General features: G+C 33.2%; 2 pseudogenes; both read right to left on the bottom strand.

Moving 5' to 3' along the window:
- Positions 1–28,901: 28,901 nt before the first annotated feature.
- LOC118609541 lies at positions 28,902–29,020 on the bottom strand (annotated as a pseudogene).
- A 4,847-nt stretch (positions 29,021–33,867) lies between these two features.
- Positions 33,868–34,572, bottom strand: LOC118609314 (annotated as a pseudogene).
- Between the last annotated feature and the right edge of the window lie 37,517 nt (positions 34,573–72,089).

The following is a 72,089-nucleotide window of genomic DNA, read 5'->3' as shown; positions in this document are numbered from 1 at the left end:
GAATGTACCTTCTTTCATATCTTTCTCCATGCTCCCTTCTAAATATTGCAAAATTCAGTGGTCTCTTTGCCAACTCTGCTTCACTCACATTTTCTTTTTATAGGTACCTACAGCATAGCTTTAAAACTAGAATATTATTTCAGGCAAAAGATATTGGTTAAAGAATTGTCATAAGCAATATATATTTGTTAATATAAATTTTTACCTGCGTGAATTTGTTATAAAGTCAGCAAGTAGGGATAACATTTCAGAATTTGAAATGAGTTAAGTGTGTTTGAAACTCTCATCGAGTGCATGTCCATCTGTCTGCGTTTGCATATGTTGCTGTATAAATAGGTAATAAGTTGATGTATCTTAATTTACTTTAAAAATATCCTTTAATGTAGATACATAAGCAATACAAACGAAAAATAATGATTTTGTTGTCCCTTCAAAATAATTTTATAGTTATTTACAAAATTATTTAGGTTTCCAGATTGAAACAACATCAAATATTATTTTAGGAGAAAGATATACTTATACATATACATACATACATTTTTTTGTTGTTGCTCTATTTAAAACTGGAAATAGTGAATAGAACATTAAATGCCTTCCTGCTACTCTGAGAGACAGGGCCATTGAAATGTTAAAAAGAATATTGGATTGAAATAAATGAATCGACCATTTGACTTAGAGTAAGGCTTCAGAATAAGAGGGCAGACTCTTTTAGGATATAAATGATAAAATTAAAGCCTTAATCTTGACCTCTGAGTATAAACACAAAGAAAAATCCCTTAATGGCAGGTTTGTAATATATACAATACCTCAAATTGAACACTAGGTGGCAATGTTTACCCACTTTTTATTTTGTATTTTTCAGTTATTCAAAAGCTATAATAGGACGAACTGAACTTTCTGGTCCTCAAGGTTATTTGTGAGTCCTAAGACACTGAGAAAAAGCCTATCTTTCAAAAGTGTTCTGGTTTCTTTGTTTTGCACACAGAAGAGAACTCTGCAGTCTATCCCTGAAGTATTGTTCTCAATCCATTAATTGATCCTAGCAAAGAGGAACATGCTATAGAGAATTAGCAGTGGATCCAGAAGAAAGAAATCAGAATTTCTAAAGATCTGGAAAAATATATGTAATATATAGCAACAAGAAAATACCTTAGAATTTGTATTCTTGTGATTTAAATATTGAGGGGTTACAACAAATTATTTCTGAGTCAGAGTCAGTATGGTGAGCTGCTCTGATTTTGATTGATGTTCAGAACTGTTTAATAGAGCAAGTTAGATTAAAAATTAAACACACATTGATCAAAAACAGTCAAAACCAAATAATTGCCTCAACTTTATGTCAACTAAATTTCCTCTACCAGTTCTTACATGCAGATCTAGAACTGACCCTGGGGAGTAAGTTTTGAGTAAAGTTAGACTTCAGTAACTTTCTACTTCCTTTTTAGGGCTCACTTCCAACATTAAACAAGACACAGAAAAGGCATCTGTTATTTTATTATCTTATTGCAGCTACCGTGTACCTGTTGAAGTGGGGAGGAAAGATGACATCAAGAAAAGAAAGGAGCTTCTAAACCTTTCAGATATATAGTAAAAATTTTAATGAGGAAAAAAGAGAGGAAAACATGTTCATCCTGGCTAGTTTAAGGGAATTGGTGGCTGTAAGGGAAGTATACACACTTTGGCTCGCTGGAAATAAGGTAGAAGGGAATCTCCTACGGCAATTGTTCTTCCATAAAATGAAGTGCATTATTTGGGGTGGGGGGGAGGTGGGAGCCTAAATTTCAGGCTCATCATTCATTTCTGTTATTAATTTTTTATCCCTTATGTGTATAACATGTGTGGACAGTGTCTTATTTAGTTCTCCCTTGTTTTAAACTACATAAAGTAACACGGAATCATGTATTCATTTGTAACTTACATACACGTTGTGTTTTTTGAGTTTTTGTTGATTTTGTATTAGTTTTAATATGTGTACTCCGCAACTTATTTAGCTATTCATCTCTTGATGAATAACAAAATCCATACACAACATGAAACTTGTTCTATGATTGACTTATTTCGGCTATATAGCATACTTAGTGTTTTGCAAGACGCTCTGTCATATTTTGTTTAGTGAAAATGCTGTTACATATCTCTTCAGTGCTTTTTTGAAGGCCATTTATGAATTTAAGGTATATTCCATTGCTATTGATATCTTAAACAAGGTCAAGTTGATATATACAGTTTCCTTTAACTTGCGGCTACTTAACTGTACCTACATGTGTGTATTCATCTGTGGAGGTACTGATTGGAAAAGCAATGGACATGGGCATGAGAAATTCATAAGCTCAACCATGAACATGTGCTCTCAGCTTTGAATCATAGCCCTTTGCCCCTTTCATTTTTTGTGGTAAAATACAGGGAAGGGAATATAATCATTGATAGGAGCTATGATAATGATACATGAACTCTTTATCCTCAAACTAATCCATAATATTCTTGGCCTTGTCCTGTAGCAACATCTTTCCCCTTTGATTGTAAAACACAGGAGAGAAATAGAATCCTTAACTTATATCTCTAAGGCTAACTTAGCCATTAGGGGAAAAAAATTATATATATAATCATATAATCATATATATATATGATTATATACATATAATCAGCCTAATTATTAGTTTAAAATTGGAGAATCTATTTAAAATTAATTATAATATTATCACTTAACCAGCATTTTACCATTCTTTAATAAATTTTGGGTATCCTTAAAGTCCGAAGTTCTCAAAGTCTCAGAGTATCCCATGTCCTTTAAACAATAAGGGTATTACATTTTTTTAAATTAGGTTTATTAAGGGCACATTTTGATGAGTATTGTTTTATCCTAAGTACTCTTCTTTTGACCCGTAGGTGGCTACCTTCTTGCCATATGCTTACCTGTCCTCTTCTTTGTGCATGCAGAGAGAAGGAGATCTCTCTTCCTTTTGTTATAAGACCACCAATTTATTGGATTAGGGCCCCATCCTTATAACTTCACTTAACCTTAATTACCTCTTCAAGGCCCTATACCCAAGTAGAGTCACATTGTGGGTTAGGGTTTCAACATTTGGGTTTCTGGGGGATACAATTCAGTGCTTGGCACCAGGTTATCATACAGCATTTATTTGTCATGTCTCCTCAGTGTCCTCTCATTTGCGATACTTTTTAAATTTAATTTTGATTATGGTATGAGTTAAGAGTTGATGTCCTTTTTCTTTTTTTCTTTTTTTGTAAATGATTGTGATTTCATTTGATTTGTTGAAAAGACTTTTTTCCTCATTGAATTGCTTCCATTGCATTCAAATGAGCATATACATGTGGATCTAGTCTGTATTTATATCCTATTTCATTTACTGAGCATCTACCCTCATGCCAAAACTACACTATCTTGATTCTAGTAGCTTTATAGAAAGAATTGATATCAAGAATTTTAGACATCCAACTTTGTTCTTCCTTTGAAATATTGTTTTCATTATTTTAGTTTTTGAAATTCTAGTACTGTTATCTTGTTAATATCTACAAAATAAGATTACATTGGATTTCAATGTAATTCCGTTGAATCTACATATCAAGTAGGGAAGAAATGACATCATAGCAATTTTTTTCAATCCCTAAACATGGTACCTCTCTCCAACAAGATGTCATCTTTACTATGTTTCTATAATGTTTTGTCACTTTTATTGTACTGTTTTGAACATACTTAAAATATAGATCCTAAGTATTGTTGATGCATCTATAAGTGATAGTTTTAATTCCAGTGTAATTGTTCATGACAGCATACAAAAGTTGTATATTAACTTTGTGTTTTGTAAACTTACTTACTAATTCTGGTAGCTATTTTACAAATTTCTTATAATTTTCTACGTAGAAAATCATGTCGTCGATGAATAAAGACAGTTTTATTTCCACTATTATTCTAACTATGCTTTTATTTCTTTTCTTGCCTTACTGCCCTGGCTACGATTTTCAATAAATTGTTGAATAGAATTGGTAGGAGTGGATATTCTGGCCTTCATAATCCTTGCCTTAATATTATGTGGAGATGTTTCAGAAATAACCTTTATCAGATTGACCAAGTATCTTTAAATCCTTAGTTTGCTGAGAGTACTTTTAACAAGTATACTTTTGTTTTGTTGTCTATTAGTATAGTGAGTTGCATCAATAGATTTTAAATGTGACATAAACTTTGTATTCCTGGGATAAACCTACTTAATCATAGCCCAAGGTCTTTTAAATACATATTTATTAATTTGATTGCTAAGATTTTTAAAGATATTTGCATTTATATTCACAGTTTCTTTGTAATGCCTTTATCTGGTTTTGGTTTCAGGGTATTCTTGGCCTATAAAATGAGATAAAAATGTTTCATCTTTAGTGTGAGATTTTATAGAATTTTTTTTATTTTTTTCCCCATAAATTTGGTAAAATTCACCACTGAAGCTGGCTTGTTCTTGAGTCTTTCTTTTGTTAATGGCAATGTTTTTAATGACAAATTCAATTTATTATCTATAGAGTGCTTTGGATGAACTATATTCTCTTGAGCGAGTTTTAGTAGTATTTATTTTTTATGAAATTTATTCCTTTGATATACGAAACTTATTGGAATAAAGTTATTTATAACCTTCCTTTTCATCCATTTAAAATTCGTAGGATTTGCCATTTGTCCCCTCTTATATTCCTGATGTCGCGTGTCTTCTCACCTATTTATTTTTTTTTCTAAATGATTGGTCTGGCTAGCATTTATTACTTTTTAAAAAATTCTCTCCAAATAACTAGTATTGAAAATTTGGAAATAGCATAGATGATTGATTTGAGACGTTTCTTCTTTTTCTTTCTGAGCTCTAGTTTAGCTGCATCTCATAAATTTTATGTTGTGATTAATTTTCTCATTGAGATTAAGTAGAAAAACAATATCCCTGAACCACCAATTATTTAATATGTGGTGTTTGATTCCCAGATACTTGGATATTTTCCATATATATTTTTGGTTTCGATTTGTAGCTGGATTTTTCTTTTTGGTCTTGGGACATAATTTATAAGATTCTAATAACCTTTATTGATGCGTGTTTTATCACCTAGAATATATCTACCTTAGTGAATATTCTATGTACATTTGAAAAGGATGTCTATTTCGCTCTTGTTAAGTGGAACATTTGGTAAGGATCTTCAAGGACTAGTTTTTTTTATTGATGTTGTTGCGAATTTTCAGAGGCTTACTTATTTTTTCCTCTACTTGTTCATTAATTATTAAGAGAGGACTGTTGAAATCTTCAAGAGTAATTGGAGGGATTGTATATTTCTTTTTTTATTTCTTTCAGTGTGTTTCAGTTATTCTAAAGCTCTGTTATTGGTGCAAATATACCTTTATGATTGTTATGTCCTCTGGCATATTCCTTTTGATTCCCTGGCATATTCTTTGTTCTGAAGTCGATTTTCTCTGATATTAGAATAGCTACTCAGGCTTTTCATGGATACGTTAATGGTATCTTTTAAATTCTTATACTATTATATGACCTTTGTCTTTATATTAAAATGATTTTCATGTAGCTACATAACTTTATCATTTTTAATTCAATTTGATGACTTATGTATTTATTGAAATCTTTAGATTATTTACATGTAGTTCTATTACCAACATTCCTAATGTTGTTTTAAATCCACCATCTTAGTTTTATTTTCTTTGGGTGTCCATTATTCCTCTCATATTTTTTACTATGTTCAATTATTATTATTATCATTATTATTATTAGAATATTTTTAGTATTTTATTTTACTTCCATTTTTGGTTTTTAGGTACACTGCTCAGTCTTATTTTTTAGTTGCTGCTTGAGGATTTCTCATCTATCCTTTTTCATGACACAATCAACCTTCAAATAATACTATACCACATTATATATATTTTTAGAATTTTATAACTGTAAACTTCCATTTCTCCTCCTATCTATTTTGTTATAGCTATCATATATGCTACTTTCATTTATATTAAAAATTTCATAATGTATTAGCATTACTGTTTTTCTTTAAATAATTATTTTTTAAAGAAATTAATGCGTGAGAAAATTACCTTGTCTAGTCTACCAGACCTCTATTCTTTTTATAGATCATATTTTCATCTTGTATCGTCTCTCTTCTTCCTAAAACATGTCTTTAACTTTTTGTTTTGTTTTGTTTTTCGGTAATGCAAGTGTCTGGCAATAAACTCTCAGTTTTTGTTTTTGAGTGATATTTTACTGACTACGAATATTTTAATGTGAATATTCTAAATTGACTTTCATTTTTCATGCTTTAAATACGTCATTCTAGTGTCTTTTTATTGCTACATTTTCTGGTGAGAAAGTTTTTCTTTATTTATAACTTTAGTCTTTGGAATATAATGTATTTATTCCGCCTATTCTCCACAAGATTATGGTTTTTCTTAAACTTAGATAATAGTTGGTGCCATCATTTAGTAAACTTGTTTCTTCTTTTCCCTATTCACATCTTTCCTTCTGAGACCTCAATGTTACAAATATTAGACAACTTGACTTTTTTTTTCCATGAGTCACTCCTACTTTGTTCATTTTTCAAGTTATTTTTTATATTTTTTTCTTTCTGTAAATCATTTTGGATGGTCTTTGTTTACTGTTTTCTTTATGTTTTTTGAACTTTTTTTAACCAATGTCTAATAATGCTGCTAACCTCATCTAAAGTATATTTCATATTCAATATTGTTTTTTTAAACTGTAAGTTTTACTTGTGTTTTTTCTTTTTTCTATATCTTCTATTTTTTCCACAAATTGTTTCTGTTTCCCTCTACTTTCATGGACATAGAGATCATTTTATAATTTACATTTTAATATATTCATGGTCAGAACTGTAACAGGAGTGAAATTTAGCCTGCTACCCTTTTATGGATGATCATAGAAAACATGATATTTATGGAGAATAAACAATGGACCCTTTAGTACTCACAAAACTATCCACAGCAGAGTATCAGCATTTTCACCCTGAATCTTCAAGCCTGAATGCCCACAGGGCAATGCAAAGAGGCTTGGATGACCCCTGCAACCCAGATGCTTTCTGTTATAGGAGAGGAGCCTTGAGATAAGGAATCTGAATCTTTTGTAATGTATATCATGCTTCCCTTTCTTTTGCTCCAGGAGCAAACATTGCCTATTATTCTGGGCATTGAGGATGCCTGTGCTTTGCTAGGGAGAGAGACACCATCTCTGTCTTTCAAAGCTTTATAGGAAAACCTACATTTTGCTCTGAAGGGAGAAAATGTCTCTTATCACCAAAGCTACTATCTTTAAAAATATTATTGCAAATATAGTTAAGAACAAAAACCATTTAGTGTACCTTACTCACAAGACATGTAGAAATACAAGGGGGCAATGAAAAAGATAATTATCTCACAATATTGTCTTTAATTCCATTTTCCTGTAGTTGCTAGAACTATGTATTGAATTTTCTCCTGTCTGTGGGTCATATTTTCCTGATTTCTTGAACGTCAGGCAATTTTTGATTGAATGTCAGATATTGTTAATTTAACTTACAGAATGCTTAATTTTGTTGCATTTTTTAAAAAATGTTGGACTTTGTTTAGGCACACAATTAAGTTTCTGGAATCGGTTTGTCCCATTGGAGGCTCACTTATAAACTTTATTAGGCCAGCTCCAGAACAGGCTTTACTCTAGATCTAGTTTAGCTAAACTACTGAGATAATACTTTTCTAAAGATTCTTCCCAATATCCTATGTATTAAGAGACCTTTCCATTCCAACTAATAGGAACTTGAGCTATTCTCTGCTTTGTTTGAACTCTGGGTATTGTTTCAACTACTGCTTTTTAATGGTTATTTTTCTGGCCTCACGTAAGTTTCCTCTCATGCATGCACTGATTAGAACACAGCCAAAGGCTCAAGGGGACTCTGATGATGTCTGGACCTTTTTTTTTTTTTTTCTTTTTGTGCAGCTGCCTTCTTTCCAGTACTCTTCCCCACAACTTCTTTCTTCCGCCTCCCTGAACTCTGATCTCTGTCTCCTTAATGCAGGCCCTGTTTGATCCTTTTTTTTCCTCTGTGCTGAGACCTGGAAATTTGCCCGCAGGCAGTAAGCTGATGCAATCTTAGAGCTCTCCTCATTTGTGTTCCTCTTCCCAGTGATCCCTGTCCTTTGCTGTCCATTTCCAATGTGTGAAAACTTTGTTTCCTATGTTTTGTTTGGCTTTCTAGTTGTTTGAGGGAGGAAGGTAGATCTGCTCCCTGTTTCTAGATCATGGCCTGAAGCAAAGTATTCAAAAAGCTTGTACTTGTCTTTTTGTTAACACCTAAATTTTGGAACACAGTGATTTACCTTCATTCCAGTATCTATTTGCAAGCCTTTGAATTCAAAAATTTTTAATGGCTTACCGACTTAAAAAAGAAAAATCTGTGAGTATAGTAATGTATAAAACATGGAATGAACTTATTTCTAGACAGAGGTGCTGTTTATATTTTTCTCAGCTTTATTAAGATAAATTGGTAAATAAAATTGTAAGATGTTTAAAGTGTACAACATGATGCTTTGATATACATATATACTGCGAAGGGGTTCCCCTTATCGAGTTAAATAATACATCCATCATCTCACATAGTTACCCCTTTTTTTCCTGTACTCTGGTGAAGAAAACATTTCATTTCTATTCTCTTAGCAAAATTTAATTACACAATGCAGTGTAATCAACTGTAGACACCATTTTATAGAGTAGATCCTCAGGCCTTATTTATCTTATAACTGAAGGTCCGCACCCTTTATCCAGCTCTCTCCATTTCCCCCAACCCCCAGCCCTGGTAAGCACTTTTCTACTCTCTATTTCTATGAGTTCAACTTTATTTTATTTTTTTTAGGTTCCACATGTCAGTTATACCATACAGTATTTGTCTTTCTCTGGCTTATTTCACTTAGCTTAAGGCAATATTTAAAATATACAACAATAAGCAGAACAATACGGACACTGAATAATCAGAATGACATCAGCCAAAAACAAGCAATAGGGTCATACTGGAGTGTACCTGGAAACAGTATTTTTAGTACACACACGCACACGGGTATGTATATATGTATACTCACATGCACACACATATTTTTCACGCTGAATTATTTTCTACATTAGAAATAAAACATTGAATATGCTAGTATATTTAATTGCATATTAATAGGCTACAATCTTACTCATTTTCCTTATATATCAAACACAATATTGGCTTTGCAAAAACAATTAACTGGCCTTCTCATTGCTTAAAAAGTCATTGTTTAATAAATAATGTAATATATTGGCAATATAAAACAAAATGACTTGTTCGTAAAATGATGCTTATTTTTCCATAGAGAAGCATACTATCTCCATTAGTCCACATTTTTATGTAAGTGGATGTTAGTTTTAGATAAACGGAAGTGAATGTCAACAGATTAAGGTCTGTTGGCTGGCTTCCAAAAGATCAACAGGATACTATTTCTTTGATGATTGTAGCACAGTCAAGGAAGTACTTCTAAGACTAGCAGGCTCAAAACATAATTGCATTAGGATAAGTGGAAGGCATCCATCTCGTCAGTTATCTTAATTAAACTGCACTCACAAAACTAATTTATAAAATCAGATTTGCTTTTTGGCAATATAGTCATTTCAGCTATAATCCAATATATGCATCCCCACCAAAAAAAAAAAAAAAAATCTGAAAGCATTAGCTAAAACAATAATTTTTGTACATTGTTTTTGTACCATTGGAGTTAGTTTGAGCCACTTGAGCAGGCAATTCAGCTTAGGTGGAGGACATCATAATGAATATTTAAAATGAACAACAACAAAAAAATAGAGTGGAAATGCTTACATCGCCATAGTTACTAGAGTGCTGGTAGATATTGAGACCATGAGAATGGAAGAAAAGCCATTTGCCTACGTAACTGTCATTAAGATGGGAAGAATTGTAGGCCTGAGTCTGAGAGGCTAAGGCTGAGGTGCTCCATTCCAGAGTTGATGCTTGGTTTTTATTTACTTAAAGCAGTTGGAAAAACTCCCCCTGCCAGTGCCAGCAGCCCGCATCAGTTTGTGTTTTCTTTTATTTTACATTCCCCCCACCCTGTCCCCACTCATTATTCTGGCTTCCCTTGCAAGGGGGGGGGGGGGAAAATCATGTGTTGTTACTTTTGGGGTGATCTGAAATCCCTTGTTGCCCCAGTGGCACTGAGGGGCCCTCAGTTCTTTCCACCGATGCAGGAAAGAATTGTCGAATAGCGAGATTTAGGAAAAGGAAGATTTATTGAAAGTACATTTCAAGACAGAAGCAGAATACGCGAAAGAAGTCTGTGGCCTCATGGAACTTGGGGTGTGAGTCTTATATTGACTTCCAGATGTGTGTTTACAGGGGCGGTGCTAGATGATTGACATGTGAGGTCATTTTGATTGACATTTGTTGTTATAAGCCTTTGCCTACTGCACATGAGGTTACCCAGAATTCAATCTGTTATAATTAGATTCATGAACTTCTGGGCTTATGCATGATATTATAATGATGTCATGATGAGGCTGAGGTTGTGAAAGGTTAAACTGCACAAGGGCTTATGGCTGGACCAAACCATTGACTGTTTTATGGCTTTTTACTTCTTTGTGCTTCAAGATGTAGGGATAATTTCTAACCATAAAATGGATGTTTCAAAGAGGTCCTATGGGAGGTCTTTGGAGCCTTCATCCCCCAGTCACTGATATCTACCGAACTACCTAACAATGTGAACTTACAAAATTACATATACTGATACCTTTCTCCATTTATGAATCATATATATTGTGTTACACGCACATGTTGTGAAAGAAAAGACCAAATAAAAATAAATATAACATCAGTCTGGTAGGAATTTTCTCATTGGCAGAGCCTGCTCTATTCTATATTATTTCGAAAATAAAAAACTAAATAAGTAAAATTACACTTGGCGAGTTATAGTAGGAATAAAGTGAGATACGTAAAATTTAGAGGTTTCACAGCATCAAGCTCAAATAATGCCTTATTCTCTACAGTAGACATTTCTTGCCAATGGGACGTTATACACAATTTCACCAGTTAAAACTTCATTGTGAAGTTTTATATGAGCACTTTTAAGCTTTCCCTTATGGTACCTCTTTCTATGATTCCAGGGCTCAAGATCACCTGATTATGTTAATGCATTATTTCTTATTATATTCTAATACCACCACCTTAGTTACTGCCAAGATCTGCTTGCCTTAGCATAATTATATTATTTAGTTGAATCTGAGTATTTCAGCTTTTATACTCTGTGTTGACTGTAATTTTAACGCTAAGGCAAGGTTCCTCACCATCGGAGTTTTGGGCTGGATACTTCCTTGTCATGAGGACCGCTCTGTACATTATAAGATGTTTGGCCGCATCCTTAGTCTTTACCCACTAGGTTTCATATGCATTTAAGTTTCTAATAGTACCTCCTCTCCAGTTCTGACAATGAAAAATGTCTCCAGACACTGCTAAATACCCTAGGGGTTAAAAATAAAACCACCATTTGAAACACTGCTCTAAATGGCACTATTAATAGTAAAATAGTGAATTAGGGAGTTGATTTCAAATCCTACTTTTCTCCCAAGACAATACCTCCTGCATCTACCTAATAGCCTCCAGGAATAGGAAAGATTAGAAAGCAGAGATTTTGGCCCTATTTAATGCCACATTTTATAAAAGAAGGGAGACATTTGAAACTAATTGAGATAAGTATGGATTGGCGACTTTTCTTTGAATTCCATGACTCGATCTATAGAATATCAGTTATCACTTTTGTATTCGAGGTTTAGTTAAAGTGACTTACATGTGTTTGTAGGTTTTCTGTTTCTCTTTTTAATTTATTTCACTAGTGCTTACCTACAATAACACTATCAAAGAGAATTTTTCTGCGAGATTAAAAAAATAGATGTTATCAGTAGAAATCAGACATTCAGAAAGATAAATTTTTACAAACTGTTGTTATCCAATATATTATTTTTCTGCTAGGTATAATATAACAACTCTCAGAAAAAGATAAAATTGTTCTGTTGAACATTATCTCATCTCGAAAAACCTAAATAAATATTGAAATAATAAATGTTATATACTTCCATAAAGAATACTATTCAACAGTGCTTAAATCTATATTTGTCAATGTCATTTGAATTATGAAATTTTCTGTAGATAATCTTTATTATTCAAAACTGATAAGAAGTGTTTTTTAAATGTTTCCTATTTTCTACTGAATATTTTGCTCTTTTTTTTTTTTTTTTGTAAGAGAAGACAGTGTTTATACTTAAAGCAAAGTAGACATGAAGATAGAACTTTGTAGACTGTGGTTCATTTTCAAGTTGAGTCTTTTTAGACTTTACAAGATTTCTTTGTTTCGCCATGTTCTACTCAAGGTATACAAACATATTGTACTCAACATATGGGCTCCAAATTATTAACTTGTTTTCTTTCACTGAATTTTTGTTTAACCTCTCTCTGCCTCAAATCCTCTATCTGTGAAGTGAGTATAAAAAGAAATTCTTTGCATGCATGTATGAATATCTCAGGCTTTACTTAATCTAAAGTGGGTATTTAGCATTCTCTATCATGGAGTAGAGAAAAATAAAAAAATTTATAATCAAATAGAAGAGTCAAATGCCATGTCTGCTGATTTCTCTATGTGTGTGTAAGGAAAAATTGCATCCATTTTAATGTCAGTCATTTCATCTTTTGAAACAAGCATGTAATGATCCTGCAGATGTGTTATAAGGAAATATTTCAGATAATATATTTGAGATTACTAATATACTTTCTCATTCTTTTCCCATTGTTTCTCCCATTTCATTCTACACACACACACACACACACACACACACACACAGCACCTAATATGTGCCAGGTATTTTTAGAACGCGGGTAAATCAGTGAACAAAGAATAAAAACTATTCCTGTGTAGCTCACATAATTCTCTGTGCAAGCAGCAGGCTCTGATAAAGTGACTAAAATAGGAGAGCACATATTTATGGGATAATTGAGCCTAGCAGCCAGGCTTTGGGAGAGTTAGACATACAGAGAAGAAACTATCATGACAGGCTCAGCATCCTTGGTGTTTGCTGTAGGAGTAAAAAATAAACAAAATACTTAACATCAGTGAATGTCGTTTCCTTTACTTCTAAAGTTGGAGTAACAATCTCTATTGGGAAAGCTGTACTGGTATTCAGGACAGAGCCGGGAAAATACTGGTGTCCCTGAAACACCTAGTCTCAAACTTTAGTGTGTAAATCACCTGAAGGCTTGTTACAGCTCAGATTTCTCGGCTCCACCCTTAGCATTTCGGATTCAGTAGGTCCTGCATGGGAACTGATAATTTGCATTTCTGTTAAGTTTTTAGGTGAGCTAGTAATGGCCTTGACACCACACTTCCAGAAATATTGTCCTGGACGAACACTTTTGCAAGACAACTTGTATCATCTATTCACACAGATCGAATTCAAATATATAACTGAAATTCTCATAGGTTAAAAGAACAAACAAATATAATACTTCTTATAGTATTTTCTACATAATTTTTATTTCAATGTATTAGTTGCATCATGTGTCCTGGGATCTGTATAGTGGTAAAATTAATACATCAGTCCATTTACATATTTTAGAAAGGTTTGCACCTTTCTAGTTCTAATGGTCTTTCTGTTAATTCAGGATAATATAAAATGTGAAACAAAAGCTAGTAAATAAAATGATATATATATATATTAGAAATATTACAGTTAAGCTTCACTTTTATACTTTATATTTACCATTTTTATTTCTTTTACTACTTATCTTTTAAAATCTCTGTTTCCTTTGTAGGCTTCACTGGTAAAAATGTGTTCGTAATTCAATTATAATTTTTTTATTTGAAGCCATAATGAAGTTAACCCACTTTAGATTAAAGACTAAGCTGTAGGAAAGCTAACTACCTATTTGCATATGAAGTACATTTCCCTTTTCTTTCCAGTTTTGCTGAATGATAAAAGAAGCAGCAATGTTATATCTTGGGACATCTTCCAGTGCATTATCATCCTAGGTTTTTAGTTAGGGCTAAGCCAGTTCCGCTTTGAATATTTTATATTGTTGACAATCTAAAGGAAAATGCCATTAATATGTGTTATCTGCAATTTTGTAAAATGATTAAACTCTGTAGGATACCAACTTTTTCCTTTATTAAATCTTTAATTCATTTAAATGTTTTTTTTTAAAAAATCAGAAAACATTTAAGTAGATACATACACACAATCATGTGAGAGTTCAGATTTAATTTTAGCCCCATGATTCTGAAAATGTATTTGATTCCACTTCAGAGGAGATAAATAATTTCTGTCTTTCATAGAGAATTAGTTTTCCATTGTTGCTCTGATATTGCTTTCATGGATATAAATTTGCAAGAAAAATAATTATAATCAAGTCTGATTCAGAACTCCATAACCAGTGATCACAAGCAAAAGGCACTTCTCGAGTAACAGGGGAAAATAAAATCAATACTACATTCTTTTATTTAGTTCTGCCTATATTCTGTGTGACTGAAGAGGGAAATAACATTAAAGATTTCTCCTACTTAAAAGAAAAAAAGTGCTGTAAACAAGTCAAAATAACTTCTAGTGAAGAAAAAAAAAAACATCAGATGAGTAAATCAGGCTTTTTTTTTTATCAATTCCTTATTTTTTAATTCTGGACAGAACCTCTTTTCTAGCTGTGAAATTCAAGTCTAATCTAAGAGTAGTGGTCAGCTCCCTGTTTTTACTCAGTAAGAAAGACTCATGTAATTAATATATGCCAACCATATCAAATATGTTTTCCCATAAGCACTCTCCATTCTCAGAAAAAAAAAAAAAAGGAACGTACCTGTGTAATATTTTATTTCATTAACAGACATTCAATCCATTTGCTCATTAAATAGAATAAAAGTAGCAAAATTTGCTCTTCTAAAGCAATGCAAAGCCCTAAATATAAATTTTTAAACATCAACTTTTAGCTTTCTGAGACATTTGATTTTGAAAAGTATAAACAAATGAATAAAATGACAAAAGCCACAAACATAAAAACATGCCACAGAATAAGACTAAGAGCTTCAAAGAGCACTCTTAACTTTAAGAGAGTCGTATTTCATGCGATTGGGGTAAGAATAATTACATTTGGCTAATACTCAGGGTCTCTAAAGGATGTTGGTACAGGGATGCCTTTGTGTCTTTGTGTCGCAGACCAAGAACATGCTTGGCTTCCAAAGTCCTCTCACTTTTCATTGGCATCTATCTCTCACTTCCTGAGTGGTCCCTGGAAGGTTTACTAGGATGGTCGCTTCTTGAATACTAACTCGACATTGACAACTCCTTTGAAGAAAACTTTTTACATTTTATTATCTATTTGTTGACTTTTCAGGGATCATAATTTTAAAGGAGACTGTGTGAATGCTAATGATTAAGTCTTTCTTGGCAATGCAAATTTGGGGTCGTAATATTTTTAAATATTCATGCCAATATGATGTGTAAAATAAGATGTAAACTTGGGGGAAATAGGAAGCCTTATAAACTCAAAGTTCCAGAGATTTAAGCAGTTAGAACTTTGAAAAACACTATATTGTATTTTTATTTGCCCCAAATTTTGTGAGTAAAAATCGGAGGGCACATAAAAATGATAGAGACTTCATGAAGAAAATTCTGGGGATTATATAAAGTTGGTGCAATCTAATTTAATTCCTGCACCTACATCTGGAGTTTCATATAGTCATTGATTTTTCTCCAAAACTTGTCCTGTAGTTTATTGCCTTCATTTATTCACACCACTTTTTCTCTAACAGCTAAACCCTGTCATGTCTACCTATTGAAATCCTATTTATCTGTCAAGCTTCAGCTAACATGTCACCTGCAAAGAAGCATTTTACAAACTCCATACCCCAGTCGTTAGCAGGGAGTGCTCCATTTTCTGAACTCACATAGTATTTTTATGCCATTCATACAACAAGTTCCCATGCATTATGGTCATTTGCAACCCATCAAGATTGTATGCTATTTGAGGATAGGTATTATTAATTTTTCAGTCCCCAGAGTACATTGAAGAGCTTTGGGTAACCTACAAACAGTTGGTAAATAAGTATAGGGAAGAATATGAGGCATTTGTTGTCTCCCACATAATTCAGGAAAGAATAAACTTCACTCATTAATTAAACATTTATGAAAAGAAAAAAATATTTTGTCATTTCTTTAGATGTATTGAACTACGTAATTCTCTTTGTGGTAGATTGATTGTTTTGATTGCTTTAATTCTTCACTCATTCCTGCATCCTGAACCTTATCACTTGCGCAACTTTGCCACGCCTACCATCCAGAGGATTATTGAGTAACCTGGCTCTGTTCCACATGTTTGTCATCTGTCATCGGGCACTCTGGCATGCCATCGCCTATGCAAGCCTAGGAAAGCTGATAGCCTACTGATCCACACCCCAACATATCAGGAGTCGACCAAGACCAATAAAGCCATCTGACAGCCATTCCAAATGTGTTAGCAGTAAATACTTCTTAAAGTTTGCCACCATTTAATGCTGCTGCTTCTCTGGTAGTTCTTGCGATCGACTAGAGGCTTGAGTGTTTGTTTTTTTTTTTCCTTGGAAAAAGTACTCTGCCAAGTACTTTTGGGTACAGGCTGCTATGCATCCTCTGTAAGTTAAGGACTCACTTAAACGACTTTAAGACCATGCTATTCGGCTGAGTTAGGTTTTCCACAGCACTTGTCTAGAAGTACATTGGTTTGTAGACTGCTAAGGCTTTGGAGTAGAACTAGAATTAGTCACATATGGCAGAATGAACGGATCTTGCGTTTTGTCTGAAATACTGTTATTCTTTTAATGTTATATTTTCTGAATATATAAGGAAGCCTTTTCTCCTAAGCTATCATAGTAGACTATATTATTGTAAATAGGGGTTAAACATTTGTAAATCATATATTTTTCTCCCTGCCTGACCACTCCAGAATTTGGGGCCTCTGATTAAGCTTTCTTATATAGGAATTTGCTTGTTTGCATAGGGTCAGTGTGAATCTGTCCTCCTTGTTACTAGGACTTATTAGAAACATAGGTTTGTAACCAAGGCCTTAGCTAGAATGTCGTATTTGAGAATGGTGCTCATTTAATATACATGACTGGACACTAAGGTACTAAACTCGACTCCATGGAGTCAATCCTTACAAGGTCCTTTCTGGAAAACTGGCCTGGTACCAGGTTCATGGACTTTTGTGTTCCTAGTCTTACAGGTGAGTAAGGAAGGTCACTTCCTGGTAGACTTGGGAATCTTAATATAGTTTGAGGATCTTGAAAAGAGAAGACTTCATCCAATTTATAGGTAACATAGGAGAAATGTTGTGAGTATTTGGCTTGAAAACTTCTAGCACAGAAAACCAAAGAAGGACTATATGATGTTATAATTCTTGCTATACCTGTCTAAATAATCAGAAAAATCAGATAAGACCAGCCACATTTTATGATGAAGAATACAATTTCTTTGAAATTTTTTTTTTTATAGAAATGTGGAGTGGTAACTATAGAGAGAAATTGCATGTTTCAGTAGAAAACCATGTGTAATCTAAAACACATCCTTTTTTGGAGGAGGAAGTTTTGATATCGTCCTGCAAATTAGACCAGATCCTGTTACTTTGTCCAAATTATCCGTCCCCTTTAAGTTTTCAGTTATTTCAGTTTCCACCAATGTGTAACTACATCCTTCCAAATTGATGTTTCCAATTTTCCTGTTGGATGCTACCAAGAACTACAATCCAACTGCCCAGATTGCTGTTAGGAGTGGGAGTTACCTAGACAGTGACTATTTCTTCCAGGTCATAAAGTCCTGAAATCTACAGCCCGACTACTTGATATGAGCCTCAAAGAACTCATCAACCAGCAAACCAGATTTCTTCCTGGATAAGCTGTTATCTCAGTGAGTCCTACAAAATGCTTGAATAATATTTGCCCTTATATAAGAGATAACTAATAAATTTCCGATATTAATGAAATATATAAAAAAGATATGCTTTTAATACATTTCCATAATAACAGTTTACCAGGACTAGAATTGTCCTTTTTAACATTGGCTGACTGTCAATCAACAATAGTTTCTCTGATTTTTTTTAAGATCTTTGAATATATATGCTCACTTTCCAATCACTATATTTCACATCAGCTCTGAGAAACTTATGGTTCAAATGAGTAAGACATGAGAATAATGAATGGTTTCAGGTCGTAAACCAAAGTCTTCATGGGCAGATTGACTCACAGGCTGAAGTAATTAATTCCTGATCTACCATGCTGGCTTGCAGATTGCAGGTTTCAAGATTTCAATTATTATGGTGATTTGTCAGTTTCTCTTAAATTGGACTTTGAGGTCCAGACTTAAATTGCAGAATTTGTTTATTGCCAGATTAACCTAATTAGAAATTTTTCTGTGTAAAACTTGGTAAATGGGCTCCTGTTTGGCCATTCATTCATTCAAGTCCATTCAATCGTGGACTTCCCAAAGGGAAGGGTAAATGATTATGTCAATATATCAGGAATAGGAAATATATACTTTAGATACCATATTTTTAAAAATAAAATTATCTGAATTTGGAATTTTGTGAAAATCTACAATATGTGATTCATAAAAGTATAATAACTTGTTAAATGTCAGGTAATTAAAAACCAAATATTAACTTTATTGATTCAGAATATTTGATTGGAAATTTATACCATCTTCTTATTGCTAGTAAAATAATTAATATATATTTAGTATTAATTCTGCCAACTTGGGAAACATGTTATCCAAAGGCTATGTAAATTATGGGCCATTAGTAAAGGCTTTTCCCAAGAGAACAACATTCTAGTTGATTATTTGAATAAAAGTGAAAATTTGTTAAAACCTTTTCAAAAAGGTATTTCCGAAAGAATTTGCATGTGTCCATCCATCAGTTATATGGCAAAAAGAAGTGACTATGTAATATTTTTTTACGTCTAGGTAGATTTGCATGATCATCCGATAGATACACTTTGCAGATCTGCATTCTTAGTACAGCTTAAGAACAATGAGGTTTCAGTGTTATCTGCATTACACGGAAACACCAGTTCTGGGAATAACTTGTCAATTTTTATCATAAAGTGATAGATGCGATTTCTTATTTCTTAAGAAGAAAAATAACTGTCCGGCAAAAACCTTGAAAGATAGAGTATCAGTTATCAGGTTAAGATCTAAAGAGAGGAAGAACTAAATTTGAATGTTATCCTTTTCACTTGGTCACTCTTTGATTTGAACCTGTTATTTATCCAGTAACTCCCATTTTCCTCATCAATAAAATTGAGACACTTATGTTTAATTTACAAAGTTCGTATAAATACAAAGCATACTAATGCAGTGTTTCCCAAACTGTTATTATGTGTGCGCCATTCTCGTAAACTGTGTCTTTTCTTCATACCGTCCTCTATTATTTAATATTTTTAAAAATTATATGTATGTAATCAGATATACATAATTACAAAATTTTTTATCAAATTAGGGAAAATACACTACTATTATAGATGCCAATGACTTTAAACAAAAATGATAACAATATAATGTTATTAATATTAACATGATGTTTGATGACAATGTAAGCATGTCTGTCATGTTGACTATAATTACCCTATTTCAAAGGTAATTAGACATCTGAAAGTATAGATTAAAGGTAACAATTAAATATAATTAAATATAAAATATATGATCAGAAAACAAAAAACAAACAAACAAAAGACCAGGTAGGGAATCATTAAAGCAAAATGTTGAATTTTTCTTAATTATATGGATTTGGTATAATATCACACTTCTTAGGAAATCTATGGTAAGTTAAAGATACAAACACTAAAGAATAAAATAACAAAGTTCTAGGTAATGATATTTCAAGAAGCTAAAGGTATTAATAAGCATTATTCAATCCAAAAAGGCAAAGAGAAAAAGGGAGAATACACAACAGAAAAGACAAATAGAAAATAACAGCCATTTGATAGATGTAAGTAATCATATCAATAATCATGTTAGAAATAGTCTGAGCATTGCTAAAAGAACATAAACACCTAAATAATTTGGGAAATATATGTTGTTCGCAGTTTAGAAAGTTTGATATTGTTAATTACTCTCAAATTTATCTTTATATTCAACACATCCCTATCAAAATCCCAGTAGCAGTTTTTGAAGAAACTGAAAAGCGTATTTAAAAATTCATATGTAAATGCAAAGGTCCTAGAATATTCAAGCCATATTTAAAATGAAGAACGAATTTGGAAGACTAACAACAATAACACATCTAAACAATAAGAATTTCAATTTTTATCACATGGACTTTTAGAATATGCTTTATATCAACTTTCTGAATACTTATGATGATCATTTGCAGTGATCGAGACCTGATTTGTTAACTGTCTACATTTTATTATCTTCTCTACAGTGAAAAACTGTATTTACATTCTTTTAATCTCAAAATGTTTTTTTTTCTTCTTGCCTTTTCCAACATTCAATCACACTCAAGCTGATGCATTACACCTTAATGTTTAAAACACACTAAAAATACAGGTAGCCAGATTCAGTACAGGATAGATATGCATTTGGTTGGATGCTCTATCTACCTGTAATGTCCCTTCCCTAAATGCACTGCTTCTTATTTTCCTGTGACCAATACAAATCTATGTAAAATATTAACTTTTATAGGTTAAATTTTAGGAAAATAGAACCATAAAACATATTACATTTTCAACATGTATTGATTGCTGTCAAACTGGGTGAAAGAAGAAAAAAAAAAGCGCGATGCAGAAACAGTGACAGAAAATAACAGTAAAGAATTTTGTCAACTTACTTTAATGTAGTAGCAAATGAAGCATTTATTTTTTATCACCTGTCAAATAAGAACTCATTTATTTTAGACAGAGAAATACCAGACATTGTAAAATGAGACACTACAGCAAAAAAGAAAGAGTCTGCATCACTGAGGATGTTTATATAGTCATAGAAATTTGGAACTCTGGTGCATGAAGACATTATTTACAGATATATGAGGTGCATAACAGTTTGGATTGAGGCTTAAACTAACCTATATGTCACAAAACTTTGTCTGTCTTATTGTGTTTATATGATGTGTGTTGTGTTAAAAGAAATATTGGAGAATATATAGTTTGCCAGCTATTCAGAATTTTTTAACACTACCTGTAATTTGCATATGACAGTAAAACTTTGTGAACTGCTTATCTTTCTATTACCTTATAAATCTACTATTCATCTCTCTTCGTCTTACTGGGAAGTCCTTGAGAATGGGTCCTGTGAGAGCTACATTGGGCTCCATTGCCATCTAGCTTCCTGTTATATTTAGATTATGAATATTACAGAAAATCAGAGAACAGGAGAGAGAGCCGTCAGCCATTTCTTCCCTATCATCTCTCTGTTTTTGCACAATATCTCAGACAGTAGTTATCTGTCCAGGAGTAGTGCTCTTCCAGTCCTGCTTATCACTACATTCTTGTAATGCTGTTTTCTCTCCTTAACACTACAGATTTGGGTGTTAGACTAACATCCCATGGATACTTTTCTCCAGATAATTCATCATCTCTCTTGTCTATCAATCTGTAAGTGGTCCCTTCATTGGGACCATCTGGAGACATTCTGTTTCCTACAGTAATACTAACTGATAAAGCATATACCGAATGCTTGTTTTGATGGCAGGATATGAATGTTTTCATAAATATCAGAGTTGTTTGGTATTAAGTAGCAAATATTTTACTATTTATATAAAATAATCATATCTGAAAGTTACTGAATGTTAATGAATAATAGGCAATATGATTTTTCAGTCCTCACAAGAGTCCAGTGAACTAAGGTTGAAAACTAACCAAAGTCAATCTAGGGGTAGTTCACGATTGTCCACTTCTTTTGGTAATTATTAGTTCCTTATGGTGGTAGGCTATACAGAGCTATTTTCCAACTTCACCAACATGTAGTATGTCATAATAAAAGCAAGTCTTAGATTCAATTTTTGCAATAATGCATTGGACCTGTTTTTAATAGGCTTAGTAAAAGGCCCACACTTTATCCAGAAGCAAAATCAGAAGCAAAATCAGGAGACATTGTCCTCTGTGAAGGAGGGGAAAAGCCAGTACTAACTAGATTTAGAGTGTGTGCCCTGTTGAGAAGGTATTAAAAGGCTCAGCTTTGCAGTTTCTTACAGCTCATTGATATAATAAGAATGATATCCATAAAACGGTGAGATCCATAAAACAAGAACAATGAATCTCAACCACTGTTTTTGAAAACCATTCATTTCATCAATGAAAAGTTATTTCTAATATCTCTCTGGTTAATTGACATACTCTGTTTCAGATTTCAATAATGATATTTGAGGTGCCTAGGAAAGCCAGTCTATTATGTTGATTCTGCTAATGTATTTCAAATGTTAATCACCCCAAGGTATAGATTAAAGGTAATATAATCACTTCCTATAATGCTCAGACAGACGTATTTTTGATTAGTTTTTTTTTTTTTCTATTAGGGAAAAAACAAAAAACAAAAACAGCTCCTAAATAAATACAAAGATTTTCTTGTGGTCGATAAGGGTCGATGAGGACCGTGCCCCAAGAATCACTATAGCAGATGTGCAGATGTGGTAATAGGTTGTATATACTGTCTCGTAATGCCCATGTCTTTTATCTTCTCATCATTAACTAGCGCCTCTTTTTTTCCCTCCTTCATTTTTGTTCTTTCCTCTTCCTCCACCCAACACACCCTCTTACCTCCCTCTCTATCTCTTGATCTCAGCCTCTTACACACACACACACACACACACACACACACACACACACACTCACAAACTGACATTTTGCTAAACCATTATATTAGTTGATGGTTTGCCCCTAAACACCTATGTATCTCTTAATAACAAAGACATTGTCCTGCAGAATTAAAATACAATTATTAAACTCAGTTTTAACATTAATTCTGCTGAAGCAAAAATTGCAGCAGTAAAAAGTAGGAAAAACTTTATTCAAAGCAGTTACAGTAGTGGAGAGAGATCAGAACACAGTCTGAATTTAAATCCACTAAAATCAAAAACTGGGGAATTTTAAAGATCTGGGTAGGCCTTCTCCATTTACTAATTGGCCTTACCAAAAGAAAGAATAAACTTTATCACCAAGTTAGGTTCCTACCCTTCCACAGAATAGGAGATAGGGCCTCTATCTTTCTTGATGATTTCATTTCCAAGGGAAGGCTCCCAGATCTTTGAGATAGGCAGTCCTTTCTCAAAGGACTAACAGGAGTTTATTAAACTAACTGGAGTCTTTAAAAAAGATTCACATCTGAAAGAAGCAGAGAAAGACTTTGCTAAAGTAAATCTTCTAAAGTAAAGGAGGGGAGAGACCACTTTGGTTAGGTCACCTGGATCCTTCAAGGGCCTAGAATAAAAGGGAGGTCAGGAGGCAGAAAGCAGCCTAACTTTAATCGAAATGAGGGAAATGTTTAGACCATCTTGGTTAATACAAATTAATCATTAAATATTAATTGTTCACTAATAGAAAGTCAATATTAAATTTTCCTCAGTTGTCCCCAAAGTGTCCTTATAGTTATTTTAAAATCTGGGATTTAAAAAATGAACATGAATTGTGTTTAATTTTCTTGAGTCTTTAGTTTTCTTAGATGTCAAAAAAATGCTTTATTTTTTTTTATGTGACGTTAACATTTGTGAAGATTGCAAGCTTGTGTGTTTTACAGAAGTTCATCTGTAGTGAGGTTGTTTTTGTAAGTTAGCATGTACACAATATAACAAGTAGATATTATTTTTGTCCCTTTTTAAAAATAAAGAAACCGAAAGGGAGGTTAATTCTATGAACCCAAATCACACAGTTTCTAAGTAACTAACAGAGCCAGGATCTGATGCAAATAGTTAGATTTATAACTTCTAATCATTATAGTCATGCATTCTAACATAGCCCAAATATGAACTTTTCTTGTTCTGTGATTATTCATCAGCAAATCAATGGCTATGCTTTATGTCATTCATACATTACATACACATGTACGTGCATGCATACATACAAATATAGCGTCCTTCTACCTGCCAGGCTTTGTTCTCAGGCCTTGGTATACAGAAATGCATACAATCAAACCACTGCTCTAAAGATTATTAACACTGCAAGATTAAAAAATAGGCAATCCAAATTTAAGGCAATAGGCTAAATATTATATTCTATTGGTGGAGCTTAATCCAGAGTTGAAACCCTAGAATGATTTCTTAAAGGAGAAATAAATTATCATGCATTACCTTTATTCTCATAGTTAAGCTTGCAAATACTTAACAGTAAATTTATTTACTTTAAGTTGATCGTTAAACTAAAACCATTTTATGATTATTTTAGCAGTGCATTTTAACTTTAGCAATCTTTAAATCTTCACACAAGTATGAAGAATCATACTCGAAAGTTTGAACATCTAGTCTTCCTGTCCATCATAAAATGGTGAATTAGCATGAACCGTTGATTGCTTTCATCACCAGCAGCTTTAAGTAAACTAACAAAAAATGGGAGGGAAGCATGCATCTGACCAGTGTATATAATAAGCACCAAGAAACTGCAATGTAGTTCAGGGACTGTCCACGACCTGCGTGGAGTGGTGGCAGCTAATGACAGAATAACCCCAGATCAGCAGTGGGAATACAGTTTGGGGGATGACTTTTAAGTTCTCCTCTTTCGTCTTTCTCATAAGCCCAAACCACCCATTTTAGTGTTGGCATGAAAATGTCAAGGCTGAATAAAGAACCCCTGTGGAGAGAACAATTCTTCCTCAGAGCTGGTGAATTGCAATCTGATACTTCCAGTTGTGATGTTTTTCTAAGTGATTTTTGGTTGAGACTTTGTCCAGAGACGTTGCCAGTTCAGAGTCAGCAAGCAGAGGTAGTTGATGACAGTTCTGTAGTGCCTGGTGCTTTTGAGCCCTTGGATTCATTGCCGCTCATCTTGACAAAGGAAACCGACAAGGTCAGCAAATGAATAAGATCATTTAAAAAGACTGAGAGACGATTAATTTATAAAAATCAGTTATATCTGTCAAAATGAGTATTAGCCAACTAGAATATATAAATAACACAGTGGCAACAAGAATTCAATTACCTAGGACTTAAAGAGGAAAACATAAGATCTAAAAAAGAGAAATGTGTTATAACTATACTAAGTGTTATAGAGAAGACTTGGAAATATTTCCCATTCTATTGATTCGGATGACTTAGTAATAAAAGATATTAATTTTTCTAAGATGAACTTATAAAGTCAGTTCAATCTCAATCCAAATTCCATCTGTATATAAAGATCTCCCATAACATCCGAGTTAAACTCTTTTAAAATGTGTGTGTGCGTGTGTTTTAAAAAAGATCCCAAGGGCACAAACCATGAAGAATTGGTATATTACTAGATTTAAATTAAAGATTTCAACAGTTCAACAATGACAAGATAGAGTTACTGACAAATGAGACTTTTAGAAAAGATATTTCCAATATCTAAAACCAATAAGTGCTAATATCTAGATTATATAAAAACTCGTAAGAACCAATAAGGAAAAAGAGAAACCAAAAGAGAATAATAGATGGAAATGTAATTCATAAAAGAATAAAGACAAAAAGTAAAATGAATATATGTGCTCAGACCCATTCATTAATTAATGCTATTTTAAAACAATGTTGCTTGATACTTTGCACTTTTCAGATTAACAAAAATTATGAAATTGGATAATGCCATGTGTTGTCAGAGATTTGGAATATGGAAGATTCATGCACTGCTGACAATGAAAAAGGCTCATGTAGCTATTCTGGAAAGCAATCTGGCAGAATTCAGTCAAGTTACGCATGGTAACACTATGATTCAGAAATCTTATTTTTTGGTTCATACTCAGAGAAATTCTAATACAATTTTATAATAGTATATATTATATCATAGATTGTGGTAGTGAAGCAGGGAAGGAAATCTAGTTGCCCTTCCTAGAGCTTTGTGTGAGGACAATTTAATGAAGCACATGGTTGAACAATTCATAAGCAATCTGGATAGATTTTTTTAAAGTTCATTTTAGTATAAAAATAAATAAAAATTATAAAATCTATTGCATAATGCAGCTAAACTAAAAATATACGTAAACGAAATTTAAAGAACACTTACAAATAAAAAGATCTTCATCAAATGTGTTAGAACAGTTGAATGTGAAGGGAAAATGAAAGGGCATTGGAATGGGGAATAAATAGAAAATACAACTATGACTAGTGAGGAACTAGAACAAAAAATTATTAAGTGACTTTCCTACCTCACAAGTTTGGGTATCAGACTCTGAACCCAAAATGCATTCCATTGCAGCTGATATGGATTTTAGGGAGCTGCATCTGATCATCACTTACCAGAACTCGCGGGATCGTATCTCCTGATAATAAGATAGTTCTATCTTGTGTAAAACCTGGGATTTTTTTCCTTTCTTTCACTTCCTCCCTTCCCTCCCCTTCCCTGCCTGCCTCCTCCCTCCCTCCCTCCCTCCCTCCCTCCCTCCCTCTTTCTTTCTTTCTTTCTTTCTTTCTTTCTTTCTTTCTTTCTTTCTTTCTTCTTTCTTCTTTCTTTCTTCTTTCTTTCTTTCTCTCTCTCTCTCTCTTTCTCTCTTTTTCTCTCTCTTTCTCTCTCTCTCTCTCTCTCCCCCCCCTCTCTTCCCCCATTATTTATTTTTGCAATATAACAATTTCTGATTGTGTGAATTGGTTATAGCTGTGGGATTTTTTAAAATCCATAAATCAAAATTACTACTGTACTTTTTGTCAGAAAAATTAAAGTGGATAAAAAAAACATGATATTTTGACTTCAGAATATCTGTCTGTTTATCTCTGCATACCTTAGATGTGGACAAATACAGCAGGTTATTTGGGACATGTCTTAATAAAATTTGGATGACATAGATCTGGAAATTGGTTCAAATGTAAAACAAGGAGCCCCAAATGAAGGGAAAGATAGATATATCCTGGCTATTGTTACAACACTGGTAATTTTTTTTTAATGGTAAAAGTATAATAAAGGTGGAAACTAAAATTAAAGAAAGTAAGCAGTATCGATTCTTCTAGTTACTGGACCATCTTCTGATGCTTCTGTTGTGGTTGCTACTTGAGCAGAAATGATATTTACTCATAAGATAACTCACAACAATTCATAATCCAAAAGAGTCTACATGTGGATAAGGAGTATAACCAGGTAACAACAAAATGCAGATTGTATTCTGTTAAAGAGCTGGGTCATATTAAAGAGACGTACTAGCAGGAGATCCATGCATCCTTGCTAGCACTAATTCTGAGAAAAATTATCAGAAGAGTACATCACCTATCTTGCTGGAAGGAACTATATCCTTCCTAATGTGGCTACCAACTTTTGTGAGTAAATACTCCTAGATTGTATTATAATTAACAAGCTGCAGTAGGTGAAGGTGGCAATTTAATAAACTTAGCCTGAGAGAGTTAAACTGCTCTACTCCTTCTCCAACTAACAAATTATATACACTTTGCAAAAAAACAAACAAACAAACAAAAAACCCAGAAATGTTAAGGACAGAGGCAAAACTAGATCAGCAATGTGACAATAATTTGGTACTATGGATAAAAGTAATGCATCCCCAATATCTGGAACTTTATGTAACCTGGTTTTGGGGGTGGCAGAGAGTAGTCACCACATATGTGTTAAATGATTAGTGAAGACTGATGCTATCCCCCTTTGTCAAGTCCTCCTTAAAAAGGTGGCATGCACATGAAAATGAAGGAAAGGAAGAAGGACTAAACCAGGTGAAATTGTTTAGGTGGATACTGAAAAATGGAATGAAAAATAAAAAATAAAGATGGTGGGCTTGCAACTGGAAAACTTATAGCACATCATCAATGGTTGACTGGTTGGAAAACAGCTTCAATTGTAGCCAAAACGTTTGCTGTTTTGGATGAGCGAGCGTTCAACTTTGAGAATCAAAACTTAGACATAACATAGTTGATGAGAAGCTAAATATTTCCCCTATAGTTAAACAGAAAAGAATCTGAAAATTTAACTGAAAGACATAGATCTTTCAGCACAACACCTTACTGGAGGACCCCAGGTCTTAGGCAATTGCATCTGAGAAATGATTATCAGGAATATGTGGAACTTTAGGAGATGTCTGGTTATAGATGGTAAACATGCAAGGCCCATAGAGAGAACATTCTAAAAGGCCCAAAGATAAAATGTAGAGGATATAGATGATGCTCCAGTGGAAAATTGAAAACTGTGGGAAGAGAATATTTTGTGTTGTGTAACCATTACATTAAAATATAATTGAGATGGTATTATGTGCAACTGGAGAAATCTGAACCTACCATTTGTAAATTGGAGGTGAGCCAGATTTAAGCTTGACTTGATTAAAATTGGACGTTTAGAAACCTTTGAAATTTCTCTGGCGCTCTCCTCTAATAAATATTAACTAAATGGAATTCTGGGAAGGCAACAAGAGATTATTCCTCTGATTAAGAAAGAGATTGAAGTAAAAGTATTGATTTCCACTAACTACCTTTTTAACAACTCCATCTGGTAGATATACAAGGCAGTTGGTTCACAGAGTCTGACAGCAGCTATTGGGGAGCAAACAAGGCAAATTTTTAAGAGATTTGTTTGGAAGAAATATGGTCAAGCCTATATAACAAGAAATGCAACAAGACAAGGATTATTGATATGTCATAATAGATTTGGCTAGCCCCATCTTACCCATTCCTTTTTCTTTTTTTTTTTTTCAGGCAAGGCAACCCTTGGTTGACCTCACAGATTGCAAGCTTACAATCCCTTATTTTTTTTATTTTTTTATTTTTGATGCCTACAGCATCTGGTCTGCCTAGGTGGTCTCCCATCCAGGTACTAACCAGGCCCAACCCTACTTAGCTTCTGAGATCAGATGGGATTGGGTTTGTTCAGGGTGGCATGGCTGTAGACACTCATTCCTTTTTATATTATAGCCAAACCTTACCCATGTTTATGTGGAGTAGAATTCAGTATACTTTCACAACTCTTTCAAAGGAATGTGTAATTCCCTGGCACATTGTCATAAATTAGTACAATAGCACTTAGACATTCAAATCCTTGGAATCCATTGATACATTAAGTTGAAAATATAATGATAATTGCTTCTTTCAAGAAACAAGAAGACAGTAGTTACTCTTTATATGACAAATAAAGACTTGCTGACTTAGCCAGACAAAATCCAGGATCCAACAGAGTCTGTGAAATGTTGGACAATTATAATGGGCTCAAGCCTCTCTCCAAATATGAGAAATAGATTACTACTTTTTATTGACCCCATAACAAAATAGGAATACAGAAACTAATGAGATAATCTAGGTTCTGGTGAATTCCATCACTCTTTTAGGGATAATTCTGAACCCTATCCACGAGGTCCTAAGAATTTGAATGGGGCCTAAAAATGAATAACTATTAAAACATTTAAAAGCCCTGTGGCTCAAACATTGCTTGTAGGACCTTGTGATCCCAATAATTTTTAAAGTTTCTGAAATTATAAAGAATAAAGTGGAGTTTTGACAAGAATTGAAAAGTACACTTCAGTGAAGATTGCTTGGATTTTGGATTTGAAATATACCTATTGTAGCCACTCAACACAAGAGTTTTGAAAGACAATTAGTACCTTGTTACTGGGCTTAAAAAGAGATTTGCTTTTAACACAGAAGGATATCAGAAAGCCTAGGGAATGGAAAAACCTATCATGTTATGTGAAACATCAGAGAGATATTTGAATGAAGAGGCAGCAGTTCAAGATTCAAGATCATGTGACAGGAAATGTTAGGGGGAGTTCATTCACTTTATGAAAAGCCTGCTTCTATTCCTTTAGAGCTAGCTAATGATGGAGACCACAAGACCTCCCTGCTCACATTGTGGCGTGGTTTGAACTTTATTTTCCCTTGAAACCAAGGAAAAACAGGCTTTTTGACTTACTGATGAGAATCCCTGGATGGAAGGTCATGCTGTTGTTTGGAAATCAGTGAAAATGGGCCCTGTAGTTGGTCAAATCCTAGTGAAGGAAGACGAGAGTAAATCTATATCATAAATATAGCTGAGTCCTCAGTGTTGATCAGTGTACGAAGAATTAGGTATATATCCTCAGAAAAATATTAAAACATTTACTGATCCTTGAACTAGGCACGGTAGTCTTGAGATATAGTGAAACAAATAGACCCTAGATGATTGGATACCACAAATATTCCAATATTGGCCATTTAGTTATGGAAGTTCTTATGGAAATTTAGAGGAAGTATTAAGACCCAGTAGTTGGCAGAGAAGAGGATTGGGATTTTAAGGCAAGTGCCGTGGGCACATCTTTAGTATAGGACACCTGGGTTAATGAAATAAGATTACACAGTGGTGTTCAACCAATCCAAAGATGGGCAAAATTATGAAAAGTTCCTTCTACATGCAGTGAACCACTGTTATGTTAAAGGATTTTGCATAGTATCATCAGGAAAGAATGTGCCTGAAGATAGCTTAAGAAGACATTCTTGAGGTTAAAGACTTATGCACAATGACAAGTGGATTATGTCGGAACTTACTCCCCAGTAGACAATTTCATAGGGCAACCCCTGATTTTTGGTGAAATTTTCTTTCCTTCTTTCTCTCCTTTCTTTCTTTTACTTTCAAATCACACACATTCCTTTAACTCTAATGACAAAAATATATATGACAGTTTGATTAGCGCTAACTCCAAAAGGGCAAACAGGAGCTGTAGAAACAAAATTTGGAATTCCGCATCACACCAAAATTAAAATACTGGAGTCCTGTCCTCATGTTGAAAAAGATTTGCTAACTTAAATATGTACATTAGTGGGAGCCTCTTATAAGACTAGTCATGACTGTTCATCAGTAAAGAAGTAAATGAAACCATTTATGGTGGACTGAACATGTTAGGTTCATAGAACACCATATATATCAACATGCTGGGAGAGGGCATGAACCCTTACCAAAAAGAACTAGTGATTGTTTTAACCTCTATGAAATCTAATATTTTAAAAATCGGTGGCCAGAAATGCTAGAGATCTGGATGGTGGACTGTTTATCTATAAAAATAGGAATACTGTGTCAAATTACAGCATAGCATTACTCAGGAGTAAGCAAGGTCTTTTGTTTTCTGTTAACTCGTGTACTACGTGTATGAAGGTGTTTTTATTTCCCATGCTTTACTTTCATTCATGCCAGGAGTGAAGAGTCAACACTATGTCCTACCTATGAGACTAAGTGAGGAGTATTACTTAATGATAACTGGAAGCCTAAATTGGGAGGAGCCTTTTATCTTATACAAAATATAGTTATCTTTAGAACCAGATGGAATTCAGAATTTAATGAACAAGGGCTTCCAGCCACAACTGTAGGCATTAGACATGTCATTTCTTTAGAAAAGGAATGGCAGATAATACTGTATTGAATAGGTGTTATAGGTGTTAAGCTTTTTAAAATTTCTCAGTAATACCTGTATTATATAACAAAGGTTGGTAAATTTTAATTGATTAAATGAAAAATTTAAAAATGTACATAGATTATGATCTCTGTAATAGTTGAAAAACATTTTGGAAGACTATTCTGAAAGCCTTAAATATTACAGGGCCCATGGAAAAATGCCAGAAAAATAAGTAAATTTGGTCTTAGAAGATTGCAAATGTAATTAATTATCTATACATAAAAAAGTTTCAGATAACTGTAGATTATAGCAAACAGAATATTGTCATAAGAGTATATACAGTAATCCCTTTTTATTTGTGATCTTGCCTTGCACAGTTTCAGTTACCCATGGTTAGCCATGGCTAGAAAATATTAAATGGGAAATTAGAGAAATAAGCTTTAATTCGTAAGTTTTAAATTGTGTGCCAGTCTTAGTTGTGTGATGTGATCTTATGCCCTTCATTCCTTTGTCCAGGCTATTCACACTGTATACGCTACCCGCCTATTGGTCACTTAGCTATCTGGGTTGTCGGGTCAACTGTCATGGTATGACAGTGCTGATTTCAAGTAACCCTTATTATGATCTCAATAATTGAAATTTTAGCGATGGTTCTAAAACCATTCACATAACTTTTATTACAGACTATTATTATAATTGTTCTATTTTATCGTTTGTACTGTTTATCTCTTACTGTGCCTACTTACTGTATAAGTTAAAGTTTATCATAGATATGTATACATAGGAAAAAAACATATTATATATAGGGTTCAGTACTATCTGGTGTTTCAGGCATCCACTGAGGGGTCTTGGAATGTAGCCCACATGAATAAGGGTGGGACTACTGGACGCATAACTGTTAAGGGAAATGGTCTCAATTAAAAAGGAATTTATACTCTTCGTTAGATAACTAGTGAATGACGTGGTGTTTAGCATATGTTGATTTCTTTGTAATGCATTGCTCTCTTTGTTAGCAATCTCTTTGCCTAGTGTCTAATCATGAAAAGCTTATGCATCTCCAGTCATATTTAATAATTTACTGTTTCTTAAGTATGTCATGTTTGCTCTTACCTCCAGGCCTGTCACTATGGTATTTCCTAGAAAGAGCCTGATCTTTTTGCCTCACCATCTCTTAAGCATTCTTGAAATTAACTTTTCTAGGAAGCTTTCCTTTTCCCTGAATTTGGATAGGTAGGTGCTCCTTCTATTTGCTTCTGTATAACTATAATCAATCCCAGTCCAAATTCCCATTTACTTGTTCATCTTGATTTTCAGGCCAGAGTATCTCACAGTGTAATTCACAGACCACTGCTTCGGCATCACACGGGAAGTAATTTAAAAAATGTGTGTCCTTGGATTTCATCCTAGATTCATTATATGAAAAACTCTGAAGCCTGGAAATTGGCTCTGGTTATTCTTATGAACACTCATATTTGAAAAACCTGTGCTCTGCTCCATATTCTCTGAGACAGCCTTTGTACTGAGCCAATAAGTTTACAGAACTTCAGCTTTGCTCCTGATACCAGTTAGTTTCCAACTGGATCAGATTTCTTGCACATGAGTAATTTATAACCCCTTTAATAGGAGTAATATAGCAACAATAATAATGAAATAGTCCAGGCCACATTGTTTGAATTATTTATGTCATTTGCTGTGTTCTAAGTGTAAACACGAATCTAGATGTAAAGTTATTGTGATTGAAATTCTTCTGTTACTGCAAATTACAGAATACTTGATAATTATATACAAATAAGTGGAAAAATTAAAATTAGCAATATGTAGAGGACTAGTTCTAGTTTGCTAACATTAAATTACTGCATGCCAAATAAACCTGATGCAATTGGCAGTTGGGACACAGCTTCTTCTGAGTTTACCATGTTTTAACACTGTGCCTTGTAATGGTTGTAAGCATTTCTCCCCAGTTTTTAAAATGTGAACTATGACACTTGCTTTCGAATAAGATAACATAATCGTTTTTGTTCTTCCTTAGCTAGAATACATCTTTACTTATTTGAAAATTTATTTTTTAAAAAATTTAAAACGATTTTTCAAGTTAACTGCTATTTTATTAGAGGCGCCATGATGCAACTTGAATCCAGGGCTGTCCCCATCAGCTCTGCTGATGGAAAGGTGTGGCTGTGCAGTGTGTGCGGGTTGAGAAGGGCCTGGGGTCTGACGTTATAACCCCACCAGCCTCAAGGCAGGAGGGAGCAGGTCACCTTTGCCCTCCCAGCCCGACTACCTCGCAGGTAGGGTAAAGCAAAACAGAGTAGTTGAGGGGGCCTGGAACCAAATGTGCAAGGCTCTGGCGCCAGCTCCTAGAGCCTTAATGGCCCGCCACTCACCCTGCCCGCACCCCACCCACCCTGCCTGGCTGTGATGAGGAAGGAGGCTGCCAGCGGCTGGCCTGGCCTGTAGCTGCTGGGAGCACAAGAGTGTGGAGAGAAGAAAGGGCTCTCAGGAAAGGCTTGAAGGAATCCAACGCCATGAGAGTGTAGGCGATCTCCCAGAACCGGTCAGGGAGGGCAATAGGGTGGGTGACAGCCTCCTCCGGGTGGCCCTGAGCAGATGCAAACCACTTCAGGAGACACCACGCACTGTTCCAGTGCCCAGGACTCGCCATTAAGGAGTTGCTCCAAACCTTCTCACACAGTTCAGCCGGCTGGGGAAATAGTGGGAGAAAGGGTGGCCGATGACCCCTGCAGGGCTGCGGGCCTCCCCCACCTCCAGTCCCAGCCATGCCAGTTGGATTTGCAAGTGTAGGATACTCTGTGGTCATCCCTACACTAATCACAATCCTCCTGGCAGAGCAGCTGGTCCACAACTTGCTCTCCCTGCCTCTCAGGCCCACTTGCTGGATCCAGGACCCAGGTTCAGGAGGCTTTCTTAGAAGCAGATGGCCAGGAAGAAGTGCTTCTGACAGGTGGGGTCCTGAATCCACAGTGAACCCAGACGAACTTGTAGAGCAAAACATATCCAGGTGGGCTTCCTGGCTTGTGTCGGCCATGCAGCAAGCATTGGGGATGGCAAGGGCGGGGAGGCGGAATATTCACATATAGAGGAAGAAGGAAAGAGAGAAAGAGAGTGGGGCGATGGAGAGAGGAGAGAGAATATCTCGCCTGTGTTAGACTGTTTGACCTGATGATACAGGGCCCCCGGCGACAGGCCTGGTCAATTCTACTTGGCATCAGTGCAACCATAAAGAGAAATGTAGATGGAACTGTTGAAGGCATGTGGAAGTACTTGTTCACAAAACAGTTTTCCAGATGATGTAAAAACTCATTTGGAAAACTTGCTCTTCAAATGGAGTAACAAGGAAACAACACAGAACTAGAAATATATATAAATACATATAAATATATTCATTATATATATACATATAAAACAATGGGTTCAGATTCAGGTATTGGACATAAGGAGTGCAAAAAAGTGAGTCCTGAGAAAGGAAAAATAAACAAGGTAAACCTTAAAAGTGTCCTCGCTAACTGCCCAACCAGGCTTTACTGGCAGTAGTACAGACAGAGGGAACCCAGGCAGAACCTGCCGGTCACCACGAGTGGAGAAGGCGAAATTGAGAGTCTGTGGAGACCGAGGTGGCAGAGAAGGCAAGCAAAGAAGGGTGAAAATATGACCTATAATGAGAAAATAAGAAAGACCAGAAATGACACCAATGTAAATCATATGCCGAATAGCATTTTATATATATATATGTGCCAAACTATATCAATGATGCTATATTGTATTTAATTTTTTACATAAATTATTAATATTACAATGTGTAGGCTATTTCTAATGTCTTTTTCAATATTCAGTTTCAGATGTAAAATATTCAAAACCTACCATTTAAAAATAATATTTATTGTAATGTGATTTGGAAATTCTTACAGGTTTTGTTTTTTTTTTTACCATTAAAATTTTAGGTTTCTATTAGTACTTTACGTGTATAATTTGTAGTTATTGTTATTTGATGGATATGCCTTTGTTAACTGTACACTTCAGAAACAATAGCGATAATCGAGGTTTTACTTTTGATATTTTACCTTATAACCCATTGGGAAATGGCAAGTTACTGTTTTTACTTTGCCAGTGCAGTACTTTTCTTCTGCTACACGCTAATAAATGGCTCCTTTAAACTATTGATTTCTCCTATCTGCAAGCTACATTTATCACTGCTGCATTACTGAATTCTATTGCATAGTAATTTGCTTTTTAAAATGTATTTGATTTTCTAACACACAAAGCTAAAAGTCACAAATACCCTGTAATAGGGAAATGTATGAGGTACATACTTAGCATATGGTTTTTAATGAGCATTTTATTGAAAACATAAACGGATTTAAAAGATGTTGTTAACAGAAGAACAAAAAGTTAAAAATAGGGTTAAGTAAATAAAAATGAAATGTTCCAGTGTGTTACCACTGGTGACGAAAAGTAAACTAACGATATTTCACCATTTAAACATATTTTGTAATATGCTCTCAAGTATTTAAGGTTTGTGGGGCTGCTCTCATTACACTTATTTCTAAGCCCTTACTCTTATCGTTTTTTTTTTTTTCCTTTAAATTATTGAGTTATTCCTATCCTTCCAATGGTTTTTAACTTAGCTGAGGTTATGTCCTGTTGATGGCAACAAAAGAAATTTTGACACACAAAACTTTCAGGCCGTCAACGCTCAATCATTATTTTACATGTTATATGCTAGACCTTTTGGTTAATTTCTGTGTAGTATTTAAAATAAATAGAGCGTAAATTTTAAGGAACTTAAGAAACAGTGGCGATTTTAATTATCAGTTGTTTAATGGGCATTTAAATCATAGCAGTATAGACAAAATTCAAAAATATTTTGATGAAATTTCTAAACTAGTGTTCTTAATGGCTTATTATAAAAATTTAGGCATATATTCAACTTACATTTGCACTTATTTTAAGAGGAAAACTAAATAAAAGGGGGAAATAAAAAGAACTATAATTCATCATTCAGTATTGCCAAATTAGATCTTCTTGGATATCAGAAGTTCATGGATTATATGACTTTTTTTTTTTCCTAAACTTTTATCAAAGTTTCAGAATCTTAGTTTCCAATACTCTACAAATCATTAATTATTCTAAGTAAAATTAATATCCTCAGTTACTACATGGTTGAAATATGTGGGAAGTCAGATAATTTGTTGAAATAGAAAAGGAAATGTTCAGTTATGTACGGGTAGCTTAAATTGCTATGCTGATCATTCCACAGTCGTCCTCATAACATTCATGATTAAATATTTATCCTTGCTTAAAAGTCTAGAAACTGAATTTTTCAACTCTTTGGATTGTTCAAGCTCTCAAGCCCAAAGTGCGTTGACTCTGACTTAATGCACAAGAGATTGATAAATAAATCAGATTTCCAATATATTAATTTATTTCAGTGATCACATTTTGAGCTAGGGCAGCTCACTTCCTGGTATTTGAATTATATAAGAAAATTAATTATTGATCAAAAGATTGCCTGATGACCACAGAATGAAAAAATAGAGAAGTAGATACCCTCAAGAGATATTTCATCTATTTGAAGATACCTAGTAAATTATTCCTACCTCACACAGCAGAGAACACTATCAAGGGGCCAAATTTCTCATATTTTCCCCCAAATTATTTCTTATTTCTGAACAGTGATGAATCCATACTGCTAAATTTTACTTCTCTGAAATCTGTTTTCATATTCCAGCCATTGCTCTATTGATAATTTCATTCTTTTGATATGGTTTCATCACTGAACATATTGCATCTATTGAATTGTTTACATAAAAAGGACACATGAGATATTTTCCTACTTTTTGTTAATGACTAACTTTCAGAGTTTTCCCTGAACCGTACATTACTAAAAGGAATTTCTTTCTTGCCAAATTAACTATTTTATCTTTCTTCAACCTCCGAGCTTCCATCTCATCTCACACGTGGAAGTTGGTAATCTATAATCTACGTCGTCATTCCTAGAATAAGGCCACTATTATCCTTCTGGAAATACAGACCAGAAATGTGAGACTTTTTTTTTTTTTTAATACATAAGATTTTATTTAAAAATAGAGAATAAACTGATGGTAAGACATTTTTTAAGGCTCGCTCTCTGTCATTGTATGTTATCATTTACGGGGTCATCAGTTCTTTCTGTACCATGCTTCGTGTTCCCTCTTCAGTAGTCTAATTATCACTGCCTTAGTTCAGAAACTTTATGTTTTCCTTTTACCATAATAGGTTAATTAATCATTTACTCATTTTTTCAGTTACTCAACAGATATTGCTTGAACTCCCACCATGTTCCAGACACTGGTCCTGCTCCTGAGAATATAGTAGTAGATTGACCCAAAGGAACCTATCTTCGTAGAGTTACATTCTACTGGGGGAACACAGTGAGCTACAAATAGTGCCCAAATAAATATACCTTGGTGCTATGAATATTAAGGGGAAAAAAAGGTATGATCATGTGTAAGAACACGGTGGGGAAGAAGCACTGTAATGTTTTAGACGGGTAGGCAGGAAAGACCTTTCTGTAGAAGTGAAATTTAAGCAGAGACCTGAATTATATAAAAGCACAGAGAGATGGGGGAACATGTGTGAATGAATAATCTCTAAAAATAAGGGAAAATCTTAGAAAGTTTAAAAAACAGTTTATAAAAAGACAGTGTCCTGAAATGGACTACAAGGAGGAGAAAACATTTGGATATTATGCTATAGCTGTGGGGAATCACTGGATGCTGTGAGCAGTAAAATAACACCCTCTTATTGACAGTTTGGAATAGTGTCTCCCACTGCTGTTCAGAGCATATCATTTTCATAAAAGCAAAAGTGGAAGAGAGATGTTTGAATTTAGGATAACTCTTGGAAGTAGAGTCAGTAGGACTTGCTGATGAAATGGAAAGTAAGATAAAAAATAAAGGACACCGATGTTTTCAGCTTGAGAGACTGTGAATTATATTGCCATTTATAGGTGAGGTGAGGAAGACCGAAGACGTGGTATGAGGAAGAACATGAGTTTACTTCAGAAAAAGTTGTCAGTGCAGATTTTGATTCAATACTGTAAATATAACAAAGATATTCTGACATATCGTCTTCAGTTACTGTGGTCAACTTCAGGGTTTAGGCATAAAATCATAAACCATGAGACCCAGAAGTAATTAAAAATGCTTAAAGCAGCTATGACTTTAACAGTATTGAATCAGAATCTGGAATCAAAATTATAAGGTAGCTAAAAATTTTGGAGTGGATATGTCTCCTGTAATTCTCTAAGCTTCCACTATGAAATGATAGTAGTAAATGCATTGGCAGGAAGAGCATCAGTAACTTGAAAAACGCTTCAGTGATGGTAATGTGTGATACTGCTGTTGAAACAGCCTTTCTGATTTCAAGGAAGGCATTGGGATTCTGGGGTAGCAGAGGCTGAGAATCCGTACTTTACTCCTCAAAACAAGTAGGGTATGGCTCCTTGCAGAGGATATCTAGCAGAGGCTGAAATGGTAATGTAAACATTTTGATTTGCAGGATTCTTTGGTGTGGGCTAACAGATTATGAGAGATTAAGACCAAAATATATATAGCTAGGGTTCTAAGTTTCTCATTTGATCCACAGGATTTGCCAAATGGACTTGTGAGCCTAGCTCCTTATTGAGAAATGAATACCAACTGATCCTCCATGCCATGAGTTGAGCGTAGCTAGCAACACTGCAATTAGAAGTGGTGTATTCCAAAGAGGGTTTCTGATGTTCGGAAGACATAATTAAGTTTTGTAAGCAAATGATTTAAAGTTCCATTGGCCTACTTCTGCAATGCTCACTCCTCCTTCTGCACACAACACAGCATTCTCTATGTCAGAGGACCAAGGAGGGGAAAACTTTAAAATGAATAGCTCTGTATAATATGCTAACACAAATCAGAATTGCTTTGGAGTTGCTGAGCCAGACTCAGAAGTGTTCTTGAAGGCCATTGAAAGAAATTCTCCCAATGGGCAGAATATCAATCAGTGTATCTTGTGGTCACTTTGCATTAAAGAAGAGACAATCTGAGGTTAAATTTACTTTCTTAAATGGAAAGTGACCAACAATATCATCAGCTAGTAAGCTACTTAAATAGGTAAAAGTTGAAGGATTTGTGATAATGAAATTTGGGGAAAATACAGGTTAGAGAACTCAGTACGAGACCAGGGTGTTAAGTATCAGTGCCTCTCTGCTGGCTCACAGGAGGATCTGTACTCCACAGGCTCTGCTGGCTCACGGGAGGATCTGTACTCCACAGGCTTAGCTACAGGCGCATCTTACATGAATGACAGGCTCTCTTCCCAGCCTCCCCAGTTCTTGTTCAATGTGATAGAGGCTGGAATGGTAATATAACATTTTGATCTGAAGGATTCTTTGGTAGTTTGGTGATACTAAATTAATTGGAGTTTTGTGGGTTAAGGACGGGCTTAAAACTTTTCAGTGGGCAAAAGAGACATGCCCTAGTCAGCAGCTTAAATGAGCTGATTAGGAGCTTATATTTTAGTAAGGAACTTAGATATTTCATATATAGTTGCACACAAGTAACAATCAAGACAAGTGTTATATAGAATGCTCAGGTAAATTGTAATTAATTTCTGAAGCATCTCCTCCTCTGTTAACTCATCATTTACTAGTTCTTAACTCTTGTTATATTAACACACATATACTGCACTCCCCACTGCTACCACCAACACAGACATGCACAAGCTCAGTGTCAAGTAACCCTTTCCTCTCGACTCAGCTTATCTTACATTTATGACTCATTTCATTTCGGCATAGTTGCTGGTTTACTTGAGCTAACTGCATAGAGAACAAGGATTATATTTTGTTTAACTTCGAAATCCATGCCCAGTGAATGCCACATAATCAGCACTCAGGATACTATCATCCAATATTCAGTTCGTTCGAGATTCAGTTCAAGCGTTAGTTAATCCAGAAGACTGTAATGATCTCTATGATTCTCTTTGAAGTGTGACATCTGACTCAAAAAATTTTTTGGTTATCTTATCCAACTTTCCATGTTTGGGTTACTTTTATGTCACAATTCACATTTTACTTTTTGTTTTTTTTTTTTTTTTCATTAATTTCAAGTATACAGTACATTGGTTAGACATTTATGTAGTTCATAAAATGATTCCCCCCAATTGCTCCCTCCCTCCCCTGGCCCTCCACCTAGCCATCATATTAATGCTCACTGCATACCCTCTGCCGTGCTCTCCATTCCCGTGACCATCTACCAACTACTAATTTGTACCTATTTAACCCTTCACTCCATTCTCTCAGCCCTCCAATCCCCCTCCCCTCTGTCCATCACCTTTATGTCTCTTTTTTATATATATAAACAACTATGTGCTAGTCTATCAGTTGATCTGTACTTTCACTGGGTCAGGCATAAAAAATTACTACCTTTTAATGAATGTCTGTTATGAGAAACAAAGACCCAAAGTTAATTAAATCCTAAATCTCAGAGTCAGAGAGAGGCTCTACAGAGCCAGTCAATATTCACATCTAAGTCTGCTTGACTTCAAAGCCAAACTCTTTACCACACCACACTGCCTTACGTTTTGAGCTGCAAAATGCCTAAAAAATAAGGTCTAAAAATTACTTAGATTCATTGCTCACTGAGTTTTCACTCTCAGAATGGCTCAGAGTACTCAACGTAATTGAAGGAACAGGGAAACAGAAGGCAAGATTTTCTGTCCTTGGTAGTCTGTGTCCTTGGCCAAATCAAAAACTCTTTGGGTGCTTAAGTTGCTAGGTCATTTCAAGCTAAAACAGACAAACAAATAAACTTGCTAAGAAAGTGAATATCTGTTATATGGAAAATTTATATTTTATAATGTACATGCTTTATATTCTTTTCATTTTTCAGAAACTCATTTTACTTTCAAACTTATAAAAATGAATAATTTAATGTAAAATTCACTTGCTACTGATTTAGATCACAATCTGTTGTCATTTTATTATAGACCACTTATGACACTAAAATATCTTTCATATCAACAATTGAAAAGGGAAATTAAAAAGGAAATTGAATATATTTTAAGAAACTTTGAGCAACAGGTTCTTTTTGAAAGAAAAAAAAATCATTTTTCAAAAAATGTATTTTTCTCTAAAGAGAAGTGCACATCATTTCCAAAGTACCAATTTCCTTGTAAAATAAATTTGAAGGAAGCTGTTTTTACCATGGTGACAAAATCTGGATGTAGATTACTTCATCAGAAGAAGGCAATTTTACATAATCAGTTGCACTTAGAACACTCAAGAGTTTGTTACATTGAATTTTTGATACAAAACTACTTTTGCAGATATTTGGGAATATTTATGTTTTTACTCCAGGCTTCAGGGGTATAAGAACTAACTGAACTGATGAATAATCTTTAGGCAAAGCACATGGCAACTTTCATGACAACAAACAAAGTTGTCATTATTTCCTTTTTTATGACTTTGGGAGCGAAGATTAATTATAGGGCATATAGTGCTTGAGAAAAAAAAAAGAGATACTATAATATTAAAAATGATACAATGCAGATGGAGAGTTTCTTTCCTCATTCTGTGTGGGCTTATTCAATGCTGATTTCTGGTGCAACAACAGGACACAACCAAGCGTAACCTCCAAGTACCTCATACATAGTCACAACAAAGTTCTTGTTAAACACTGCAGAGGCTAATACAAATGGACGCTAGCAAGAAAAGGCACCAGGACTCTCAAGTTCCTCATTCAACTGCAGAAAGCAGGGTATATGTTTTCTATACTTCCCTGAGCTGCTTTTTCTATGTGATATGTTTTCCTGAATTGTTTTCCAGCTTGATAGACCTGAGAAAGAATTTCCTAGATGTGTTTATGCCAGTATCTACTTTTTTTGTATTTCTTTTTCTATATCTAATCAGTGAGAAAATTATATGAGTTCTATCTATCTACCCAAGACTAAAGCTGGCCATCAAATTCATCCTCAAATTTTCATCACCTAGAATTGAATGTGATTACTTTTTATTCATCTTTTCATGAAAGAGGAACCCATTTTGTAGATTTTTGTAGTCTAAACAGCTGTACAGGTAAGTACATAATTTTGAGTAGCCTAAAGGATATCTCATTCTATCAAGTATTGTAATTCCAATATTGTTCTCACACTTAAAAAAGGTGATAGACCTTTGGTTACCACATTTTACTACTTGAAAGGCATTATATGAATTACAATAACAAAAAAGTAAGAATGTACTTTTAGACCTTATACGGAATCATTGTAGTAGTTTTGAGTTTCTTCTCCACCCTTCATTTAAAGTCTGTGCATCCTAAAATTGACATTAAGGTGAGAAAGGTGATCTCTATCAGCATCATTAGAATCAGTCACAAATTGGCTTAGCAGAAAAATAAACCTTGATATAGGAAAAGGTGCTCACCTTCACCAATTATCAGTGGAATGCACATCACACCTGTAAGAATGGCCATTAGAAAATGAAAGATAACGAGTAGTGTTGGCAAAGATGTGGAGGAAAGGGAACCCTAATACACTGGTGACGGGAATGTAAATTGGTACAGTCCCATTATCATACAATACATATTCAGCCTTAAGAAAGAATGAAATCCTGCCATTTGGGGTAATGTAGATGATTCTGGAGAACATTATGTTAAGTGAAATAAGCCAGATTCAGAAAGACCGGTACTGTATGATCTCACTTATATGTGAAATCAAAAAAATGTCAAACTCATAGAAATAGAAAGTTGGTCACCAGAGGCTGAGGGATGAGATAAATGGAGATATATTGGTCAAATGGGAACAAATTTTCAGTTATGCAACATAAATAAGTTCTAGAGATCTAATATATGACGATATGACTATAGTTAATAATTTTGTACTTTATACTTGTGATTTGTTGAGACAATCTTAAGTGTTCTCATCACCTGTACACAAAAATGGTAACAATGTGAGGTAGATATTCTAATTAGCTTGAAATGTGGTACATATTTCACAAGGTAGAGATGTATCAAAACAAGTTGAATATGTTAAACACATTCAATTTTTAATTATCTGCTATACTTAAGTAAATTTGGAAATAAATAAACCTCTATCTCCTCCTCTGGATCCATTGGAAAATTTAGAGCCTAGTGCTAGAGTATATAGTGTCCCATTATTTGCATCTATTTCGTGATCCTATTATCCTAGATTCATGAATCTATTTATGGTACTACTGTCCAGTATCTTGAAACAGAATTTTGTTGTTAATTCCCTCCATCTTTATTCCTCAAAACATTATAGTATTCATCTTTAACTATGCACTCCTTTGGAAAATTCTTCTACTTCACACACAAAAAGTTTAAAAATGGTGAGAGCTACTTAGCAAACTGATCTCTGCTGTTTCTGTTTATTTCAAAGAAAATTTAAAAACTTAGACAAAATGAGTGATAGAATGTCTTTGAGACTCTGAGAAATTTCTGAACATTTCATTTATTTAGTGGTCCTAAAAGGAAATACAGTTTACTTGATATTAAGAATGAATGGGGAAATATGTCCAGAATTATGAAATGAAAACTCATTCCCAGAAAATGTATCTGGAACAATTTTCATATAACTTAAAAAAAGAAAGCCACATAAATACAGCTTGATTTCAGTTTATACTATTCAATCTCATATCTCTATATTTTTAAAGTAATTTTTGGACATTTTTGGAGAAGGCATAAATATTTTCTATCTCAGCAAACAGGCATTAAAACAAGATTTTGGTTTTTTTTTTAATTTTAAAGGGAAAATAGTTGGATGTTTGTGTTCGTGCTGATGTATAATGGTTGTACTCTAACTCAAATTAATGGCTATCCAAGAAAAAAACAAAACCCACCTTTTCCTTAAAAAGCATAGAAAAATAGATATCACAGAAAAATATCTTCTATATCAATAACATTCATCAGATTAAAAAACAAAACAAAACAAAACCAAGAAGAAATCAGCCATTTCTATTGTGCTACTTGAAATTGCATATTTTAACAAAAATCACATAATTATTTTATACAAATATTTTAGTAATAAAGAGGAAGACACCTGGATAGTTTTCATATAATTTCTGCTGAAAAACAATGTATTCATTAAAGAAAATTAAATACTGTATTTCTCATGTTTGTTTGTAATTTGGTATTTCATCCTTAAAAATATTACTTCTTGCTACCATAAGAAGTTTATCTATGTCTACCCCTGTCCCGGTAACCTCCACCAGCCAGTGTCTAAAATATGTAACATCTCAGGGAATACAATACACACTCATACACCGCTGAAAGACTGAAAGTAAGGAGGTATAAAATATAAACCACACAAATATTAACTAATAAAAGAAAATATAGCTTTGCTAATATTATTAAATGACTTGTTATAATTATGCAATAGGGAATGAAAACATGTTGCTAAATCATAATGACAACTGTGTTTTTCACAAAAAAAAGATTAAATTTAATACTACTTAAAATTTCAAACATTGGTGAATTATAGGTATAAAAATCAAAACTTAAAAATTTTAGAAATATTGGAACATGTTTTATAAATTAGCATCTTTGATTTTGTATATATTTCTGAGCCTGTTTAGTAGATGTTAGTAATTCACATGCCAGTGTAATTTCAACAATTATCTAAACCTCTGTCTTCTCTATAAAATGGTTATAATATTAACAAATGGCTAATAAGATAAAACTATATATTATTAGAAATGTTAGGTTTTAAAATTCATTGTGAAATCGAAGCCTTATACAAGTATTAACTATCATTTTTTTTTCAGTGATGATTCTATACATATAAACTCATTGTTTTCTTTGAATTTTTCTTGTCCATTTCCAGAAATAATATGCAGATTTTTAGAGCCTATTAATTCTCTGTGTTTTCTATCTTGAGGACTTCTTTCACCAACTAATTTGTTGACTAAGTGAAAAACCTGAAAGTTATTCTCTTTCTTTTTCAGGTTCATGTTGCTAAGTCATCATGCCTTGGAGATTGTCCTCTTTGAATGTCTCCCTTTAACATTTCCTCTTTCCATCATTAATTCAATGAAGCCATATTAGCTTCTTCACTGTATGTTCCAACACTCCCCTCAGCTTTAGTCCCCTTCGCCACCACAGCTTCTTATTTTCCAAAACACACATTTAATAACCAATGGCTCCTATTTTAGAATACCTCAGTGGCAATGCGTGGTTTTCAAAATAATGATTATAGTCACGTTTATATCCCATATGCTCTTAGACCACTTGAAGTCTACTTTTAGATCTCAATTCTCACCTAAAGCTAAATGGACCCTCCTTTACCTGCGCCTAGGTGGTAAAGTGTTTCAGGCAGAGAGAACTGCAATTGCCAAGGCATGAAGGAGAAATAACTTTGCTGTTCACGGGAAAACAAAGGAGGCCATTATGGCTGGAATAGATTGTGTAAAGCAGAGACCTAAGTGTAATGAAGGGTTTGACTGTATCTATTAAAATATGACTTTCTTGTAAAACAAGGATTACTCATGGCTGGTATATGAGGAGACTGTGGGGGACAAAAGTGGAAGCAGGTAGACCTCTTAGGATGTTGTCACAGTGGTACATGCAAGAGATCATTGTTTTGAACTCAGGTGGAAGACCTGTGATGTGTAAGATTCTGCCTAATTTATATTTGTATATAAATGTCTATATTTCACACTCAAACATAGAATGTTAGTTTTTATAGGTAAATAGAAAATTATGGCTTGACTATGGCTTTCTTTCAGCGATGTGTGGGTACTATTATTTTCTTTTCTGGTTTCCATTGTTACTTTTGAGAAACGTGTTTGTAGACTAATTTATTACTACTTTGTGCATCTTTTAAAATGTTTTTTACTTCTGTTCTGGTAACTTCTTTGTCTGCAATGCATTCAAGCTTTATTTATTTGCAGATTTCTTTTTATTTTGTGTTTCACATATTGTGCCTTATATATTTATGAATTTGTGTCTTCCATCAATTCTGGAAATTTTCAGTCAATATCACCTTTTCTACATTTTCTTTAGTTCTAGATCCAGGAGACTTACTAGAATTATTATATGTTCTTACTTACACCTTCATGTTTTTAACCTTTATACCATATTTTCTTGTAGGATAATTTTCTCAAAACTATTTCCTTTTTACTAATATCCTTTTTGCAGTGTCTAGTCTTCTGTTTAGACCATCTATTAAGTATAATTTTAAAACTTATTACTCATTTATACAACTTTTATTTAGATACTTTTCCAAGTCAGTCTGGCAATTTTCTTTTTTCTTTCTCATATTTCTCCCACATTTTATTTCTTTAAACATTTCGAATAATTGTTTTCTGGGTCTCTTATTTTCAATATCAGAATTATTTGAGAATCTGAATTTATTGTTGATTTTGTTGATTCTAACTCTATATGGCTTACTTACTTTTGTGTTTTATAATATTTTATTGAAAATATTATATTTTGATGAGATTTAATTTTTCAACATTTCGAAAGGTTCAGTGGGAGAAACTTTCCTCCAGAATGAATTTCTATTGGATTCCACTAGTTGCTAAAGGCTACGACTGACCTGGGACCATTTTATTCCTATTCACTCATCCAAGATTTAAGCTGAGTGCTGAAGTCCATATCCTCCACTTTGTAGAAATTGAAACTTTATACTTGAGATGTCAATGCTTAGATGACCATTTGCTTTCAGGCCATTCTCCTTTTGCATTACATACTGTTCATTGTTCATGATTTTAGGTCATTGCACCTTTCTCTGTACCACTCTCAGAGATTTCCTTTAATTTGGGAAAAATAAATAATGAAGGATCTGCTTATATTTTAAAAGAGATTCTAGGCTAACATATGGCCAAAGAATGTGGGAGACTGGAAAGGGTTGTTTTGAACAGGAATCCATTGATTAAGATTATGGTGGTTTCTTACTGGCAGCAAGCAGAGGGTGGTTGCAGTAGCTGAGACAAGTGGGGAAGGAATCTTCGTTCTCCTTGCTGGTTATGTAGCTGTGAGGGGTGGTAGTACGGAAGTGCTCTCTCTCCATGGCTTTCTAAGTCCACTTTGAATAAGAATTCCTTTATTCACTTTCATATTCTTTTAAAACGTTTTTTACTTCTGTTCTGGTAACTTCTTTGTCTGCAATGCATTCGAGCTTTTCCTTACATTAAGCTGAGGTGGTCAATGAAGGCAATGTGGATTTATCTACATATATCTTTAAGGATGAATCATTTGAATAAATAAATAAGAGAAGAAGAAATCAGTCTAATAAAGAAAGCAGCAAAATCAGTCATTCTTTTTCAGTCTTTACCTTATTGGCTCTCACAGCAGCATTTAATACAATTTCCAGGTTCATTCGTTTTAAAACTTTTTTTTTTTAATATAGTTTCTGATAATTAACTTACTACTTAAGTTACTGCTTACTACTTTGGCTTCCCTCCTAACTCACTGCCTACTGCTGCCTCCTCCTTTTTAACAAAACTGTGTAATGTCCACGTGCCTCCCTACTTTAATCTTTGGGCCTCTGATCTTAAATGCAATCTTTTCCTAAGTTAATTAGTAAAGTGCTATGGCTATAAATGCCATATATGTGGATTTTCAAATATCATTTTGAAAATGACTTTGGAGTGCTCCACGGTCCGCTTACACCCTGTCCTCAACCTTTAACACTTCTAGTTATATTAGTGAATGTGAGTGAATGGCACAACTATTGATCCAATATTTCAAGCCAAAGATCCCAGCTTTCTCTCTTTCACTATCCCATCACTTGCTGTCCAAAAGCAATTTCTTTTGACTGTACTGCCAAACCACATCTATAATTTGTTCACTTCCCCTCTGTCATACTAATTCAAGGAACTACAATTTCTCACCTGGAAAATTGCAAAGGAGTTTAACTGCTCTTTTTACTTACATTCATTGCTTGCTACAATCCTCTCTGTCTGTCTGTCTCCCCTCCCAGTCCCCACGTCTCTCTCTCCCTCTTAATTACTGCTAGAGTAATCTTTATAAAAACTTAAGTCGGGTTAGGTCACTCTTCTTCTTAAAACTCTCCAAGATTTTTCTTTACTCTCAGGGTAAAACTAACTTCTTTGCTGTACACTCTAAGGCTCCGCATGAGCCAGACTCTCATTTCTGACTTCGTCCCCTACAGAATTCCTTCTGATCACTTATGCTAAACCACAGTAGATTTCCAGTTACTACATAGAAAGTTAAAATTGGAACTTGATATAAACCTTGAGCTATTCCTTTGCTCTTGAAGCTTTTCTTTCAGATCTTCACGTGACTTCTTTAAATCATTCAGATTTCAACATATCTTCTGAAAGTATATTTCAGGCCACAATAAAAAATAGCTCTTACCATTCATCTCTCACATATAATACTTTATAATATCACCAACTTAATTTCCTCATAGATGTTATCATTATCTGAAATTATCTTACCTCTGTGTTTATTAATGTATTGACTGAACATTCCTACTGGATTATAAATTCTGTGATAGCAGGAACCTTGTTTATGCATAATAATTAAGAATACAAAACAAAAATCTTTATGTCAGTTTTAAGGGATCATGGCACAAAATTGATCTAAGTTGCAATATTGAGGCGGGCCATGGTATAAAGACAGAAAGTAAATTGATTATGGATTTTCTGGGGGAAAAAATGTGGGGAACTTTAGATTTAATATTGCAGACAGTTGAATACATTTTACATTTTGCTTTAAATTGGCAAAAAAAAAAAACCCACAAACATTTGAATAATTTATACAACTTTAGTTCCCATGGCCTTTAGAATCCAGTTATTTGGTATAACACATGACAAGTAAGCCTATTTAAAAGGATATGTAGGGTAATAGGTATTTGCTTATTTATATAAATGGACTATATTTTAATGACATGAGTAAATAGTGAGAGTATAAAAACATTAAAAATATGCCTCTGTGAGGTATCATTTATTATTACTTTTATATTTTTCTATTGAGCAATTCCATTGTATTTTTACCTCAGAAACATTCGAAGTCAAGTAAAGGCAATTTGTCTTTTACTCTAGGGATTTATGATAGATGTTTATAATAAAGCGATTCAACCATAAAATATACTTGCTAAAAGGATGGTTAAATGACTGTTGTATAAGCTCCCTGACTTTTCTTTCAAAGTTATCATAACATTTTCAACTTTACCAACACAATCACTATTAGGGAATTACCTAGAAAGTCTCATTTTAGTGGCTATTTTTAAGAAAGTCACAATTAGTCACTTAACAATCAGGAAGGAGATTCCACACACATGCTCAGAATAGATATTTAAAACAATAATGCCCCCCCCCAAAGAAATGGTAATAGAATTAGTAACAACAAAGTGAAAAGAAAACAAAAAATAAACCAATAACTTACATAATATACTTTCCAATTGAAGAAATGTAAGATTTTTTTGTCCTTATTTTCAGCTATAAACAGAAAAATATATGTATTCGCATATGATAGATAATAGGTAGGTAGGTAGGTAGGTGGCAGGGGGAAGACTGAGACAAATAGACAGACAGACAGGCAGGCATTATTTCTAACTTAACAACCCCATCTAATATTTGTTGAATTAGCTTTTTTCTTTCAAATTTATTATTCATTTTTTAGTATAAAACAGTCATGAAGAACAAATAAAGCATAATCAATATGGCATGATAATAATGAAGTTGTGATGACAAATGAAAATGTAAACTTATAATACAAAAGAATAGAATGTCACAAAAGAATAGAACGTCAGTGTTAAAGGTCACATTTTCATTAGGTCAACTATCTAGTTTTACGAAAACAGTTACAGAGACAAAAAGATACTGATATACTGAGCTTAATAAGCAAGCAGAAGCTGGAATAGAAACCAGGCTATTTATAGAAAAACATAAATAAAGGGATTTTTTATAATGTGATCAAAATTATTCTACAATAAAAATATAGATAGTTAATGTAAGGTGCTTATTTAGTTTTCTTGATTAACAATTGAACACATGTATGCATGTGTCTTTGTATTTATAGGTGTGTATCCTACAGTGTTTTAAACATTCACTAATTATGGTTTACTGCTTTAACCTTTGAATACTGAGACAGATTTATAACAAATAGTAGTTGATTAAACTACAAACCTGAACTTAAATTTTAGTGTGCTTTGAATTCTGTCTTCCTAAATATAGAGAAAATACAGATATAAACTTATGATAATAAGTAATATTTTAAATGGCTTTTAGCAACCTTAATTTTCTGTTCTCAGTAAAATGATCTTTTTTGATCTCATAGAAACCCCCTTACAAAAAGAGAAATATGTACATGTATGTTTGTTTATGAGTGTAGCTAAGTTTTTAGGTTATCAGAAAATCATAAAGGTTATTGCTGTAGGTTATCAGATAACTAGTGACCTAAGGGGAATGATTCTATTGTGTATTACAGAGTTGTGGGTGTAAATTATCCTCATCGTACTTCAAACCAGTAAAGTCTTCTGGTGGTAGATTGAGAGAGTAAGTGATGAGTGCAGGTGGTTTGAATGCAATGAACTGAAAATCCCTTTAAATTGTTCTTTGAAATTCTTTGTTGACTATAATTTACATTTCAACAAGCAGTCCTTAGATAGATGGTATTCCACTTAAAATGGTGTAGTTAAAATAGTTTTTTAATTCCAGAAATGTAATCTAGAGAAGGCAGTAGGGATCTCACTCTGAAATCAAGTGAGCACTTTTGGTCTGGGTCAGCAAGAATCTCTGCCAAATTAATGTGAAAGCTTCACTGATAAAAGGAAACCAAGCCAGGTTTGTCAGGAACATACTTGCTTTCAGGCAAAGTTAGGTTTATTCGCTTCTTGTGCAACAAGGAAGACTAAACACTAGAGGAACAATGTCACATTTCTAAAAAGGTCATTAAGGAAGGTACTTCTTTCTACTAGGTTTAGGCTTATATCGAAAGATTCTAATAAATGTGCAAGCAAGTAGGATCCCCTTCAGATCAAGTGTTGTCATATAAGCAAGGGAATTTCAGAGTCAGTGCATCCGACCTATAAAGTTTATAATTCTTATGAAAGAGAAGATTAAATAATCTTACAATAGCAAGAGGTCAATTTTTAAAATGATTTTATGCATATGCATCAAAAACACTTTAAAAACATGAGGGGAAAACATTTGGTTCCATGCAATGATAGAGATGATCGAATTAATAGGCACTACATTTGTATTCTATAACACTATTGAACATTTTCATTCTCTAAAAAGAAAAAGATTAAAATTATTCAGCTGCCATCTATGTGATTTGTTTAAACTGAATCAATTCAAATATGTAGTACTGACCTTCCCATTTACTAAAGCCCGTAGGCTTTGCTGACATTCTTCCCAACTCATAAAGCATTTTCGTTTGTTCCGCAAACCACTCCCAAAAGCCAAGATGAGATAAGAGGACATAGTTTGTTTTTCTAATAAAATGAATGTTTTTAAAAAAAAAAAAAATCCATAAATACATTTTAACAGAAGCATCTCTATCTCAAACCTGTAGAAATATTTCCTCCAGAAAAGTGACATCTCATCCATTTTCAGTGATGCTCCAACCCTCGCAGAGTTTTGGAGCTATTTTTTTCCTTCTTTGTCTAAACCACTAGAGTTTTAGGTTTCCTCTGACCTGTTTATAAATAACGAAGACTGGGGCCCTGAAGCCTGCTCTCTTTTTCTTTATCAATGCTTGATGGAAAGTGGGGAAAGGAAAGGAGAATGCATGCTGTTAGCTATTATCTTTACAAATGACTTGTTAGCCTTTTATTTGTCTGCTCATGCTTCAAACACTCAAAGGACATTTTCAGAATCTCAGTAGATGAAGCTTCAATCTTGAAATGACTTGACAGGCTGTATCTTCCTTAAGAGATTTTGACATGATATTAAGCCATAGTTACAAGCCAATACTTGAATGGGAAACCCTGGGGAAATCTTTCAGAGCTAGAACACAGCATTTACAGCAGGAGGCAGGTGTCTGCACCAGTGAAGCAAACAACAATATGATATATTTAGTATTGAAAATGGAAGCAAAATTACCCATTCTTTATCACTAGGGACAGTGGAAGAAGTAGAATGAGGGGGAAAAATCATCTTTTGGGGCCCCTGGAAATGTTAATTTACTGACAATATGAAATAGACTCTCATCACGGCAGGCACACCCAGAACCAGGTGCTGCTCTCAATATTGTCTTTGAATTTATGTGATTCCTTTGCAGTGATAAGATGTGAAGCAGCTGTACTGGCCATGTGGAGAGAAAGCAAAGAGCTTTTAATTAGCAATGAGATGGCCGTTAATTTCTTTGGGGATCTCACTTTCTCTGTCTCTGTCTCTCTGCCTTTTTCTCTTTGCGCTTTTATTAGTATCTCAGCAGGAGTTTCCTCATGTCTCTGGAAGGACAAAAAAATTAAACGAGCAACATACTATGGCAGATTCAGGACAGAGGTTGTCTGCTATTGGTGAGTAAATTTAAGACACCTAGAGAAAGTTTTTCTTGGAGATTCAATCCACAGCCAAGATAATATAATCACTACCTTGAACATTCTTTTACTGAAAACATCATGTGATCAAAGTAAAGATAAAATATATCCATTATTATATATATGTGTGTGTGTATATATATATATATATACACATGTACAAACACACAAGAAAGGAGCAAATAATTAGATTGCATTTAAATTCTAGCATATTTGAGGATAAAAGCAATCCAATATCTAAAATATCGTCAGCAGTAACATTAGGATTTTTTTCTCATGATACTATTTTGGTATATACTTTTTATGTGAATGTTCTCCATATTTCAATTATTAATCAATCAGTAGCCATTAATCATTATCACTATATCTGAATATGGCAATACACAAACACACACATATGCATGTTCATATATAATCTAAAAGTACTACTTTTTATAGATCTGTAAAAACTAAAATTTATGTTAAATTGTTCTATAATTATGGCCATCTGATAGGCACAGATTTTTTTTAACTGTAAATAGTAATATTTTTTCTATTCCCTGCTTCCACTTTCAGAATTTTAGGATTATAAGGAATTTTTCATATCTAATATTGCTAATGCTTTAAAGTGTATTTCTATTTTTAAATTATGAAATGTTTTTCCATTTTGACCTTTCCCCAATCTGCTTTCTCTTGCTGTTCTTAGACCTAAATTTGCACTACAAAACAACATAATAACAAAGAGTTTGACTAGTAAATGCATTTATGTAAATTGGTATCTTGGACTATGTGATCATGTTTAATATTGGTTTAAATATTTCTTTTACATTTCTTTCAAAGACTAGCTTCTTAATCTCATAACCAGAGCATGGACAAAAATAGATTAAGCTAAACCCAATAAGGCTGGAAAACCTGACTTGATCTGGATCTTAAAATCATGTCCCTTTATCATAGGCAGGCAGGAAGGGGTCAGACTGCTTTCAGAAATGGACACAGCCGAGCAAAGTCAGAACTGTAATAATAAAGGCATATATATATGAGACAGCCATTAGACTAATCTTATTGGACAACATGAATGAATATAAGAAATTACTTTCAAATGCATTTGGATTAACATGATTTGGCATTAATGTAGGATCTGCAAATTCATTCTCTGAGCTTCCACTTGATATGGTTGAAAAAAATAAAAATGAATTATGAAATTATTGCAGGAACTAGTAAATGATTCGTAGAATACAGCAAGAACTTTAAAGATCAGCAAACATGGTTTTTAAGTCTTGGTGGAGTTCCAACAGCAGTTTTGCTATCTGAAAATGAGGACAACGATACTTCTATCATAGGCTGGTCCTGAGATTAAATATTTTTAGGGGCTGCATTCAGTAGGTTATAATCAGAAAACAGTGTTTTCTCCCCACTACATTAAACATACTTTATTGTATCAGTTATCTTTGACTCTTAATAACACATTAAGCAAATCTTATAGTTCTTAGTAACTTGCAACTATAAAAACAGACTTAACTGTGGACAGATGAAATCAAAACTTAAAGCTCATATCCATGTCCACTTACAGGTTCCTTCCGTTTGCTGACCTGAGGTCTGAACAGCGGCGTACTGACTAGCAGCTGGGGGAGTGACGGGAGGTTGCAGGAATGTGGTTTGTTTAAACCCTCAATTTTCTCGTTCTACCTCTCTCCGGGAATAAACACTTGTTACTCCAGGGTTAGGGAAGTGAAAGGAAAAAAAGTAAAAGTGCAATTTCTTTTTACTTGTTATAGATTATATAATCTCCAGTAGACTTCTTCAAATCCACCTCTCAATTCCAGCCACTAGGGTTTCAATTATAACCTTCTTCAGTAGGAATTCCTTCTCCCCAGCTGACTGCCCTATTGAACAGAATTTTTTTTTTTTAATCGCTTCGGCGTAACCAGCTCCTAACCATCCTTTTTTTGTTTCCCTGTATAAATAAAATGCACCCTTGTATGTACTGAATAGTAAGAATGCAGCATGGCTAACTGCTCACCCGTCTTGTACTGCCTTGCTAGGTGAGAAATAAGTACCAGTTTCATGTCTCCACACCCAGCAAATGGATATGGAGGTCATTACAGTTCTGCACATACCGAGAGATAGTGTGCGATGAAGTCTTCTCTCATATGGCAAACCAATGTCTATGAGTAACTTCCTAGGACCTCCTAGTTTAGGTTGAGTAAAAGGGTTACGAGAAGTACAGTCTCTTTACTGATGAAAAGAGAGAAAACTACCAGATCATACTCTATATCTATGATTTCTTTAAAGCATCTCCTCAAATATCTAGTCTCCCCTTATATGAATGGTAGATGTGTATGGAAGCTTATAGAGGAGTGAAAATTTGGGATACCTTTTAATTAGACCCACCAAGTTGTGTCTAACATCATTCTTTAGAATCTGTCATAGTTATGGTACCTTTTCTTTAGCTTTGAGGCTATAGTGATCTTTTAGAATGGGAAATGTTCTCTTCTATATACTAATACCTATAGGAATCACTTTAAGGAGTGTTTCTCAACAAATTAAGTCTTGGTTCTGCTGCATGATCAGTTAGGTATTCTAATCCTAATGAGACATTGACACGTTTTTGTTATTCATCTTCTAATGGATTAAAACACAACAATGAAAATTTATACTCACATGTTATTCTTTTTGCATCATAAAATACAATACAATATAACTATATAGTGATGGCATTTAGTTTTCACTAAAAGGAAATTTTAGAAAACCGAAAAGCTCCAATAAATTTGTTTATAGTTTTTGTACATACGCTATTCCAGATTTAGTAATATGTCTTATTTTGCCAAATATATATATATATTAAAACCAGATGTTTTTCTTATTTTTTGTTTATTTTTCATTGAGAGGTATGTAAATATCATTCCTTTCTATTTTATTATCCCATTGATATTAGACAGAAAAATGTAGGGATGGTTTCCAAACCATAATGAAGGTAATAATAAAGTTTTTCAATATAACAAAAAAAAAAAACTGAATATCAAATGTTTGATAAATGTGTACATTTTTCAAGAAGAAATAATAAATATCGTCTAGTCCCATTATATCCTTTTTCACAAAGGAAGAAGTTGAGGCATAGAAACGAAGTTACCTAGTAGGGTCTCTGTTTTATACATAGAGAATGAGATATCAGAAAAATATTTACAGCTTTCCCGTCCTATGATAGTTTCACTAAGCCATAAGGATTCTAAAGTAAATGATTTTGTAGGAATCCCTATATTGCCTTTTTGAAAATATACTTTTGAGATGAGATATCACTTGTAAAATTCTTAATCTTTTAGCAGGAAATGAAATGGGACATCTCTTGCAGAATTAATCTTTTTAGTGAACTTAGTTAAATTTACTTCCCTCCTTTCTTTGGAAAAAGGCTCCCTCCCTCAAATCCTGGTAATTGCCCTGGTGACTCAGCATCTCTGGCTACTGATAAGGGTCATCTGCCCATTGTAAGAAATGGTGTTAAGCCAGGCAGGGCCCTTAGAGTCTGATGGGGGGCACTTTAAGCCAAAGGTCTTTCTTTTTACTCTAAGAAACATTAACCCAGCTTGTTTCCCTTTACTTACTTAATAGGCAAATCAGTAATAGAAATTAATAGATGTATGATTTAAATAGCGAGTTTGTATTTTCTTTTCCTTGTCTAGAGACTGAGGTGGCACTTCAGCAGGAAACCCAAGACCCCACTCTGACTGAGGCAGAAAGGGAAAGAGCTCCATGAAACCCCTGTAGGCAGGGACTAAGGCCATTCTCAGCAGGAAGCAGATATGGAAGAAGAAACCTCCTGTCCCTCAACATCCATACCAATAATAAGGGGTTCATGGCTCTTAGAGAAGAGGTAGGCAGGAAAGCTAATTAGGGGGTTTCGGGTCTGCCTGCAAAGACACCTAGGTCATCCTATCTTAGAAGGGGTCCGCCCTAATTTGCCTACAATTAAGCAAGCCAGAAGGCATTTTTTAAATTCACACCAAGAAACCAGTAGCCAGAAATTTAGGTACCAGTTTAAGCCAGTCACTCACACTTGTGCAACAAAGACCCTAAGGACCTTCAACTCACCTGAGTCTCATACCATCATTATGATATGATGCATATGCCAGGAAGTTCATTAATATCATCATTACAGGCTGAATTCTGGGAACAAACATGTGCAGAAAGCAAAATGATGAATCACTGAGTCCTGTCAATCTTAGTTGTCAATTAAGGAAGCCCACTCTAAGTAACCACCTACAGCAAAAAGGGATAAAACCCTGAAGTCTTTGTTGCCAGGCTTTTTGAGACACGTTTCTCTTGCTCAGGCTGGCTTCCACGTCTAGAAGTGTACGTTCCTTTCTAATAAAACTTTTCTACTGTTTTTTGATGTCTTGCTCAATTCTTTGTTTGAGACGTCAAGAACTTGGACAACGGGCCAGGAGAAGACTCCACTCTCCAGTAACAATTTTGTGGTCATCAATGTTTTATTGCTATATAACTCTACTGTTTAAATGAAAATTATTGCTTAAATTATTAGTTCAAAGGCTTTTAATATACATCTACATTTCTAAAATAGAACAAAAAGTTTCAACTTTTTTAAAACTTTTTTCTAATATGTAACATCCAACATTTGCCATAAATTGTTTTTCACATTTTTATGACTATGAAACATCACAGAAGCATAAATGGATCAACTGGTGTTTAATTAACTGAAATTCCTAGGTGACATGGAATTGTGCTTTGCTATTTGTCAACACTAATGAACTCAGAAATTTAACATTAATATTTTAACAGACGTGTTTCTATGAAACAGAATAGTTAACTTAGAAAACCCTGCAGTTTCAGAACAGAATTGGGTTGATTCCTTTTAAACAGGCTCTAACTTTTTATTTCCAAAGTCAGCAATAATTCACGATTAATTTGTTCCTGTGGGTAAGTATTAATTCTATCACAGAAAACAGAATGTTCCAAATCTTATAAAAAGTAGCTAAGTTTGCCTTTGCCAAACAAATACACAACGCAGTTATTGCAAGATAAATATTAAAATATACATAGAAAAAAAGGAAAGCTTGCAAAAATTGATTGAAACTACTACCAAGTTTGCATAAACATAACTATATATTATACCTACTCTTTATAGTACTCTGTTTTTGATGAAGGTCTTTCATAAGCACTATCTCATTTCAACACTGCAATAACCAGGGCATTTAGGCATAACGAGCAAACTATTTCTTTTTTATTTTTCTTTTTTTTTTTTTTTCATTTTATACACGGAGTAAATCTCTACTAATAAAATATTTAGTTCTTAAAACATGTACAATTTACTAATGTTGTATTTGGTAGTCGTCTTCTGTGGCCTTTAATGCTCAAAAACCCATTGGGGCAGCTCTTATTATCCACACTTAGAGTTAAGGAAACTAAGATTCAGAGAGCACAAAATGGTTTTGTTCTACAATAGGATGCTACTTGTAATGTAAATCAAGGGTTAGCTTTGCTCACCCTTCCTGTTTTCTTTTTAAGAAAAAAGAAAACATTGTCGCCTACAGGAAGCCTCTTCTCTACTTTTTTGCTTTTCCTCCGACCTTTTTATGATGCAATATTAATGATAGCAGTACCAGTATTTGTATTTTAATTTCTAATTCTATCGCAGGCACTTTGCAAAGCACTTCCCTCCTGTTATGGCAGTTCGTCCTAGTAATGTTTCATTTTTACTGAGCTGATGTCATACATGAGGAAACTGATGAAGTGATTGAATGAAAGGGTTGATTGCTAATTATATGTTCTCCCTGTTCATATAATATCTAGTGTTTCTCTTCACATGAGATGATGGTGGCTAAACAAATGCTTGGAGATGAAAAGTTATATCAGAATCCCAGAGAGTCTTTCTTTCAACCCCATGTTTGTAAGCTGAGCCAATAATTATGAATTTTGACAAAAAGGAAAAGAGTCCAGTACCTTTTGAGGTAAATTTGCACGTTGTAATATGGCTGAGCTGTTCTATCTTATGTACATACTCATGTGGTGAAAAATAGTTTGAGAGAATAACAAGCAAAGAGAAACTAAATAGTCAAAAATGCGGGGTGAGGGGGAGGGAGGCGGAGGGGGAATGTCAGTAATTAAGGTCCTGAACTGAGATGTTTTTGGATCTCAGCTGCTACATTGTTTTTCCAGCAATTTATTTAAACGAGCCAGTAAAGGATCCTCACCCTCTTTTTACAGAAACCATTATACCCCCACTTTTACACTGGCAAAACATTAACATACTATTAAAAATAAAAGCTGATACGGAATTTCTCCCATATCTTCCAAGAAGAGTGAATTTTATATCTTTTTTACTAATTTAATACATTTTTTTCTGTTATAATTAATGTTCTTTTATAATTTATTCTTAATTTAAATCGATGAATTGTTAATCTCTTCTTGCTAGGTAGCCTTTTATGGGGCCATAAAAGGCTAATTCACTGACAAATTTTAACTGCTGATATTCCATACACTATATAGTTACAAAAACTTTTTTTCTAATGAAAACTAACAGCTAGTCATCCCCTTCACAGAGATTATTGTGCTGATAATTTAGTATTTTTGTCAGTTTGCAAGTCTTTTTTTTTTTTTTTTAATTTACTGATCCTTATTTATAACTCAAAACGTTTGTAAATTTTAATCCTTAGGGAAGATTTTCTTTAGATGCATGTTAACTTCATAATGAATGTGGAAATAAGGGAAAAGAAACAATATGTTCATTTTTTAAGTAGAGAAATTGAAAGTTTAGGCAATGAATTTTAACTCTTAACAGGTAAGGCATAAATATTAGTAGATAAATATAATTTGTATTCATTATTTATTAATTCAACATTTGCTTATAAAGGCTAGGTATATTTTAAGATATTCGGATTTTGAGGATAATGTTATAGATAATTTCCAAGACTTTTCAATAAAATTTCAATCAATAGCCCTATTAGAGATCTTTCTATGTGGATGAAGTTGTCTGACTAAATGAGTTGTTTTAGAGTTTCTATATGATTTTGTAAATTCTTCTACTTTGTGTTGCAAATGGGAAGTTTTTATTAAGATAAGCAAATAATTTCAATGTCTGTTTAGATATGCCTATTCTATTTGCTGCATTTTACTATGGAGAGCTTAAATATTATCAGTTTACCAATAAAAGAGAAAAGGAGAGTAATATATCATTTGGAATGTCCATTTGCTGATTTTTCTCTAACATTCTACAAGAACTTACTGGATAGGTTTTTTTGCTGCATCTGACAGGAAATGGTTGAATAAGACCGATTCCTGTCCTTAAGTCAAGGTGTATTAAATACTCTGGGAAAAGATAATATTACCACGTGGAATGATAAATACTGTAATTGAGAGCACCAGAGAGGTGAGAATACAAAGAACTAAAACAATGAAAATGATGGCAACTTACGCCTGGTTTAGTAAGAATTAGCTTCACGTTGGGGGTGGCACCCGAGTTGCAAACAGGATTCCTGAGGCAAATGAGAGTAGATTCAGAGAAAGTTGTGGGAATTAGCTTTGGTTAGATGGATCTACCTCCCTCTAAGAGCAGAGAAAGAAAGAATAAGTGTCATGCTGATATATTTGTAAGTGGCTGTGAGTGAAGAAAATTTAGTTCACTATGATATGTAACATTTTGAATAAATACAAAGAAATAACCCAGAAACCTGCATATGACAACATGAAATTATAAATAGATGATAAGTTAGATGGCATAAGCCCCCAAGTAGAATATTTATATATGTATGCATGTACTTGTGTATGTAGTATGTATGTATGTATGTATGTATGTATGTATGTATGTATTTCAAAAAACTCAAACAGTAATAAATTGCACTGGAATGCATCTAAGAGAACAGAGTCTTGGGGCTTTATCTCGCAATCTAATCCTTCCACACACGGCCATGTGACTTGTAGCACCAGAAGGAAGCAGTGTTCTCAGAGGAGAGCCAGTTTCAGTTAGGTCCTGATCATTTCATTAAACATATATTCAGATGTTCAGTGTGATAAAGGAAGGTTAGATTGAAATATTATACTTAAGAAGAGGCTTTAGAATAAGCAATAGCAAGAGTTTAAGAGCAGGAGCTGATGTCTGTTTGATCAATTTCTGAAGCAATCAAGTGCTATCTTTTGAATTAAAACCTAAAATGAAATTAAATTCAAGTCATTTTGAAGTATGCATAACTTATTGGCTAATCAAAACTCTACCCTTTTAACAAAAATCTTCAACTTTCCTTATACTCCTTTTTTTCCTGACAGTATCAACTATTGTTTGTCTGTTTTTATCTCTAGAGCTCTCTTTACCTGCTGAGAAATAAAAATGGAAGGGCTTTATTTTTTTTAAAAAAACAGTCTCAAATATAATCAAAAGCATAGTTTCCCCCCACACACATGCACTCTTTAGTGATTGCTATCCCATCTATAAATAAGCAATAATTTATATTTTTAATCCAAAAGAAAAACTTTATTCACTGTCTCTTTGAACTTATATAACGTTCTTTTGCCCGAAAGACATCCAGATACAAACCCTGGAACCAATTCAAAAAAAAAAAAAAAACTATCAAAGTGTGCCTACAGGATAGTTCTTATTTCTTTTAAGTTGAACCCGTATACCAGTACTTCACTGCTCGTTAAATATGCAGTGTTTCTTTATCTTTAAACACTCAGTTTGGGTAACTAAAATATATATCTTGCTGTGGCCTATCAAATATAATATGTGTAGCCAATCATACCCCTTTGAATATTTGAAGAAATATGATGAAAAGATGAATGCCAGATATTTCTAATTGAAATCAATCTTGAGTGAAGCATTAATTCTAAGTCTATATAGGATAATGAAGATGTTTGCCTGTTATTTATTTTTTTTGTCTTGTTTTACAATTTGTACCATATTTTAAGAGGCCGTTTCAGAGCAGTTGGAACACTTCAGTGCTAACAGCACTCTTTTTCTTGACAATAGTTACCTTGACATTTCTATTACACGGAGCAAATGAGTCATTTCTGCTAATATTTCAGGAAATGTCTCAGCAGGATGAAAAAGAATCATGTTAAAGAACTTGCATGGAAATCTTTTAAATATCAAGTGGCTGTAGTCATCACAGATCTGTGCAGAAAAAGTGTTCCCAACTTAAATATGTAGGTAGAGGGCTCTCACCCATCCTTGATCTCTGCACAAGACTATTGATTTCATTAAGGATGCATTATAGCCCAGAGTCTTTAAGCAAACACATTTTTCCCTAAAAATCAAATAAAGGAATAGGCAAAGAATTCTCTTTCATCTATAAATTATAAAGCTAAGTTCAAGAAATTCAAACTACTTGGAAAGTAGTATTTGATTTCTTATGAAATGAAAATTTTTAAAAAAAATTTAAACTCAGTGCAGACTCACTTGAATGATGAAACTTCAGTATTTTTAATACAAACCTAGGATTCTATGTTCAACTGCTTTTAATTGCAAACTAATAGTAAGATGTATGAATCATATAAGCAGACGGTAGTAAATTATGTTCATCGCATAGATATTTATTTTAAAGCAATAAATATAAATACGCACATAGAGATACACACATAGGGATACACAAACATGCACACAGTTACACATCAATTTCCTTAAGTTACCATCATTTTCATCATTTTAGCTAAGAACCAGTATGTCTCTTTTGGTTGAAAGAGAATGTAACAATGATGGCTCTGAAAATGTGGAAACAAAAAAGAAGAAATCCTTGCTACATTTTCTGTTCTGTTTAAAATGAGAAAAAGCAAATCTGTAGTCAATGCTTACTTTGGAATGGTATTAAATTACAATAGTAAAGGATGAGTTTAATATATTCCTGACGATATCCCTTTGGAAGATGATATGAATTTGTTACTTTAAAGCCATTCACAATCTTTATCCTTCCTTTTTTTTCTTGTTACTATTATGGCTAGATAACTAATAAATCTGCCTTCCCACATTCCCTGTTTATATAGTGATCATGTAAAAAAGATCTAGTTAATGAAGAAACAGTGCAAGTGCTAGAATAGGGCAATCTTTAAAAAAATTAAAAACATATCATCATAAAATATACATTTTTATTAGGAGAGAATACATTTCTCTTTCCTTTCATCTTTTCTGTTTCTTCCCTGGAACTCAGGGCCCAAAGCTGGAGTTGCAACAACCATATTCTGTCTACAATTTGAAAGCCACAAGTTAACAAGGGAGAGGAAGAGTTGCTCCTGCACTTATCCCCTTGAACCCTGGGCAGCCTATCCCCAAGCTTCCTATTGCTTCAATGCCTAAAGGTTATCTAAGGATTAAATAAATAAGTTAATAACTTATTTATGCTACTATAATCAAACTATTATTTATTTGTAGTATGTTGAAAATAATCAGGGGACACTTATTTTCACATTTTCCTCTTGTATAACTTCACACAAGCCTACTCCAATAATGTCATTATTTTCAGAGATCCTTTTGTAAAACATGAAACATCTAGCCATGTCACTCTTCTAAGTATAATTGTTCTACTATTTTTATTGTTCTGGCACCTTCTTTTTAGCCGCTCACAGTTGTCTCAAATCACCCTTCAAACTCTCTGGGGAGGCGGAATACAAACAAATAAAATACCATCAAGATACTTTTTTATATATTATTATTATCATAATTAAGGAAAAGACAAGTAGGAAAATAATTCAAAGGAACCATGCTATATTTTTGGAATAATATTTAGATTTATAGGAAATATTACAGGTAATTTATTTAGGACTTGCTAGTTGCTACATATACTCGCAATACCTCCTGGTTTATGTGCACATAATTTATTATTTATATGGTATTCATATATAATAGGTTCAAATTATTTTACTATCATTACAAGGTTACTAGTGAATTAAATATTCATTTGCATGTTTTACTTTAATTTTATCCCAGAAAGAAATATATAACACCTGGCTTTACAGAAATACTGTATCATATATTACATAAAATTATTCGAAGTGTTAATATTTAAAAAGTTTATTGTATATATATGATAAATGTATGATATACATAACATATATTTGTATTATTGATATATTGATCTGTGTGATTTTAATGGTTACTTTGAATTGTACTTATGCTCTATAGTTTAGAAGCATTTTAAAAAACAAAATCATTCATTAACCTATGTTTTATTTATTTATTAAACAGAGCATTTAATGTCTATTCCTGTCATTTTATAGTAAAAGAACATACATTATTTAACTTTTAAACATTTACTGTCTTGTTTCTACCAGAAGTTCTGTTACAACAGGAAACATGTGACAAAAAAAATCAGCGTTATTATAGTCCGTTACTTCCTTTAGTTCCTGAATAGCATTAAGGAAAAAATTAGTAAGTTTCTCCACAATTTTTGAATTTATATGAATTTAAATGTTCTGCAGTGACTCAGATAGCAATGTTAATTCGATCACAGATGCATAGTGTATGCAGGCTAAAGGATGATCCAGCTATAAAAAGTTCTGTTTCAATAATGCTAATGATTTCTGGCTTCTCATTTCTTGTAATTTAAGAAGTCGCCTGAGGACTTCTTATTATGCCTATCATACATGATATTATATACCCATACCTATGATATGTCTGTAGCAATGCCTCTAAGACCTGGTAAGTAATGATGCAGAACTGGTCATCCAGAATTCAGTGATACAGCAAGTCAACTCTCGTTTTTTTCTGTCTGTAAAGAAGTTTGGAATTTAAAATGCGTATTTGCAATTTCTTTTTGTAAAGAAAAATATGTATAATAATAGTGCCATATATTCCTGTTACCATAAAAGAAATTAGAATAAAGATCTCCCTACTCCATGTATTCCAGTTTTACACTTCAACATCAATTTTACTATACAAAGCACACAGACGAAGAGTTTTTACATAACTCATCCGATTGCCTCTGTATTTCATAGCTTTAAATAATTAACTGCATAGAGTGCTTTAAATGCAAAGATTGCTTAATGTTTAAGAAACTACATTTTAGTTTGACTTGAAATTTTGTGTCCTTTTTATTACGTTTGTAGAAAGATGAATTGGTTATTTTTCTTCTGGCTTGCCAGTTCACATTCACGTGACTCTTGGCTGCGAACTTTGTTAACAAAACACAATTATGTGGTAACCAGATTCTAAAAAATACCCTCAAAAATAAAGTCAAAACAGAAATAATTCTCTATATGAAATATAGTCTAGTCAATTAGATTTGGAGATATTTATTATAATTATCAAAATATACAGTAAAGAAGTGTGTGGTGGGCATTAGGCTCTGATAGTTTAAGGTAAAAAAACAGATAATGTTCAAATTTCAGCCCTAATACTCTCAAACTGTGAAGGCTTGAGAGATTTAGTCAGCACCCTTTAGTGGCCCCAAAGTTCACATGGAAGAACAAGAATTAAAGCAGTTGTTGCATGGAGTTAGTGAATAAATCATGCATAGTTCCTCTCCTGAGTAGTATTGAATAAATATTACTTAGCAATGTTATTTTCTGTTTTCTTTAACAGATTTTTCTTCAACTGTATACAGTTAATGAGTATTAGAGTTGTTTTCAGACTAGATGTGCTCTGGAACTCATTCTCATCAAATATTCTGCGAAAAAGAGCTTCGGATTGGAAAAAACTATGTCCCTTTTGTGGATATTCACAAAAACATTGCCAGATAAAATGTACCAGTTAAATTTGGATATTTCCAACTAGGGTTCTAGACAAAATATGTCCAACTAAATTTGAATTTCAGATAAATAACAAAATTTTAGCATAAGAATGTCCCAAACCTTGTAAGAGGACATATTTACTATAGGATGCAATTATTTATTGTTTATCTGAAATTCAAATTCAGCTGACTAGTCTGTATTTTATTTGTAAAATCAGACAACCTTATTCACAATGCAATCAGTATTTCAGAAAACATTGTAAAAAAATGTGTTTAAATTGTTTAACCCAATTATTCACAAAATTTGACCACAGAGCACTTTTGAAAGTAACATCTATTAGTGTGTTGATTGACACAAATCTGGAAAAACTGTTTCAATATCATATTTTAATTTTTCAGGTGTGTAAACTAAAAGAAGCTAATATACTGAATTTTTCCCACTAGTAGAGATCAGGTGCCAATTACCTAATCAGGTTAATCATAATCTCAATTTCTTTCAGGAAATTAAGTCCTGTTTCAATTTTATCTTTAGTGATCTAAGAGCTCTGAAATAACATAATGCTTATTATAATTCAATGATTTGTACATATTTTTATTTAGAAATGAGTGACTTTATGTATGTATTATTTTATTTACTTTATTCATATTACCCACTTTTATTGGTACTAGAAATGTATTGGTTACAATTTATTGCTTCAAATTATACTCAGAAATAGATTGAATATATATTATAAATGTATTCATGAAACACCTAACACCCACTTAAATTTGTTGGGGAATCATGGACAAAGTCACATCAAAAATCCAACCATATGGTGGTTTTTTATTAGCAACTTCTAATTTGACAGTGCAGTAAAGAAAGACACAAAATAACAAATACATAAATAAACCTCTTTTAATTTTAATGAAAGTTTTTAACACAAAGTTGTTAGGGTTTGAAATGTGATCAAAAGAATTAAAATGGCATAATTTAAGGAAATCACAATATATTTTTATTTCTGTATTAGCAAAAACATTATAAAATATTTCGATCAAATTATTTAGAGATTTGATGAATTTTAATTTTATTTTCTGAATTAATTATTTGAAAAATAATATATTTTATTCTAAAGCTAAAATATTGATTAGACAATAGTTTCAATCTTCCTTAGTCATAGTGTGTGTGAGTCTGTCTGTCTGTCTGTCTTCTTGAGCCACCGCTTAAAAATCCCCAAGCTAAATCATGTCTTATAATAATTTCAGTAGAGTTAAATGCCTGTCCATGCAAAGGTTTTATAATACTGAAAAATTGATTTAAAGCCAGTAATATGTCAAAATAGTGGATTTTTTTATATTTACTTTCAATGTGTGGGTGTTATGTAACTTAAGAAAAGCGCTCCTGGGCAGTTTATGCACTTTGATACATTTTTTAAGTTTATATTTTCCCTAGAAAATGTTTTAAGCCCTGTAGTAAAGATTAAATTCTTGATCCCTCTTACATATGATAAACCCCAGCTTGTCTAGAATTTTAAAGCAAAAGGCATGCTTAAAATGACAGGTGCATGATTCTTGATATAAGCAGTTTTCTAGTCTTTTTGTTTACTGTAATTGCTTTGAATGCCTAGAGTTATTTAATCATAGTAATCTGTTTATATATTTTCTATTTTAATATTTATTCTTGTAAGAGCTTCAGGGCTATGTACAATTCTCTATAGAAATAATCATGATAATATATTTATTGTCTTTCCCTCAAACGTATACATGTATAGTTAAGTTGGATACTTAATTTATCTATCATGTTCTAGGAAATACTTGTATATAGTTCTTTAAATGACAATAGGTCTTGTAGTAGCAATGATCGACCATTTAAATATTTATTAATTTTATGTTCTCTATCTTTATTAGTTATATACTCTCTCGATTAAAAAATAACATTTTCTAGTCCCTGAAAATCGTTGTTTCCTTTTTAAGAAATTTATTTCTGGCCATTAGCAAACTCTTCATCTTTGAAAAATTGTTTTGAAATAACTGAAATTTCTATGGCAAAATTATGTGACTAAATTTCAAAGTCTACCATAATTGGAAGAAACAATAATGTATCTGTTATGAATGAAAATAGAATAAAATAACAGTGAATCTCTAATTGAATCTAATTGCCCTTTGAACTAATATAAATATATTCCTGATCTAATATTATCTAAACATAAAGATCACATATTGAAGACTTACTTTAATATCATATTATTTGTTTATTATTTGCAATTGCCAAAGTAAGCCCAGGTATTAAATGCTGGAATCTTTTAAGAGCAAACTATGTGTCCATCATATTATGGGCTTCAGCTATTTAGAGGAAAACTATTCAATGTTGTATAAGTGGTAGAATGCAGAACATTTAATTAACTGCTTTTGATATAATTTGGTCATGAAAAAAAGCTTTGAAAATTAACATTGACATATGACATGTGTATTATAAAGAGAGACAAAAGTATGCCTCTCCTTATTAATGAGATTATGTTAAATAACTTTTAAGTAAAAATGCACTATTTATAGCAATAACTAAGATACATTAATTTATAAAATTATCTTTTATCTTCATTAAATCCAAAGAAATCTGTCATAAATTTGGACTGGATAATTTTCATAACATATTCTATCCACTGGTAACTATTTCAATATTTATTTAACTAAATAAGTCATGATTGACAATTCCAATAATACTCTGATTTAAATAAAACTCCAAATTGTCAACTTAGTTATGTTGACTCTAATAAAAATGAAAATTAAATTATATGTTGACAATGATGACATATTTATAACTAAAATACCGATTTCTCTGATAATAAAGCCCCACATTTATACTAAAACGATTTAGTGCTAGTCAATTCATTCTTTCTTATACAGGTTCTTAACCTTATCCTTATGTTTTGTAACTGTATTATACCCAGGAAAAAAATAGCACATTATGTTTTATGTGTTTTCCTTATTGCATTACAGAACTTAAAACTTTTCTTCAAAAAGTTATTAAATCCAAAGAGATTTTAAACAGATAAAATTTATTGCCCAACCAACTGGAAGTTTATCGTGAAGACTGATGCTTTTCAGATCTTGTGTCATGTTTTGCATTATAATTAGGATTGTATATTTTTATTGTGCAGAAGGATCCAAATACTCAAATCTAGTATACTTCCAAGACAAACTAACATTCATATCCCTGTCAAAATGGTGTGGTTCATTTTTCATGATTAACTAGAGCAAAATTTAATATCATGAACATTTTAATCTAATTTATTATGATTGGGCTGATTATATGCATTATTATTAGACACTGTGCAGATATTTTCTTTACTTACTAGTTTTCTTTTAATTTTTAAAATATTAGTAGCATTTAGTATTTTTTTTAACTTTATCACTTTTATAAATTTGGAAAAAATTTTACTTGGTATAAATTTTAATAATTGGAGTAATAAAATATAGTTTTTCAATAAATTTAATTGCCTTATTTATTCCATTACATATGGAGGTTAAGAATTCTTCTCATTTACCATTTTATTGTTTGTGTTCATCTTAAAACTTGCAAATAATGTGTTCAATTTATCTGAAAAAGTATAACTGAGTGAGATTTATATACTCATGCTAATATATAACAATAAGTATATATGTGGCAAAAATTAATAATTGAAATATACATATTTGCATGTTATTATATATGCCTGTATTAGTTTTCCATTATTGCTGTAACAAATTATCACAAATTTAATGGTTTAAAACAGAACACATTGTTCTTACATTTCTGGAAATTGGCTCCTTGATTTTGCTAGTTTATAGAAGCTGTCTTCATTTTTGTGGTTCATGCTACCTTCTTTCTTCTTTGAATCCAGAAACATAATAACTTTCTTTCCCAATCCCGCCATTCCACTGTTTTTTTTCTCTCTCTCTTATTTTTTCTTTCCTTCTCTCTCTCTCTTTGTATCACATCAACTTCTCTCTAATGAACCCTGTATGTAAATGAATACTAAGGCACTAGCAAAAAGTTGTACAGCCACACTGGGCTTCCTTTACAGAGAAATTTCCCTGACAGTCTCCTAATTTTAGCATCTTTTGTAAACTGGATAGGCTGAGAATTTCCAAAGTGATTAAATCCTTGATCTTTTTTGCTTAATCTATTTATATTTCCCTTTCTCCTTGCATTTTACTCTAAGCAGCAGGATGAAACCAGGCTGCACCTTCAATACTTTGCTGGGAAATCTTGTCATTTAAATACCCAAATTCATCACTTACAAGGTCTGCTTCCAACAATTCTCTCATTCCCTCCATTTTCCAGTAACATGTTTCTCATTTCCTTCTGAGTTCTCCCCAGGAGTGTCTTTAACATCCATATTTTTGCTACTGTTCCTTTATGATGATTTAGAGAGTATCTAAGATGGTATAGGTTTTCTCCATTGTGCTTCCCACTTCTTTTGAGTCCTTAGAATAGTCTTTAACATCTATAATTTTGCCAACGGTCTGCTCAAAACATTCTAGGCTCTTTTGATCATGTTTTAAAAAATTCTTTCAGCCTCTACCCATTACTCAATTTCAAAGTCATTTCTGCATTTGGGTTATTTGTTAGAGCAGCTACCCACTTCCAGATACCAAAATCTGTATTCATCTCCTGTTGCTGCTGAAACAAATTACCACAAACTTTCTATCTTAGAAGAAGCAAAATTGATTGCCTTAACAGGTCTTGAGATCATTCATCTAAAATCAATGAGTTTCCAGGGCTCCGTTCCTTTTGGAGGTTTCCTGGGAGACCCTTTTTTCTTGGCTTTTCTAGCTTCTAGAAACCTCTTGCATTCCTTGCTTTAGCTTCTAGAATCTAGAAAAGGAACCAGATTTAAGAGTTAAAATGCACAAAATTAAGCAATATCTTTTTGGTGTAAGCTTTACTTGCTAGAAATTGACAAAAATGAGAATAAGCACTAAATAGTAGTATGACTATCTTCTCAGCATGATAATTTTAGAGGTAATCAGTTTTAGCATCTGTTGCAAAAATTCAAATTCAACTTACCTATTTTCATACAGATTTGTGGTAGATAGGGTTTTTTGTTTTTTTTTTTTTTGGTAGTTAAAAAACAACCACATAGTCATAGTGGCTTGTAACAATAAAACTTACTTTTTGTTCCTGTTTCACATCAGCTGTTACTGTGATTTGCTCTACTTAGTTTCTCTAAGCTCTACTAGGCTCTGCTCCACTTGTCTGTCATTCTGGGATCTTCCCTGAAGGATTAACACTTATATGGAACATATCAATCCTCATAGCCACAAGAGAGAACAAGAAAGTGAGCCCAAAATTAATTGTCTATCAAAATTTCGTTCATGACTAGTATTCTGATTGATAGTTTTAGTTTTTATATTTGGGTCTTTGGTTCATTTAGAGTTAATTTTTGTATATGGTATAAGATAAGCGTCCATCTTCATTCTTTCACATGCGGATATTCAGTTTTCCCAGCACCATTTGTTGATATCGGAATTTTTAAGAAGAGGGAGGAAATAATCTAATTTGTTTTTTTAGAAAAGTTATATTTAGATAGTCTGAGTTTGAATTGAAAGTTAGAGTGATAGCAGTATAAGCAGTTAGGAAGCTCTTTCAGTAATCACACTGTGGCGTGATGGTGGTTGATTAGAACAGGTTCATAGAAACAAAGATGGAGAAAGTAGAAAGATTCGAGATATATTTTGGAAGATAAACATGATTTAAAGAGGAATTTTCTCAGATAATGGAGAAAAAGGTGTAAACGAAAATACACGTTTCTAACAACAGAAGGTATATGTATAATAGAACAGATGGTAATGGGGGAAGAAGCACTATTAGGAATTTTAAGATTCAGGTAAATAAAAAACTCAGTTTTAGGTATATTAAATATGAGGTGTCTATAAGACATCCAAGAAGAGATGTTAATAGGCTATTGGATTTATAAATTAATGGTAGACTAAAGATAAAAACAAGCTACTATCAGGCTATAGCTAGCATTTAAATTCCTAGAAATAGCCAAGCTTTTCTAGTGTTTAAAGTTATTGAGAATACATTTACTGAAAGTCTACTATCGATTTATCAGGATTCTCCAGAAAAACAGATCCAATATAATATCTATCTATCTATCTAGATATAAATATCTAGATAGATATATAGATATTTTTATTACCATCTATTTGGGCATTCATTAGCCTAGTTTTGTTGATATATAAAACTAACCATTACAACTCTGTGCAAGATACAATGCTGCAGATCTGAAAATGAAAGAAGCAAGATATAATCTCTGCCATCATGGAATTATTAATTTAGTGTGCTAGAGAAATAAAAGTTTTAATAAATATTTAGAATAATATGCAGAGAAAGTAGTATTCAAGGAATGGAATGGGAATCCAGAAAAAAGTCTTACAAGTTGGCCTTGGCATGGTGGGCTACAAAAATCTTCCTGGAGAAGTTGTGTTGGTGAGTGAA

The sequence above is a fragment of the Rousettus aegyptiacus genome, unplaced genomic scaffold, assembly GCF_014176215.1.
Source record: "Rousettus aegyptiacus isolate mRouAeg1 unplaced genomic scaffold, mRouAeg1.p scaffold_m13_p_11, whole genome shotgun sequence".
Taxonomy (NCBI): domain Eukaryota; kingdom Metazoa; phylum Chordata; class Mammalia; order Chiroptera; family Pteropodidae; genus Rousettus; species Rousettus aegyptiacus.
The sequence above is the reverse complement of the archived record's forward strand: the minus strand, read 5'-3'. Positions and strand labels throughout refer to the sequence as shown.